At 37.5% G+C, this 72,089-nt stretch overlaps 3 protein-coding genes across 3 annotated transcripts; all 3 read left to right on the top strand.

Moving 5' to 3' along the window:
• Positions 1 to 8,183: 8,183 nt before the first annotated feature.
• LOC129206460 (spondin-2-like) lies at positions 8,184 to 14,375 on the top strand. The gene is made up of 6 exons (XM_054825615.1): positions 8,184 to 8,675; positions 9,483 to 9,708; positions 10,078 to 10,301; positions 10,570 to 10,761; positions 11,826 to 12,000; positions 13,315 to 14,375. Exons 1-6 carry the CDS (start codon positions 8,508 to 8,510, stop codon positions 13,491 to 13,493), a joined length of 1,164 nt encoding a protein of 387 aa, XP_054681590.1. The 5' UTR covers positions 8,184 to 8,507; the 3' UTR covers positions 13,494 to 14,375.
• A 6,504-nt stretch (positions 14,376 to 20,879) lies between these two features.
• LOC129206309 (transmembrane emp24 domain-containing protein 11-like) lies at positions 20,880 to 27,436 on the top strand. Its single transcript, XM_054825285.1, has 5 exons — positions 20,880 to 21,095; positions 21,958 to 22,058; positions 23,298 to 23,423; positions 25,675 to 25,821; positions 26,684 to 27,436. The coding sequence occupies exons 1-5, from the start codon at positions 20,966 to 20,968 to the stop codon at positions 26,831 to 26,833; spliced, it is 654 nt and encodes a 217-aa protein (XP_054681260.1). The 5' UTR covers positions 20,880 to 20,965; the 3' UTR covers positions 26,834 to 27,436.
• A 1,058-nt stretch (positions 27,437 to 28,494) lies between these two features.
• On the top strand, positions 28,495 to 53,185 carry RNF212 (ring finger protein 212). Its single transcript, XM_054825284.1, has 11 exons — positions 28,495 to 32,984; positions 37,080 to 37,154; positions 39,843 to 39,899; positions 42,806 to 42,864; positions 45,031 to 45,095; positions 45,185 to 45,254; positions 46,047 to 46,092; positions 47,446 to 47,509; positions 49,333 to 49,405; positions 50,195 to 50,391; positions 52,890 to 53,185. The coding sequence occupies exons 2-11, from the start codon at positions 37,107 to 37,109 to the stop codon at positions 52,925 to 52,927; spliced, it is 717 nt and encodes a 238-aa protein (XP_054681259.1). The 5' UTR covers positions 28,495 to 32,984; positions 37,080 to 37,106; the 3' UTR covers positions 52,928 to 53,185.
• The last annotated feature ends 18,904 nt before the right edge of the window (positions 53,186 to 72,089 follow it).

Genomic DNA, 72,089 nt, shown 5'->3' with positions numbered 1-72,089 from the left:
CTCGTACTCAAAACAGGGTCAGCTTTGAGATCAGATTAGGTTGCTCAGGGCTTTATGCAGTCTTATCTTAAAGCCTCCAAGGAGGAAGACTGCTCTGCATCTTTGGGCCAACTGCTCAGTCACTTGACTGTTATGATGGTGAAAATGTTTTTCCTTATATCCAGTTTGAACCACTCTTGCTGCAATTTATGCCCATTGGCACTCATCTTCCCAACATTCAGCACTATGGAGTTTAGCTCCATCTTCTTGATGATGTCCCTACAGGCACCGGAAGGCTGCTATCAGGTTCCCTTGAAAGCCTTCCCTTCTCCAGGCTGAACAAAACTTGGTGGCTATCCACTGAACCGACTCAATGTCTTTCTTGTATGGAGATTAAGGGGGTGACGCAACACTGGATACAACAATCTAGACGAGGTCTAATGAATACAGAATGCAATACAGCAAGGGCCTGAGGTCTTTACTGTATCTAAGATCTTCTAAGCTCTCAAATGACATAGCCTTTTTAGTTGTCATTAAATTGGAAATTCCTAGTTTTTCTTAGTGTGATTAGATAATATTTATAACCAAGCTAAGGAACGATGACAGAATTATATACGCAAACACAAAAGCTGTACTGATTTTCCTATAGAATTTCCATGGGGAAAGGTAAAAAATATATCTTGGTCCCAAAAATGTGGTCCCACTCTGCCAGTGGACCACAATTCCTCATTCCAATGCTACCCTTAAGACTGCATTGACTCCTCACCAGTACTGGGGTGGGAAGAAGATACTGTGCTATGGTGGCAAAGAATGGATCTTTTACTGAATGAGAGCTATGTGCAGACTGTGATGTATGGATGACTTCCCAGAAAAGATCAATTCATTTTTTACAGTACCTCATTATTCACATGAATTGTGAGGATGCAACTAATAACCTCACAGCTATCATTTAATATATTTAAGACCTTTGAAAAAAAAATACAAAAAAAGTCAACAAAACTGACTGTGAAGCAGGAAATAATATAAGCAAAGAGTGGCCTTGACAGTGACTACTTTAGAAATGTGATTTGGTGGTCTTCTACAGTGTTGCCAGAGAGATAAAGGACTGACATTTCTACAAGGCAAAGAAAGCATCAGATTGGTCTTAGTCAACACTTTGAAAAGTAGCCTTTATAGTGGTATGAGTAGAATTATTTAGTGTTTAAATCTTTCTCCAGTGGAAATTCAATGACAAACAAGAAGTACAAATATTAACGGTACAGGTTCATTCCACTCTACAAATTAAGTGAAAGATAAAATAGGAAGATTGGATTTGTTGGAAGGTGCTATTCATCTTTTCCACAGAATGAGAACTAATGTTTATTCTTTTAATTATCCTGCTGTAGTTTTGTCCCCTATTTTCTTAGCCAGTTTTCAGTTCTCTTCTTCTTAAACCTTTGTATAGACAACTATCTTAAGTATTCTCTATGATGTAATAGAAAACTATTGAATTTATTACCAAGTGAGGGTTAGAAATAAAGACAATTCCATCAGCAACAAAAGGATGTGAGAAGAATAAAGTCCAACAAAAAACCAAGCCCCAAACCTCTTCACATTGGAAACAGTGGAACAAAAAACTAAAACTGGTATGTTAAACAAGAACAATAAACTTGAAAACTACCATATTGGAATGACCACAGGAATTTCTACACAGGCTGTATACTCAATCCTACTGAATGACTGATGGAATGATGTAATATGGTAATTAAAACATTTTTTTTTTTTTTTTACATTGTGTGAGTGCACTATAATACAAAACTATCCAGTCTTGTACTGTAATGAAGCTGTAGTACAATACATGTTAGATTCTCTTCAGAGTAATTTTCTTTTTGGTTAGAGGTTTTCCTGCAAATATCCAAAGTAAATTTAAAAGCAGGGATTCCGCAAGTGTCCAACTCAGGTCTGCAAGATTTGCCTTCAGCATCTTCTATATATTCAGCTAGTTTCAGAGTTCTGCTAATTCATGTATGCTATGCATTCCAGTGAGCTATTAGCCATCGTTTCAAGGGAAGGAGGCCCCTATTTGTGATTTAGCTGCTGAATTGGGGGAGAGGATTGATATGATTTGCTTCCAGCTGAGTTCGTTGTTGCCAAGATAAGTCTTCTTTAGTCATAAAGGAGATAGATAACAAGATTTCATGGTTTCTGCTACAGATGAATTGGATAGATAACCTTGATGGTTAGGTCATCAGGATGTTCCAACTGCTGAGCACTCGTGAGAGCCAAGAACGACCAGCTGTGCATACTGTGCCTAAAGGACTGTGGTGAAACAGGAGAAAACGGCTCTGACCTTACTAGCAGTAGTTCATTTCTGAAGGATATTGATACAGTGGAAGACAGCTTCTGTGTTATTATGATAAAGTATAGATAAGGAAACCAAAAGTGCTGGTAAAGGTGGCTATCCAGAAAAGTCAAACTCCTTGGGTACTACAGAGCTCAGCAAACTGGAATAGCGAAAGAACTCCCATGCAAGGAATGCACTGATAGATACAATCCCATCCTGATTTCAACTGAGAGAGTTAATTTTCTCCACAGTAGCTAGTACAGGGCTGTGTTTTGGATTTGTGCTGGAAACAGTGTTGATAACATAGAGATGTTTTTGTTATAAAGAGATGCTTTTGTTATTGTTGAGCAGTGCTTACACACAGCCAAGGCCTTTTCTGCTCCTCACACTGCTTTGCCAGCGAGTAAGCTGGAGGTGCACAAGAAGTTTAGAGGTGACAGCTGACCCCAATGAGCAAAGGGATATTCCATACCATATGACATCATGGTCAGCATATACAGCTGGGGGAAGAAGGAATGAGGGGACGTTCGGAGTGATGGTGTTTGTCTTCCCAAGTCACCGTTACGCATGATGGAGCCCTGCTTTCCTGGAGATGGCTGAACACCTGCCTGCCCATAGGAAGTGGGGAATGAATTCCTTGTCTTGCTTTGCTTGTGTGCGCAGCTTTTGCTTTCCCTATTAAACTGTCTTTATCTCAGTCCATGAGTTTTCTCACTTTCACTCTTCCAATTCTCTCCCCATCTCGCTGGGGGGTGTGAGCGAGCGGCTGTGTGGTGTTTAGCTGCCGGCTGGGGTTAAACCATGACAAATCCCTAGTCTCGCTAACCTATGCACTGATAGATACAATCCCTAGTCCCACCAATCTGTGTGTAATCTATGGTTACATTGCCACTTTCATGTAAATTGAACCCTGTATTGCCACTGACGTGTGCTCCCATCCTCCTCTCTGTTGGGAGCTGCTTGTTTGCTGTTTCTTGTGTCAAACAGTGAGTCAAATGAAGGAACTAATTTGACTGAAAACTAACTCAGAAAGATTTGCTATTATCTGGGTCAATTCTTCAGTTTATCTCACTCTGTAGCCCCCTTTTATTGGCGTAAAGGAGGTGAAAATAATGAGCTGGGATGCAGAAAAGTGTGGGATTCTAGGACCTTCTTGCAAATTCTTTTGAAAAAGAGAAAAGATAATACGGTTGCTATTGTTGCACAGTTTGGGTGAACCTAAGCTGTGGGCAGGGAAAGAAGTCCAATGCGAAGCATAGTCTCTGGTCACTGTCATAGGGGACCTTGATTTGGTTCTCTAGTGCTGGCCTACATTCTACATTTTTCAGTACTAGAAGTGACTTAAATACAGCTAACAGAAGAATGCAGAAGATGACAGAAGAGCTTTTTGCTGCTGATCAGTGCCATTGCAGTCAGTGAAACTGAGGTTTTTCCTTATCCTTTTCCTTATCTTGGCTTGAATTCTCAGTGAGCTCTGAATTTAAAAAAAACCCAAACAACACACTCACAACAAATCACCCACCCCCGACCCCTAACCCCCTTACAAAGGGAATTTCTAAACTCAAAATACGGAGTGAATTTGCAATTCCCTACTAGTAGGTTGAACCTTGATAATAGTCATCAATGAGAACTTCTAATGAAGTCCAGTTGGCTCTGGATTCAGCAAAAGATAGGATGCCTGAATCAGTTACTTCTGTGTAGATGCTTACAGAGAGCTGAGTGTCTGGTCAATGGAGAGCTTATCAATATGGTTAGTGGAGACCAGAGAGCTCCTCAGTTATTCATTTGCACAAATATAGGTATGGATTAAAGGGTGAGCTGAGCAGTTCTCTAGATTATATTGACTATAATGACTAGACCTCCATTATATATAGTGGCAGTCTACATGTCTAGTTCATAGGTATACACTTGTTTTAGGTACCTTAATCTGCAAAATAAATTTTTATCCCAAAAGACCAATAGAGATGAAAGCTGTCTGCGCTACTGTTGTACCATCCAATATTGGGAATGCTTTATTCTCCTACATAAATGCTTTATTTTATAAAAGCTTCCAAAACAACACCACAATTTCTCCATGATGAGGCATTCTGCTGCTCGCCACTCTGGTACTAAGATTTTACAAGTTAGAGCTCAGAGGGGTTTGACCGACTGTAAACCTTTTGGCATTGCCGAGTGTCCGTAATCGTATGTGTATCCATGGTAACTACAGGAGAGAAAGTATGGCTGTATAATCCTTCTTAAGTAATACAATGTTATGTTTTTCTTGGTAGACGAAGAGATGCTAGCTAGTCATAAGCATATTAAACAGCCTGTGAATATCAAAGTTGCACGTATACTCCTTACCAGCAAAATGGAAATTGCTTTAGTAAAAATTAAATTTGTGGTAATAGTTGGGGAATATAGATACAAAATTTCTGTAGCTTCTGTTTTGATTAAAGGTGGGCAAATTAACTTCAGATCAATCATTTTAGCTAAATCTCCTTTCTCTTAATTTTACAGTTTAATAGAAAAGTCATAACTAATCATGCCAATCTTGTTGCTTACCAGAGAAAGGGCTAAATTATTCTCTAACTAATCAAATAAATGGAATTTATAGTCTTTTAATGTGCTATACTCCTATGTGATAGCCTAAACGTGTTCATACAACTGTTTTCATATGGTGTAAATGATTCAAGAATCAACATGATATTGACTGTACTGTACTGAAGTAGAGCTTTTTTCCTTGTTTTCTTGTTTTAGGAATTATTTTTGGTTAGAAAAAATACAGAATATTTTAGACAGAGTTATGAATGTGTCTAAACACCCCCCCCCCCCCCCAAAATACCTGGATACCATTTTCCAGCTTTCGTCCTGTGAATCCTGGTAAAGCCTGCAGGAACTATGACACTGTTGTCTTATTGACACAAAATAGCACAAGTTACACACTTCTGCAAGCAAAATTAAACACAAGGCACACTTTGGCACTGATGCTTAAGTAAAAAAAGCTTTATATGTCTACTGCCTCAAGCATTAGGGGTCTACAGAGGTATGTGTATGGATAGAAAATAAGTGGACCCAAGGAGATACAAACTTGAAAAACAAAAGCTATTTTGCTGTAAAAGAGAAAGAAAAAAGTCCCATTTTATGTACAGGTAAAATGGTTTCTAAATGGAAGAGGGTTTTTTTCCAGTTTTCCATGAGTTTTCAGCTGCTTTCTAATGGGACATACAAACTGAAGAAGGAATGTAAGCATAGGTTCTGATCCCACAGCAATTTTTTTCTCCAACTGCTGGCCCACAGAAATCTGGCATCTGTGGCTTTCCAGCCATGAAAGTAATCCATTGAGTGGAAATCTGGGGGTTTTTTTCTGTTTCTTTTTTTTTTTTTTCTTTTCATCTATGAGGGTGTTTTGATGTCCTTTGCAGTGTCAGAGATTGATTATGCTTAGCACAGTTTCTATATAAAGAAATAAGACTAGAAGTCCTCAAGGTAGCATTTTCTGACAACATTACTAGGTATGTTTTCCTCTGCTTCCTCCCTTCTTCAGTCTTAGGGGGGTGGGGAGAAGACAGAAGATAAAGAAATAAAATTTACAGTCGCTGTATTTTGCCAGCAATTTCATTATGAATCAAACAAAGATAAGAATGAGGCTGTGGGTCCTGAAGATTTTAATCCTGAGAAATCTGTCATGGTAGAGCCCTCATGGTAAACAGGGAAAGGTCCAGCACAGGAATCATGAGGAAGAAAACCTCCATTCTGGACCAGGATCAGAGAACAACTATAAGGACTATAATCCTGTTTCCCAGTAAGTATCTGCAGCCTTTGAGGAAAGAATCCCTCTTCATTTCTTTAAACTAAAATGTTTCAAAGTCTCTCATCCCCACACTGGTAAGGTAGGAAAGTAAAAGATCTAGACTCAGTTGTATTCCATTAACTACATATCTGATGTTGAAGAGTATGTCAACCTCGAGAAGTTGGAGTAATGGAGCTCTAGAAGAAAGATAAACAGATCACACAGAATTGTAGAACTGGAAAGCCTCTCAGATGCTCAGTACGAAACATCACACACTCCTATTCCAAGGGAGAATCAACTATAACTTTTGTGATTTTTGATATTTGTTTGTCTAGTCTGTACTTAGAAACCTCAAATGACTTCCTGAGTTAATGACTTCCTGAGTTAATGACTTCCAATGATTCAGTTTCTTTTATCATTTAGTAAGTTTTTTCTTAGAGTAGCTGTGCCAAATTATGCAGCCTGCATGTATTGTCCTTTTCCTGGATACATTCATAACATGTAGTCATGGAACCAGAATGATCTAGTCTGGTGATGTGCCTTTTGGCAGTAATTTTTCTTCGAAAGGAAAAGGCTAGTCTGATATATTAAATAATTCTGTGCTGGATCCAGAGCTAATTGCTTTGTTCTCAGTTTAAGTGTTGTCCTGGAAGCGTCGCAGTAAATCTCAATATGTGAAGTTAGCTGGTTCGGTAATTGTGATGATAAACAACAAAACCTACTGAAGTTTAAAGCTACTTAGTAATAAATAAGTCTTAAGTAATTTTAACAGTGCTCTGAGCAACTTTAAAACTTGTGAGACCTTTGTATAGTTCTTCTAGAGGGCTGCATGTGCTGGAAAGATCACCCACTTCTGATGTAGAGAGACTCAGTTCTTTAAGGAACCTGTGGATTTGGAATTCTGTGCATAGGAGGGAGCGAGATGGATGTAATTCAAATATCATCCTTCAACAAACACTCAAAGAACTGGTATAAAAGTATTCATGAAGTGTCTGTGCTCTTTTTCTTAATGGAGTCTGGTTCATGGAACAGAAATACATTATGGAAAAGTTTGCATTAACATAGGATGGAGGAATGGACCTTGGAAATAAAGGGCATGTCCATGTCTAGATGGCTTAGCCTGCTCCAGAATTCCCACAATCTATCCAGATATACAGGAAATGTTGTTATGGGTGCTGAATCCATCTATGTTGAAACTTGCCATAGATTCCATTTTGCCAGGAGAATAATCAATGGAAATTCCATTCAGACATCCCAGCTTATTCATCTCTTGGCTTTTCTTGTTGATTTACCATGGGGTGGGGGGTAGAAGGGAAGGATAAGTTTCCAGTTAAAGTGCCACAAAGCTCAAACTGGTTGTTTGGTAACCCCCTCCTGGTGGACAAGAGCATGTCACTTAAGCAATATACTATGATGGCCTGGGAGTTTCATCTGAAAAATATCTGGTTTGTTGGGGTTTTTTTTTTCATATGCTGTCCCATCATGTTAGAGATCTGTGGAAGCACTTAAGTGACATTCCTCACAATTTTGAAAGAAGTTTCTATGAAAGACTCTCCACGGTTCACTGTAAACTTTTGAACTTCACTTCCTTTGCTGATCAGCCACAATAGCATTTGTTAACCTTATAGGCATGGCACGAAGCCCTTATTTTCCCTTATTTGAATGGTGGTGTGGAAAATAATTTAAAAGTAATAGTAAACATTATTTTTTTAATTGGGTCACTGTATACTGCATACTTTTCATAGACAATTTAAATAATTTTACTGATGTAAGTATATGTACAGTGCTACAGAGGATATATGATTTAACTGTAATAATAATAAGATTTTTATTTGGGGTTTTTACTCTGAAGACAGCTAAGAAAAATCTCAGAGCTTCCCAAAACCACTCTTTCCAAAGAAACCACAATGTTACAGAGCCCTTTCATCATCCAGCATACGGTACTGTAGAACACAAAAATATACACTGTACTACTTTAAATTAATTCATATTTGCAGGAGACACCGTCTGTGTGAGTATGTGCAATTATGAAATGTAACTTTTTTTTTTCCCTCTTGACTTTTTTAGCTGCCTCACCCCTTTTATTTGAACACATACATATGGTGTGTGAGAGTGAGCAAGCTCTCTGTAAATGTTTGGAAGGAGCATCTGTCAGACAATAAAACTTACAAGAAAACATGCTTCTCATTTAAAGTGTATTCACTAGAACTATTTCAGTGTTGGAATCGGTTCATTTGTATAGCTTGGAGGCATTAATAAGAGCAGAGAACTGTAAAGGCACCAGAAAACTCAAACTGTTACTGAGAATCCAAGGTATTTTTTTAAAGCATTTCGTCTATTCGGCATCAGAGTCTTCTGATAGGAACCTGAACCAGTTGACAGACAGGAAACCTCTGATAGTCCATCCAAAAAGACTGCAAACAAGAAGATGGCATGCTTTTTGCAAACCTGGAAAGTCTAAAGATTACAATAATTGTTGGACCAAAGGGACCCTCTTCAGGCATAAATAGCAAGACTCCTACTGTCTTCTCTTGCAGACCAACGCAGCTGCCAGCAAAAGCAGGTGCTCTCCCCCTACCAGTGATCCAGAGGAAATATTTAGTGAGTATTCACAGCTCTTTTTACAAATTAATATATTATTAGCATTTTAGTTATATTTGCATAGTTTTCTCAAAGGACAAAAGCATTTAAAAATAAGTTTTTAAGGCTGTTATTTTAAACAATCACTGGAGTTTAACAGTCTGATGCAATTACCATATTAATTTAAAAACGAAATTTGCACAACCTATGACAGCAACTTTTTAAAAATATTGGTTTTTAACAACTGTGTAGCTTAAACAATCTGAAGCAATTACAATGTATTTTTAATGCACACGTTATGACAGCAAATAATTTATATAAATATGAAATGTATTTGACTTTAAATGTTATGCCATAAAACAGCCTTTGTAGAACACAAATTTAAAATAAATCATTTCTTTTGGCAAAGTAACCTGCAATTTAATCTTTAGAAGAATAAATATACCACTAATGTTTTCCACAGAAACAGTTGCTACTCTAATTAATTCAAGATGTGACTCTAATAAGATTTCAAAAGAAAATCAAAAACAGATTTTTCTCAGAGGTAGTACTATGGACAAGGTTAAGATATTTTTATTTTCATTAGAAACACTTGTCCCAGGTAGAGTTACAGATTTGTAGTATATAGCATGGAAATATCAAATCTGAAAGCATTATAATAATGTTTTTAGAAGCATAACAATTTTTAGTGTTTCAGATATATGCTTTCTTTTTGGTTATAACTTATGGTACGTTACATTTTATTAGGTAACCGTTATTCAATTTGGAGTTTAGAGTGACTAATATGGCTAACATATCTTTTTTTTTTTTTTTCTTTTTGTGTGGAAGGGAATGGAAAACCTGATGTTTGTCTACCACTCCTGTAAAGTTATCTGGACGTTACTTGTAACAATACTAGGTTATGCCAGCAGCTTGCCTGTGGGTGATGATTCTGTTTGCACGGCAGAGGAACTTGCTAAGTACAGCATAATCTTCACAGGGAAATGGAGTCAGACTGCTTTCCCTAAGCAATATCCACTTTATAGGCCCCCAGCACAGTGGTCATCGATGCTAGGTAAGTGGAGTATCTACAGTTTTAAGAACAAATAAATCTCTTGACCACTGTGATCTTTTTTTTTTCTTTTTTTCTTAATAGTCAATTTTAAGATAACTAATGAAAAAGGGAAAAAATAGCAAAAGTTATTAAGAATGAAATGCAGAAATTGAAGTATCCACAATGCTTTCAAAAATCTACAACTGTTTTCAATTGACTTCTGTTTCCAATTGGCTGCAGCTGAAATAAACAGTGATAAGCCAAATGTTTTAGTGTTCACTCATTTTTATACACAATTTTTTTTAACCTCAGAAATAAAACAGAGAAACTGAAGAAATAGGGACAATCTAAACCAGACTTTTATGTCATGCCATGTATTCACTCAAATAGGTGTTACTCATAGTTCTGACTACAGCATGTGGAAAAAAAATGAATATGCCAGCAATGGTGTACGTGATTTTGCTGAAAAGGGTGAAGCATGGTTATTAATGAAAGAAATAGAAGAAGCTGGAGAGAAAATTCAGAGTGTACATGGAATCTTCTCTGCTCCTGCCATTTCCAGTGGTACAGGACAAACCTCCACTGAATTAGAAGTGCATTCAAGACATCCCTTAGTAAGTAAATGTACATATTAATTTTAAAAGTTTATTTTATGTCACTAGCACACAAAATTAAATATTTGAGTTCTCACTTGTAGGAAAAATATAATGCAAAGAGTTACTAAAAAGCATGTCACATCGCAGGGAGCGCTGTACAGGTTCTATAAAGTAGAAGGGCATAACAATATTTCTTTCAGATATTTTAAGTTAAAATTACTATCAGCAGCACTGGAGTATTTAAAAATAAGTGATGCAGTCCTGATGGGTCATTTTCTTTCATCAGGTTTCATTTGTTGTACGAATTGTTCCAAGCCCCGACTGGTTTGTGGGTATTGACAGCTTAAATCTCTGTGAAGGAGACCACTGGATGGAAGAAGTATCAGTAGATCTATTTCCATATGATGCTGGAACTGATAGCGGGTTCACCTTTTCCTCCCCAAATTTTGCCACTATTCCACAGGACACGGTTACAGAGGTAGGTGTACGTACGTAGTTTAGCACTTCATACCTATGTGTTTTGAGTCCTCCCTTTAAAAGACAACGACCCTCTGACTTCATGACAGACTCTTGTGAAACTGATTTCAGTATTTCTGACTGCTGATGCTCTCTCTATGTGGATTTATTACATAGCTGATAACCCTACTGCTTTGGTTTATTTTCTGTATCTTTCAAATTTTTTAGGTAAATGCAGATTGTTCATGAAAATTTACATTTAAAGTATTTTCTATAAAAGCTGTCTATTTTAAGGGTATTTTTAACAATTCTTTAAACACCAGGAAAATAAAAATGTTCCAAAAAGTCCTAGCATTACTAAATATGTATCTAAACAGGAAAATTCTTACTAGTGAATACTGATGTGTGGAGGAGTTTTCAGCTAAAAGCATTGCTGAAACCTGAAACTGTTACATTTGAGGGACAGAGCTAAGGAAAAGCAGAGGAGAACTTCTCCATCGCTACTGTGGTGACCCCACTTCCAAACTCTTTTGCTCGCTCAATACTCTGCGCCTCATACTTTGCTTTTGTTATTTAAGGGTGGTGGGGAACAGAGCATTTTGATTCAAATGTTTCGAATACTAGAAGCATTCAGTCAGTCCTTTCTTTAAGGTCAGTTTTTCTAGAGCCAAATGCTGTGCTAATGAGTAATGAGAAAAGGAACAAACTGGAAAACAATACATTTGGCCTCCTGTATCTGTATGACAGCTGCTACAGCATACTTATTATTTCATACTCTTGCGTTCTCCCCTGTAGTAACATCTACTTCCTCCTACCAAACCATCCCATACATTACTCTGCTTTCAGTACCTCCCACCGCAGTCCTCTGTCCAAAGCTTGGCACAATTCTTTGTGCCCAGTCTCAAAGCATTATGCATAAAACTTCTGGGATTACGAGCAGGAGTTGTGTGAACTGAGGTTCATAGGAACTGGTTATATGCATTTGACTTGCCAAAAAATATTAGCATGATGCGTAAACAAAATTTTACAGTTATCTTCTTATTAATATGATGCAGTTTCTTTAAGGTTCCCCTTTTTATTTCATAGATCACTTGTTCCTCTCCAAGTCACCCAGCAAACTCATTTTATTATCCCAAACTGAAAATTTTGCCACCAATTGCTCAAGTAACAATGGTGAGATTAAAGAAAACCCAGCTGGGTCTTGCTGCACCTTATCTTAATCTGCCAGCTAAAAGCAATGAAATAATAGACTCTGTTTCAGGTAAGTGATTAGTACTTTGATATGCTCGATTCTGTTATTTCCATTCATTCAGAAAATACGTGGAAATCTGGCAGGTGATATGGATGAAATAGGTGATTAGGTAGAATATTCTACTATCTGCATAGGAATAGTTTCCAGATGCACACATGGGAAATAAAACAAGCTAGTTGACATAAAAGAGAATCCCTGAAAGAATAAGGAAGGGATTTTATATTTGAGCTACGGTTCAAAGGTTTGGGTTATATCCACAGTGAGGGTTACTCAAGCCTTAGCATCAGCATAGATCAGTGAATTAAACGAGAAATAAACAACATTTGGGTAGAATCAGAGTTCCCAAATTCTTTGCAACTTTGAAGTAGATACTCATCCTTCAGTTTTTACATGACGATGGAGCAAAAGAACTGTTATTGTTGTCACTTTCTGGGTCAGAGGGCTTGATGGTTATGTGCAATAAGGATTGATATAATTCAATTGATTTGGACATATTTGTGATAGAAATGTACATCCTGACAACAAAAATAATATTCTCTCTCACATTTTTTCAGTGACAAGCAATATTTTTATTTAACATGCTAAGGAATAAGCACCTATATTTTTATGAGAGATATTTTCAATGGAAGTATACATTATGAAAAGTACTTTAGAGTTTCTGACTTCTTTTCTTGCAATAAATAAAAACTATATTGAAAACCCTGTTAGTATTAAAAAGCTTCTAGTACAGAATATCTTTATTGGCAAAGGGAAATGTAGTGTACATAACAAACAATAGAAGATGATTTACTGATTTAAAAAAATGGGACATTTCTTTATTTCTGAAGCAAACTGGAACAAAAGGTAAATGGAATTTGATATGAACAACTATAGGAACAATATCTATCTGCAAAGAGATATAAGTGTACCTAAATAAATCAGAGAAAAGCTTTAATCTTAGTGTTTTTAGTGAACCATGTAAAGGCAAATGAGTTATAAAACTGATAGTAAATGTTTTTTAATGCAATTATTTTAAGCATAGTTTTCTTTGCTAGGAATTCTATATTTTCAACTAAATAAGTAATATGCTGCACTACTGGTATAGTACCTCAGACAGTCTCTAGACTGCAATAATAATAATAATACCAGTGTCGATGAGCTTAAGAGCTGAAAACAGATGTTTTTATTTATGAGACAACATATGGATTTTATTATTATCACATGTATTTTTGTATAAGAATGGACACTATTCGATCATCATTCCTTATTGCTTTGCCAACTATGTATTTGCCTTAAGCACAAATTTATGTAAAGTTACCCTTTTTTTTTTTGTGTATATTGCAGAAACACCACTGGACTGTGAGGTTTCACAATGGTCTTCCTGGGGTCTCTGTAGAGGTCTTTGCAGAAAAACAGGGACCAAGATCAGAACTCGTTTTGTACTTCTTCAGCCTGCCAATAATGGAATGCCTTGTCCAAATCTGGATGAAGAAACAGGATGTGAACCAGAGAATTGTGTCTGAAATAAAGAAAATATAATAATTTAGATAATTTAAAAGTAGGATAAGTTTAACTAAATCTAAACTACATGTCAGTCAATGTTCCTTATAATTCGGGTATGTTGCACTATTTTACTGAAAAGGTATATTAGACTCGTTTTGAAAGTTGTTTATTATCAAGAGTTTGGGGGGTTAAATTCCTAAGATTTGGTATGACAACGGTACTGGATCATTTACAGACCAAAAAACCCCAAATAAATCCTTGCTATAAATATACTGTAAGTTCTTGGAGTACCCTCTAGTGGCAGAAAAGAAGACATTTGGAAAGATTCTACTTCACACGTGTAAAAAGCTTTCAATCACAAAGTCTAAACTAATAACGTTCTTAAATACTGTAATTTGTTGATCTACAGATATTTATACCTAGAAATTAATTTTTCTCTAAATTATGTGTTTATAATTTATTGGCATTTTTGTCATCTTTCTAAACATGTTTAACATGCATTTCTTCAGAAGATACTTACATAAATCAGAGTGACCAGATATTTGCAGTGTGGTTAAGGCAATAGTATAACTGAGTAAACTTGTCTCGAGACTTATGAATACGTGAAAATGTCTTGTCCTTTTTTTCTCAAAAGTGAGAAGTATATCTGTCATGAGGACACTCGGCCAACAAAATTACTAGAAAAAAACCCAGAAATGTGGATACTAGTAGAAAATTTCTGAACTTAATTAAAAGTGTTAGCTGAGATTTAAAAACTGATTGATTGTTGGTGTGTGTTCCTCGTGAGACAATTATTTCAAAGTTAGCACTGTTGACATTACATAAATTATATCGTTGTTATGCAGTAAATGTGTCCATGCAGTAAATGTTATATGCAGTAAATGTGTCCATGTTTCTTTAAATGTGTTTGCTGGTGTTTGTGTCATCATAACCTTTTTACAAAGAAAACTTACTGATGTTTTAATATTATCTAAAATTGAGGTATACATAGATATAACAAAATGCAGTATGTCAGAAACTGTTCTTGACTGCAAGTTTTAATGCTCAAATAACTGCTGTAAAACGAATGTAACATATGGCTTATAAAGACTTGTGGCTACTAACTAGGAAAAGGATTTTGAAATAACACTGTTCAATAGAATATGTTTATAGTCAACCCACAAAACTTTTACAGCACATTGCAAGTTTACACATATACAGCACAGATATTGAACAGGAGATGCTGATTTGAGTACATTCTTTTTGGAATATGCCAAATACCAGAAAATTTATTATGTACTTAAAGGAGCACACTGTATTCTCTGTAGGGTTGAAACATTTACAATGTTCTCCATGTATTTTTCCAGGAGATAAATCTTGCAAAGACCCAAAGAAATTTGAAACTTTATCAGGCTAGACTAAGTTGGTCCTGCAAATGCTGATAAATGCACAGTTGTTGGAGCTAAGTATAGGAATTTCCACATCTTGCATTCTCCAGATTCCCACTGTTGCCTGTTTTTCAAAATTGTTTCATTTACTCTTTTTATTATGCCAATTTTTTTTTCAGGTTTCCCTGTTTCCATTTCATAATGGAAATAGTGTTATTACACTATCATTTTCATAGTTTGTTTAGTTAATTTCTCTGCCTTTTCAATTATTTTCTCTCTTCTTTTTATATTTTTATTCATTCTATGTTTTCTCAACTGTGTAATTCTGTAGTAAATAAGTTTAACAGAAATCAGCATCTTAGAAAACTAAACATATATTGAAGTATAGATTTAAATATTCTATGAGGACAGGAATTAATTTCAAATTGATTGCTCAAGTGGTGATGGACTAAAGTCAATAAAGGTCTTGGGCAGAAATCAGATGCAAATCACAATTATGACTTAGGGAAAACAAACCTACAAACCACACCATATCCTTGGAAGAACTTTCCTGGAAGCTCTCAACACTAGAGATTTGCTTCTTCACATGTCCAGAACAACTAAAGGGCTAGGTCCAGTAGAAGAACATCTGCATCTGTAATTGTATACATGATGCAAATCTAGGATTTCAGTCCTACAAGAAAGTGGCACTGAGTCTAGTTGGAGGCCTGTAGCTAGTGGTGCTCCCCAGGGGTCAGTACTCACTCTAGTCTTGAGCAACATGTTCATCAACGACCTGGATGAAGGGACAGAGTGTACCCTCAGCAGGTTTGCTGATGATACCAAACTGGGAGGAGTGGCTGATACACCAGAAGGTTCTGCTGCCATTAAGTGAGACCTGGGCAGGCTGGAGAGTTGGGTGGAGAGGAACCTAATGAAATTCAACAAGGGCAAGTGTAGGGTCCTGCACCTAGGGAAGAATAACCTCAAGCACCAGTACAGGTCAGGGGTTGACCTGCTGGGAGGGAGCCCTTGCAGAGAAGGACCTGGGAGTCCTGGTGGACAACAAGTTAAGCATGAGCCAGCAGTGTGCCCTTGTGGCCAAGAAGGCCAATGGTATCCTGGGGTGCATTAAGAAGAGCGTGGCCAGCAGGTTGAGGGAGGTTCTCCTCCCCCTCTGCTCTGTGCTGGTGAGGCCATATCTGGAGTACTGTGTCCAGTTCTGAGCATCCCAGTTCAAGAAAGACAAAGAACTACTGGAGACAGTCCAGCAGAGGACTACAAGGATGATTAGGGGACTGGAGCATCTCTCGTATGAGGAAAGGCTGAGAGAGCTGGGCCTGTTTAGCCTGGAGAAGAGAAGACTGAGAGGGGATCTCATCAATGCTTATAAATATCTAAAGGGCTGGTGTCCAGAGGAAGGGGTCAGACTCTTTTCAGTGGTGCCCAGTGACAGGACAAGGGGCAATGGGCACAAACTGGAACACAGGAAGTTCCATCTGAACATGAGGAAAAACTTCTTCACTGTGAGGGTGACAGAGCACTGGAACAGGCTGCCCAGAGACGTTATAGAGTCTCCTTCTCTGGAGAGATTCAAAACCTTCCTGGACACAATCCTGTGCAACCTGCTCTAGGTCATCCTGCTTTAGCAGGGGAGGTTGGGCTAGATGATCTCCAGAGGTCCCTTCCTATGTCTACTGTTCAGTGATTGTCTGATTAAGTGAAGATATGATTTGACAGTGGAGCAGTCCCAGTGTTTACTCAAACTCCTGAAGCAAAAATTTTCCCAAAGGATACTGAAGGAGAAGGGATGAGAGGGGGAGGTGGAGTAGACAGGGAAATGAATATGTAAAAGACCAACACATTTCAGGAAACTCCAGTTATTGATAAATAATTTTTCTATTTTAGAATGTTTACATATATGACTATTCACTGTGGGTTCCTTCAAGCAGAAGTTTCCTATCCAGTCAGCTACCGGGATATGGGGTTTTTTTGGTAAACAGTGATTTCAGGAGCCCTTGGTAAATATGGTATCCTTTAAGGATGCTGTTGTGGTAGTACAAAGTTTGGCCATAAATATAATTCCAGGTATTCACTTTGCAAACACCAGGGATGGAGAGAGCTCTTGGCAAGACTGTGGATACAGTTCTAGTGAAGCACATTCTAATGATGGAGCACATTTCTCACAACATATCTTTATTAAACTGATTAGTGAGGTACCTTGTGTGGATATGGCTAGGCATTTGTAGCTTTTACTTTCAGCATAGTCTTGGATTTGTCTTAAAAAATTTGGGACAGTGAAGAAAAACAAAGCTCTTCCTTCCTTCCTTTTCCCTTACATCCAGTGTTACAGATGGCTGGCAGCCAAGATGCCATTTAGGGAACAAAATAGGTAAATTAATTTCTGGATTAAAATAACCTCAGAAAACACTTTGGGAGGAAACTTGAAACGGATTTGTAAAGAATTTTTTTTTAGCAAGAATGTTTTGTCAGAACAATCAGCTTTGATGCCTTGGCAGATATTCTTGCAGAATGGAAGACATGTTTAAAGTTAAGTGTAGCAGCAAAAATGCCACCATAGCCTTGAACTGTGGCCCTACAAAACCCACGAACATCAATTTCAACTCCTATAGTGGAATAGGGTACATCATTACTGATAACAACTTGTCCAGTACCTTAAGGAATTTAAGGCCAGTTAGCTGTAAACACACAAAAGCTCTTCCTATTATCTCCTAGTAGGTAAGAATGCCAGCTGAAGCTGTGTATACATTTACACTTTGCTATGGGCTGTGGCTTCTCTGCAGACATCCAATACAGCACCTTGGTGGTTAATGACTAGGAAAAAACAGGGTACTTTTGTAGGTAAGTCAGGACACAGAAAGGACTGATGTGACGTGTGAACTGAACTGTACTGAACTGTACTGAACTGAACTGAAAAGCTCTCCCTGGTACCATAAATGTTGGTTGTGTGAGCCTTAGGTGGACTAAATGAGAGGGCAGACATTTTGTTCTACCAAATACTCCAAAATGACTGGGATGGATGCCCGGGGTGTGTTTGTGAAACAAACTAACTGCAGTTTGAGGCTCTGTTCCATTTTGCTAAGTAAATATGCCTTCCCACAACTGAGGAGAAGCTGTATCAGAGTGCTAACTCTATACTGTGTAAGTGTACTGTATAAATGGGCCAACTCTAACTAACCAAATCTCGTCCACCGAGCCTGTGAGGAAATGTTGCAGGCAATTGTCAAAATGGCACAGGGTCTGCTGTTAAAGATCGTTTTGGGGAGGGGCAGTCTTGGATTCATTGAAAAATAGCTCTAATATCCTTGCTACATTGCTTAAGTTAACCATGGTCACGGAAACTAATATGTGCCTAACTTCTAGAAAGGGAGGGAAAGCATATGCCACCTGTTCTGATCACTGAATGAGCACTGTCCCCCTCAGGACATAACTGGAGTGCCAGCAAAGATTTGAAAGTACTTGATGATTTTGAAGACAAAAAAGTCCATTTCATTATATTTCCAGTCCCAGGTAATTGAAGTACATTGGAAATATCTGATCAGTCATGAATGATCTAACGTAATAAAGTAACTCAGATTATTCCACGACAATATTTAACGTGCTCAGAAAATAAATCTAACAATTGATACAGCAATTCGGAATTTCCCCATGGTAATTTACAGGTACTGTGAATGCCTGAGACATAAAAGCTCTCAATATGCTGCATGACAGCCTGATCACCTGCAGGCTGACTTACTTTTGTTGTCTGAAGTCCAGCAGCCCTACTATGTTAGCATTTGCTAGCCAAAAGCACAGTAGTAATGTGTCTGTCCCAGTGGGTCTGGACAGAGTGAAGGATAAAGTGGATTCCCTTGTACATTGTGTGTTCTACCATTGGAACAAGGAATTTTGGAAACCTCAAGTAGTGAATGAAAAGCTAAAAGGATGATTTCTTAAGCAGATCACAATCTGCAGACAAACATATACTTCTTGCAGGTATAGTATGGCATGAGAATTTATGCAGGTGCATGTCAGTCAAGATCTCCCTGTGGTGGAGGGGTGAGAGTCCAATTACATGATGAGATTCTGTAAAGTCTAAAATTATTTCTGATGGATAAATGCTAAAGTAGTAACCGTGTCCTAATATCACCCTTGAGACTCCTAAGGATTCAATGGCCATGAGATGCAATTTGTATCCCTCTATCCTTAACCATACGGAGTCAAAGAAAAAGAAGTAACGTTGAAGGAATCAAGACTCCTTGTCTTTGACAACATCTTTATCAGTATAGGGATGTTGTATTTTGCTGGAAGTGAACTAATACTTGTGCTAGAACTTCTGTGAAGATACTTCATGCTGTGGAATGGATTGAACTTACGATGGTTGTGAACCTGTGTCAATGTTACACAAAGACATTTTTTATTGAGACAACTTATAGATACCAGGTGCAGTGAAGGGCAATAAACCAGCAGATGTGAAATAATCCAGTGAGAGTTACCATCCTGAAATTTTAGGTATTGAGGTTATAGATATTGCAGATGAGTTGCTGTCCATCCTTCTTCCTTGATACTAGGAAAATACATGTTCTTGTGTCATGATGGAGCCAATTCTACGGCTACCAGCACTAGCACAATGCATCTCCTGCTAAAGCAGATTCCCAGGAGGGCTGCTCAGAAAAGGATAGGAAGACCAACATAGTTTTATTTACTAATAAATAGATGTCAATAAATAACAGTAAATGCAAATGGGACATTCTATGAGGAAAATGAAAGAAGAATTCAGAGGAGGTGTTGAATAATAAAGGAAAAGGGCTCGTCGCGATCCTTCGCTGTGCGTGTAGTGTTGAGGATGTAGCTTATGAAGCTGAGCATTTGACAGCTATATAAAAACAAAACATAAAATAAAATCCAACTACCACCTTTTCAAGCAAAATAAATGCTGGTAAAATTCCAGTATGGAGATGGCGGTTTCCCTGTCTATGGCACTGCATACCACCTGTATGGTAGAGGTTGCTTATATCCCATACCCTGAAGTCAAGATGACAGAACTCTGAAGTGAGCTAAGAGGTTCCTCAAAGACACATTCAAGGACATGACTTAACAATTTCATCTGCAAATGCCAGGTGCTGCTGAGGAACTTGGCAGAGTTGGAGACAGTCAGTGATCAAACCACGGAGTCTTACAACAGAAGTGTAGCAAGCTTCCGAAGGAGAAAATGAGCTCAAAGATGGTTCAGCCCTACTCCAGATGATGCCATAGGTGGGTCCTCCCTGCTGGAAAATGACGGTATATCTTCTCACATTGAGGCCAACCTTTCAGACACAGCGATCTCACTTTGTAAGACAAGGAACACTTGAGTGGTAACTGAGTTTGTCATCAGACATATAGATTGTTTGGTCTATATTAGTACAAAGGATAATAATAAACCCCTCTATCATTATTTAATTTACACTATAACTTTCATTAGAGAACTTATTAGGAAGTATCTAAGAGAAAGATATTCTTATGTAAATAAATCTTATTCAGAAAGTGTTAATTTAATTTTATTTTTCCTGCTGTATCATATTCATTAGTGTTTCAGAGTCTTCTGATCAAGTTCTTTTGACTTTCTCCTTCATATTTATTTCAGCCCATTTTTGTAATCCCTATGGGTTTTGTATAGCTGTATACATATGTCGAACGATTTGAGTTGGAAATTACAAGATTTCTTAAAAAAAGAGGAGTGAAGCTCTGGAATAATCACCCAGAATAAATGTGAAATATAAGTTACTAAGTTCATTTAAGTTGAAAATTGAGCAGTTTATGGAAAGAGATAGCCAATGTGGTTGCTGACAGTAATCTAGAGAACTGATCTCAAGTACCTGAGAGGTCCTTTCCAGTTTCATGTTCTTCTATGTGTATCAAATAAAAATTTAATCTAGGTGCCGGGAAAGAAGAAAGATTTTACAAGTTATCTTTTTCATGTTATCTCATTCTGCAGAACATACTGTAGTTATTTATAAATGTGTAACCACCAGCTGCCTTTTCTCACAGTTTTTTTTCTCCATCAAAAATACACTGATAAGCAGCAAACAAGGAACGATCACAGGACTACATACATTTGTAAACAGTTATCTTCAAAAGCAGTACAACTGGGATACATAAAAACCATGAAAAGCCAATTAATAGGATTTCTTATGAACTTCTGGATTTCTTTTTCACTTGCTTTGTATTTTCACAGTGGAGAAAGAGAAGAGAAATGTATAATTGAAGATGTTCCCAGTGACACGTTGGTAATTGGTAAGTACCTGTCAATGCTCTGTGATGATCTAACCTATGCAATAATAAACATAACTTGTAATGTAACAGGAAAACCTGTGATTCATGAATATGGTAAATCCATGGTGATAAGAAAGAGGGCACACCAAAAATAACTCCCCGCAGCAGGGGCTAGTCATAACGTCCTCACACAAAGAAATGCAGGTTTCCAGAGTGCTTAACTGACTAGACAAAGAATGTCTTCTAATTCTACAGCAGTGGAATTGCTGCTTCAATGTGTGCTTCTATATGTTCTGATTTACTCATTCGTACCAGAATTTCTGTAAGATGATTTTCCCCATATGAATGGCAGAGTTACTTTGTGGATTAACGTGAGTCTGGAAAGAAGCAATGCAAGACGTACTTAAGTTCCATTTCACCTCGGATATCATAAGCACATTAAATTTGTTGACAAGACTATAAATGCAAGACTGAAAGGGGATAGTTAGAATAATATATACTCATCTTTTTTATAAGTAATGTTATCAATAGGAAAGACAATGCTAAAATCGTAATTCGAATACAGCACACTTATGCTTTTGGAGGTCTCAGCGTGCCTTCTGTATGCTAATCTTGCCAGAGCATTAGGAGCAATCAGAAAGTATTTCTTTCTTAATCAACCATTGTTGTTGTTTTCTAGAACATTTTCTATTGTAGTAAAAATTTATTGCATTTCATACTGTTATAAAGTGCCCCCTGAGCAATTTTAATCACAAGCACATGAAATACATATATTGTTTTATTGCTAATCATTTATCTTTATATTTTTGCTGAAAAAGCAATAAAGATGTTAAATATTAAGCTGTGTTTTATTTAACCGATTTTTATCTATGTTTTTATTCAGGGAATTACAAAGTACAACGTTGGGATATACATAACCAAGAGTTTCTTGAATCTGCTCCTGGTTTGGGAATGTTTGTGACTGTCACAACTCCTTCTGCTGAGGTAAATATGCTTTATGAATGTTTTTGTAGGATTTATGAATTGACTTTTGTCACTGGCAGGCAGTATTATCTAAAAAAATAAAATAGACACTTTCAGGGAAAATGTAAATCCACAGTCTACCAGCTAGTTCAGTATTTTGATGCTGAAAGGTGTAAGCACTTTGTGATTGCTATCAAAGTAAATAGAAATGACAATATTTGAGAATTATTTGTGTGGACAATTTTTGCATTCCTAACAGATTTGGGAAAATGTCATTAAGAATAGTAAGTGACAACTGAGAAAACAGGCTAAATTTAAAAAAAAATGAAAATTCACTAATGAAGCAAAACAGTACAGAATGTATTTGAGCAGCAGCAAAGAAGGCTGGTGATGATAAACTAAACTGCAAAAGTCAAGATTCCCATGAGGCTGCATATAGCCATCACGCATAGCCACTGCCTGGTTGCCATGAGGTCCTGAGCTTTTTCAGCAATAGACAATTTAATTCTGTGCCCAGACAAGGTCTGTACTGCACTCAGCTCTGGGACCTCAACCTAAGAAGGATATGGAGCTGTTGAAGCGAGTCCAGAGAAGGGTCACAAAGATGATCAGAGGGCTGGAGCACCTCTCCTATGAGGACAGGCTGAGAGAGTTGGGGTTGTGCAGCCTGGAGTACCTAACGGGGGGCTACAGGAAAGCTGGAGAGGGACTGTTTACAAATGCATGGAGTGACAGGACAAGGGGGAATGGCCTTAAGCTGAAGGAGGGGAGATTTAGATTCAATATCAGGAAGAAATTCTTCCCTGTGGGGGTGGCGAGGCACTGGCACAGGTTGCCCAGAGAAGCTGTGGATGCCCCTTCCCTGGAACTGTTCAAGGTCAGGTTGGATGGGGCTTTGGGCAACCTGGTCTAGTGGAGGGTGTCCCTGCCCATGGCATGGGGGTTGGAACTAGATGATCTTGAAGGTCCCTTCCAACCCAAACCATTCTGTGATTCTATGATTCTATGATTAGTTTTCAAACTTTAAGTGCTTTAGAGAGTATTGGATTTTGTACATTGCAGAAATCTATAGCATTTCAATTTTCACTGTGAGTTAAAATTATTTATTTTTCCTAAATCTATTCTGAAATTCAGATAAATTTAATGATTTCAGTGGGTTAATTGATTACTTTTTACATCCAATTAACAGTACTGTTTTTTCGATTGTTTTACTGATATTTATAATGCACATATGCAACGTATATAACATCTAAATTACAGGTACTATTGTCAAAACTGTATGGGCCACAAGGAACATTTTCTTTTACATCCTATCTATCTGGGGAGCATGTTATCTGTTTACAGTCTAACTCCACAAGATTTGTGGCATTTGCAGGAAGTAGACTGGTAAGTGTATTTCTTAAATATTCTTTAGGTGTGTTTCTTAAATATTCTTTCTTGTAGTACTAGCAATCGTATACAAACTACAATAGAAGTTGATCTAACTTCTAGCAGATAATTCAACATTTCCTAGCAATTAAAGATGACAAACCTAGAATTATCAAGACGAAGAGATAAAAAGACTGTTCTGATATTTAAGAAGTTGAGATTAAAGAGGCAAGATTATTAACTATAGAGTGATTTAATGTTTGTACAGTGCTTTGAATGTGAAAGATTCTAATCAATAAGAAGAACAAGTATTTGGTTCAAAAAGATAGATATGTAAGATTGACTAACACAAACACTTGTCATAAAGATATTCCATGTCTTCACTAACTTAGATTGAATTCCTAAAGAAAATTGAAACATTTTAATTTCTGAAAGACATTCAGTTAAGAATATATTAGCATACTTAACATTGTCTACTACCAGTAAAGTTGGTCTTAATGTAGACTTTGGAAAAAAAAAAAAAAAAGGAGCCATCAGAGGTGATATCATAGTTCTAATCTATTTCAGCAAACAATTTCATAAACACTGTCTTGAAAATTTTATCTATATGCTTCTTCTCAAAAGACAATTGAACAGGTGAGAAGAATTACTCTCTAGAGGTGCTTTTTTTTTTTTTTTTTGGCCGTTCACTGAAAAAAGTTAGATAACCTTTAGATATAAATATCTCATAAATGTGTTAAGTGAGGTAGGTCAAATTTCTTCCTAGATGTATGCTTTTGGAACAGGTAGATGACAGAACTGAGAAGAGTTAACGGTACTGAAGTGGAACTATTACACTGGAATAAGTAGGTTCTTATGGACTGATTTATGGAAATGAGTGGAAATTTCATCATACACATTGCAAAAGCACTTAGGTTGTATTAATAAAAAAATTGTGAAGCTCATCAGCTAGAGAGCGTAAGGGGGATAAAGCATTGGTTGGTCATAGTTAACTACACACCATGAATGTGATTCTAAGGATACACCAGGAGATTTTTACCTGGTATAGATGGAGATGTATTAATCATTTACATTATTTTGCATGATGCATGCACTGTGTACAGTTCTGCTCATCCTCTTTAAAAGAAGTGAATAGGTGCAGGGAAGGAGAACATTAATAGCAAAAATATTAAGCAGGGTGGTTTGTTTAGTTTAAGAACATAGAAGTAAAAAAGGAAAATATTGCTCTTTATAATTATATCTGCAGGAATAAAGATCACAAAACATTCTTTAGCTAAGGTAAAGTTTTAAGTGGTCTTCTGTAAAAAGCAGATGCAGTGGTGGTTATCTGAGCTGCCTCAAACCAAAGTTTAATAAATTAATGGACGAAGGCTACCATAAGGTTGTGAGATGGATTTCTGGATGTTCATTTAGGTAACTCTAAGAGAGGTGAAAGATGTGCTTTTCATTTGTGGTTGATGTCTGAGTAGACCAAACTTCTATCCTGGTCATATGAAACTCTAGGATTTCTGCAGATTATCTGTTTGGTTAAGAGTTTTTTATTTTCTCTTAGGTACAAATTGGCTTCTAGGAGAACGTTTTCCTGTTAGTTTCAGTAAAATTTTTAATTCATGCCAAAATGAGTTGCATGATATTGCAAACTGCATTCTTCTCTTTTCTTTCTATGAGTCTATTGCTTTGCGGGTTTAGGGCATTTTTGCTGTAGTTCATACAATAGCTTACAGGGTATTGGGAGGTATTTCATACCAGATAAACTGTATGTGAAGAAAGAAAAATGATACCTTATGGATGGTTCTGCTTTAATACCTATGATAAACTGCAAATAATGATTCAGCTGGTCTTCTTCCAGTATTATATTCCTAACTGGTAGTGGAGGAAACCTAGAAAAGCATCTATAAAAAGCTTGCTGCAGTAGTATTGAGGAATATAATTTCTGCAATATTAGGAAGGAATGTGAAATACAGCAGTCCCAATGGTGCTCATTTTTTTTAAACTAATTTAAACAAAGAATAGAAAACTCTTTCATGGTTGTTGAATCTATTCTAGCATAAAATAATGCCCTAACATTTGTATAATTAATTTAAAAATAAAATTAAGAAACACTTTAAATATCCCACCTGATTCTAATTTTAGGAAGGATTTCTATAAGTAATTAAAACTATTCCTGTAATGAGCTTAAAGGGAAATTATCTGTTCATTTTGGTTTTTTTTCCTAAGGAATTTTGAAAAGGTAAAGACACAGTAATGAGAATATTTTTTCTGTTCGCAGCGTATCCATTTGGACATTAGAGTTGGAGAACACTTTTTGGATGAATCTGTTGTTCAAGCCAAAGACAAAGTAAATGAAGTTAACTTTAGACTAGAACATCTAATCGAGCAAATTCATCATATATCCAAAGAACAAAACTATGAAAGAGTACGTATGTTCCCTAAAGGAAATCTTAAAAATATTGTACATAGACTTATTGATTTATAAAGTTTTATGAGGTTTATTATTTAATTGCAGTGTTATTTTTAACTAACTCATGAAAATCTATTGGTATTTAACCAATATAGCCTACATCATTACCTTGCAAAATATTTTTAAGCTGTAACATAACTAATTAATCAGTGTGAACTCATGCTTATAGCAACAGGTGTTATTTTAAAGCAGGAATTTCCAAATATAGTTTTCTTGGTCAGAGTCAGTAGTGGCAGCTGAGCATGTGGCAGGTACCGTTGCTGGTGATGTTGCCAGCTGTTGTTTCCACCCTGGTCCATGTGCATAAACTTTATTGGCGTGGGTAAGGAAATGACTGAATGCATATTTATATATCTCCATGCAGTTAGAAATAAAACCCTCCTTCAAACAAGCGTACACCCGTTGTCTTCACTTTTCTATACATATGCAGGCAGGCAGACTATGTTTGAAATATATCAACTAGTTACCTAAAAAAAGAAATTTGCCTGCAAAAAGGTTATTGACTGCATTATGAAAGTGACTGCAAACCTAAAAAGGCTTAAGCCTGTACTAGTGGAACATATTTAACACAATATATATTTTGTGAACAAGGGAAAGCTCTGTTTGCCTTTCTGCTTCAGGATACAGTGTGTCTGCTTCTCTGTTTTAATTTATAAAGACATTCACCTTATGGACAAGAACAAGCTTTCATTTTTATCAATGTGAAAAAAGTGTTTGTTCACTACCATGCAGAAGAGGGATGCCTGTCTCTTTACTCAGCAGCATGAAACATACAGATGCCGAAAGGTAATAATTCTGCTTTTCCTTTTTTCTTCAGGAGCGTGAAGAAAAATTTCGGAAGACAAGTGAAGAAACCAACAGCAATATTTTGTGGTGGGCTATTGTACAAACGCTAATCCTCATCTCCATTGGAATTTGGCAAATCAAATCTCTCAGAGATTTCTTTATATCTAAGAAGCTTGTTTAAGTCTTATAAAGTAGATGCACAGATTTGAAAATTGCATGCCATATAACACCTAACAAAGAAACCATGTATCTATGAGAAAATTGGTTGTGTATAACTCATGAGCTTCTCTCATCTTTTACTCTGGTTCTTACTCTAACTCTGGTTTCTCCATCTATATTGCAGCCTCTGGCTTACATTTTACTCCTTGAATCCCATCTTTTAACCACTTCTTTTCCTCTGCAGAAGTAAAGCTAAATCTAGAAGAAAGGCTCAGTGACTAAGGCAACATTTAAGTTCAGCTCGGGATTGTTACCTCTAAAATAGAAATCTAAAAAAACATTTCCTAATTTTTCAAAGTTGTCTATTTTCATGGTTTAACCCTGGCTGGCAATTAAGCACCACACAGCCTCTCATTTTGTCCCTGCCCCCGGTGGGATGCGGGAGAGAATTGGAAGTGTAAAAGTGAGAAAATTAATGGGTTGAGATAAAAACAGTTCAATAATTTAATAATAATAATAATAATAGTAGTAGTAGTAGTAGTAGCAGTAGTAAGGAAAAGAGGAAAAAACAACAGACTGAAAAATAAAACCCAAGGAAGACAAGTGATGCAAATGAAAACAATTGTTGACCACTGTGTTGGGTTTGCGTGGCAAGGTTTTGGTAGCGGGGGGGGCTACAGGGGTGGCTTCTGTGAGAAGCTGCTAGAAGCTCCCCCTGTGTCTGACAGAGCCAATGCCAGCCGGCTCTAAGACGGGCCCGCCGCTGGCCAAGGCCAAGCCAATCAGCGCCTCTGTGATAACATATTTAAGAAGTAGAAAAACACTTAGAGAGAGCTTTTGCAGCCGGAGAGAGGAGTGAGAAGATGTAAGAAACTCTGCAGACACCAAGGTCAGTGCAGATGGAGGGGGAGGAGGAGCTCCAGGCGCTGGAGCAGAGATCCCCCTGCAGCCCGTGGTGAAGGCCATGGTGAAGCAGGCTGTCCCCCTGCAGCCCATGGAGGAAGGATGAGGGGGTGTAGAGATTCCACCTGCAGCCCATGGAGGACCCCACGCCGGAGCAGGTGGAGGCACCTGAAGGAAGCTGCGGCCCGTGGGAAGCCCACGCTGGAGCAAGTTCCAGGCCGGACCGGTGGACCCGTGAAGAGGGGAGCCCACGCCAGGGCAGGTTTGCTGGCAGGACTTGTGGCCCCATGGGGGACCCCACGCTGGAGCAGTTTGCTCCTGAAGGTCTGCACCCCGTGAGAGGGACTCCATGCTGGAGCAGGGGAACGATGAGAGGAGTCCTCCCCCTGAGGATGAAGAAGTGGCAGAAACACCGTGTGCTGAACTGACCGTAACCCCCACTCCCCGTCCCCCTGTGCCGCTGAGGGGGGGAAGGTTGAAGCCGGGAGTGAAGTTGAGCCCAGGAAGATGGGAGGGGTGGGGGGAAGTGTTTTTATGAGTTGATTTTATTTTCTCATTCCTCTACTCTGTTTTGCCTAGTAATAAATTAGATGAATTCCCTCTCTAAGTTTGGTCTGTTTTGCTCGTGACAACAATTAGAGAGTGATCTCTCCCTGTCCTTATCTCGACCCGCAAGCATTTCATTATGCCTTTTCTCCCCTGTTTAGTGAATGAGGGGAGTGAGAGAGCGGCTCTGGTGGGCACCTGGCCCCCAGCCAGGCTTAACCCACCACAACCACCAACCAACTAGCCAGTCCCTGAGCAGTGTCCCTCCTTGCCTCCCTCTACCCCCCTAGTTTTATGACATGATATGGTATGGAATATCCCTTTGCTCAGCTGGGATCACCCGTCCTGGCTGTGTCCCCTTCCTAGTTTCTTGTGCTCCCCCAGTCTACTGGCTAGTGGGGTGGTGTGAGGAGCAGAACAGGCCTTGACGCTGTGTAAGCACTTCTCAGCAGGAACTAAAACATCAGTGTGTTAATCAACACTATTTTCAGCACAAATCTGAAACATAGCCCCGTACCAGCTACTATGAAGAAATGTAACTCTATCCCAGTCAAAACCAGTACGTCTACTTGATAAGTAAAGTGAGAGTGTCTTGAACTCAACCTATGCATGTGTAACACCTAGCTTTTCCTCAAATATAATTGTGACTGTTTTCTTTTAAAATATTTAAAGTTTTAAGTAACAGTGGAGCCCACCTTTAATATTATGATCAGTGGTTGCAGCAATTACCATGGGAGACAGACCCTGACAAACAATTTGTAATTGTACTTACTTTTTGCTCCCACATAAGCCCTGAACATTAGGCTATAGAGTTGAGATCTGACCTTTCCCACAGTTGTTTATGTAAATTATAGTCTTTATGAAGCATGCCAAAGTAAACCAAATTACAAGTTTCTTGGTAAACACTGAATTTGTGCTTAAGTATTTTTTTTAAAATATTCCAACACTAAATGCTTCAGTCTGTTTTTGTGTTGGAGAACTATTTTTATTTTAATTATTCAGCAACTGTAACATGACTGTCTAAGGAACTTATGAGTTTTTGACTTAATTGTGTATTTCATTTCCATTTCACTTATTGCAGCATGTTTGAATATATCTTTATGCCTTAATTTAGCTAGTTTATGTACAACTAGCAGAGTAGCTACAGTATCATGCAATTACAAGTCAAAAGCTGTGGTTAAAAATTCAGATAATTAGCTTGACAAAGCAGCAGTAGTGTAAGAAGGAATGGGAGGTGGTTATAATATAACCCATCTCAGCACTTGTTTAACTTGTAAAGGGACATTCTTGAAAAAGTGTCTAGAGAGCATTGTGATAGCAGAATATTGTGGTTTAGGCTTCCTACTTGTCTTTCCAGACCCTTCACTAGTCTAAAAGGTAGTGAAAGCTGAAATATCTGGAGACCAATCTGTATCTGTATCTGTTTTAAAGGCACTGCTTGCTTTCTTTTTTCTATCTCCTCACCTTTTGTTTTCATTAGGAAGGAAATGACACTGCCTTTTAAGATCACTTACGTTTACAGTATGGGAATGAAAATACAGCTGTGAGTATGTAAGAATCCATAAAGTTGATAGAAAGTAGAGACAAAAAGCAATGCTCTATTGACCAAATCAATCCAAATAAAATCTCATAAAGCTACGCACTGAGGTTTGTCCTATATTTAAAAATTCTGAGACTTTAGAATTGTCAGTTGGAATGCCCAGTAAATAAATGTTATTAAATTCACTTTTATAGAGCGCTCACTTACAACATGTCTTGTAATAACATCTTAGGTGGTGGAAAAGAAGGAAAGATGTGTTACAACCATATGGTATATGAAGTGCAAGAAGAAAGTTTAATAAAGTGTTGCTAAAAAGTTGTGGTTCAGACTATAGCTGATAATTAGTGTAAGGCTCCTAACTACATCCCAGTGACGAACTTATCTCACTTACAATGCACTTAAAGCTTTTAAACTGAAAGGGTAGTCACCATGTCAGAATTTATAAAGGAGCTGATTATGCTCCTCAGTATTAATTAGGTGTGTAGTCAAACCAGCACTGAGACTTGGAGCCTTGACTATAGCTGGAGAGCGCTTCATTCTTTTATTATTATTATTACTATTATTATTATTATTATTATTACACCACCACCACCAACAACAACAACCTGTCTTTGCTTTGATGAAATGTTTTCAGTCTCCTTCAAGATTTTTAATTAACTCTATAAAGCACAATCTGACTCATAGCTCTTTTGGGAAGCACTTTGGGGGCAGCAGTCTTTATGAAGTTAAAAGCTGGAGGTTCCTCCTATGCAGTCTGTGGCTCTACCGTACTTAGAGCTACAGTGTGTGCAGCAAGTAGGTCTGTAAGGGAATTTTCTGCTAAAATTTGCATCAAGGGAAATTAGCAAGCCCTGGGTTTTTTTCAATATAAAAAATAAAAATCAAAACTCCTTGTTTTGCACTTTCTTCCCCACCAAAAGAAGCAACAACAAAGCTGTGACAGTAAATTAATAACCTTCCCAGATTCTTGTATTTAAGAGTGGAAAGCCACTACCACTGTGCACACACCTGCTGTCCCAGTGGCAGCCCCTGCTGCATGGCTGCCTCTGTGAGGAGGACAGGGCTCATGGCGAAGCACCTAGACAGACCCCTGGTGGTTTGGTCCAGTTCAGTTGCTCACGTTTGGGGAAGGGAGTGGGAAACCTCTCAGAGGATCTGGGCAGCCTCTCCAGTTTGGTAGTGAGAGGCCAGAAAAAAACCCTTTTTTTGGGGTGTGAGGGTCAAACGCTGCTGCCCCCAGACCCCCGGTGGGGGAGGGGCGCTGCCCCCCTCACCTCAGGGCCCAGCGGTGCCTCAGACTGGGCGAACATGGCGGAGGGAGACCTGTAGGCCTCAACCCGGGGGCGGCAAGGAGGGTCGGCATCTGCCTCAGCCACCTGCTCCCTGCCAGGCCCTCCTGTCCCTCCGCCCTATGGCCGTCCCAGTCTTTTGCAATGTTTGCTTCTGTGAGCCCCGCAAACCCACCCCGCGGTTCAGCCTCACAAGCTGTGGCCATGTTATCTGTGAGATCTGCCTCCAGAAAGGTAATGGCTGCTGCCGGCACGGGGCAGCTCAGCCCTCTGCTTCAGCAGGTCAGGCAGTGCCAGTGTGCACACATTTACCTTAACTGTTAGCACTTCTGACTCATTGCGGAACAAAAGAAAGGCCCGGGCATTTCTTTTAGTCTGCCTAATGTTATTGGTAAACCTTTTCAATTCTTCTATTGATTTTCTTTAAATAGTAAAATACCACCAGTGTCTGCTGCCAGATGAATCCGGCTAGAGCAATGTGGCTTTGAGAACAAGCCTTAGACGCTAAAAACTGGAGGCTTGAATCAAAGTTGAGTTTGGATGCATTGTAAAAAAAAAAAAAAAAAAGATGGCATTCTGTTCTGTCTAATTTTGGAAAGGGCATGTTTTTTCATTAGTGAAAGAGCAATTTGCAAAACATAGGATTTGTTTATCCTAATAGTCTTAAGACATTTTAAATCTCAGTATTGTCACTGAAACATTAGAAAATTTTCAGCAGCATTAGGAGGATTGGAGGTGATGTTTTGAAGCTCGTAGTGTTGTATACAGTTCCTCAGTCATATTCTGGGACTCCCGTGATGTGCTTAGATGAAGTTCAGTGGAAAAGATAGAGGAAAAAGGAAGTTGCTTTTCAAAAAAAGAAAATAGCAGACAAATAACAATGTTTTTCCCTTTGAGGTCATGATAAATGACCTGTTTTTTTAAGGGTACACAGAATAAATGATGGATCTGTATTTCAGAATTAAATAGTTTTGACTAAAAGTTTCCACAGGGTCACTGTTGAGGAGAGAGGATCATAAAATACAGCCTCTAAATACAACTAGAAGGGTCCTAGAACCTGAAAAACAGCTTTACTTTCTGCTGTTAATATTGTTTGGCAGAAAAAAACCCTGAGACATTACACATTTTTTTGCTATGAATTCAAGAATAATGATAATATCAGGTTTAAAATGTATTTACACTTTAAAGAAGTTTATAAACATTGATCCTTAGAATCCTTAGAAAGGAAGCAGCTAGTAAAATTATCAGTTATAAATATTGTGGTCATATGCATTTACTAGAAATATTTGCTAATATGTTTGCAAATAATCAAAGAGACATTTTTAAAAATTATAGTTTTAAAAAGCGCTGTAATGAATTTTTCACTGGGGAAGAATCACAAGGTAAAATTATTAGTTCTTTGAAGTTTCGGTTTCATATATTTTATCGAGAGACCCAGACTGGGCCCCAATCTAAACAGTCGTATATCTGGTTGACTCTAACTCATTAGTGCACTTAAGCATACATTTAATTAAGCCAGGCAAGTAGTCCTATTTAAATCAAAGGAACTAAAAGTCACCTGCATTCAGTGACACTAATGATATTCATAAAATCATTTACATGAATGCTTATGTGCAGGAGTAAGACCTGATGACATTCACACGTTTTGCCTGTTCAACTGTGTGTAATGTTTATAGAATCAAATTTTTTATTCACATTTATTTGCATTTCTTGTATAACCTTCAGATCCCTTCCACAAGCTCCAAACAAAGGTTTAGGCATCAAATTCTATTAAAAATGTTTTCAATAGCTATTAAGTTTGATGTATATTTTAAACATGTCTTTACCTTACAGGCAAAAAAGATGAATGTTTGATCTGTAGAACTCCTTGTCGTACATTATTCCTTTCAAAACAGGTAAACGAAGCTTTAGTATTGTTGTATTACATTAATCTGTAGTTTGCTCAACAGCTAAATTATTTACATTACAAAATACTTCCCTTTTGTTTGCCAACTGTGACATGAATATTTACTGATGACAGGTTGGTAGACTGAGATACTTAAGCACTATAGAGCTTTTAGTTTTATGGATTTATTCAAATAAAAGCCTACGGAGAGTCTTTAGGTTTTCAGATTCTGCTGGACTGTAAATCACTCCAACCTTTTCAAGAAACATGACTGGCTACTGTGTAACATCAGTGACTACTTTCAAAATGTGGAAAAATGTTTACTGACTTTGGCATTTGTACATCAGAGTAAGTGGACTGTAACAAATTATTTCATGTAAGGGACTGAATCGAAACTCTGCATGGCGGTGCATCAATGTTTTCAAGTGTATTAGGTTTATTTCCCCATTTTCTCTTAAGCTGAACTGTTTTCCTGATGGCCATGTGATTAAGAGATGATCTAAAATATTGTTGGGAATTCTTGTTATTCACTAGAAAATGAATAGCTTTTAATTCTCTGTCTTAAGATATCATTAGAAAGATTTATTTTTCCCATTTCTCCCAGGAACCATCTTCGCGTTAGCTGATTTCATAAATGGGTTGTGAAAACATTTATATTTTCCTGGACTGATGGCTACCTAAGAGACAAACCTGCCTTACAGTCATAGAAAAAAAATACTAAGAGCATTCAATACAGCTAACACGTAAAGTCCTAGAAGGCTGTAAGGCAATCATGTATATGAAATAGAGGACAATTTGGGACTAACCCCAAAGCAGTGACCTTCAAGGAGAGCATGATTTCTCTAGATATGTTTAAAACTGAGCTGATGTATATCTAAATACAGACATCTCTATCTCTGCATAGTGTATATAAAAAAGTAAAAAACTGTTACACTATATTTCATATTTGTAAACACAGAATCTTGCAGAACTGAAATAGGGTGAAGAAGACAATGCTACCAAAAATAAAAAAATATGTCAAAACAACAGAAAGCAATCATAATACATAGGAACAATGCACACAGCAATCAAATTAAAACAAAAATTAAAACAAGCAAACAAGCAAAAAAACCAACCAAAAAGCCCCTCATAAAGCTTCTAAAGGAGGTATTTTAATAAGCTTTCAATATTAGCCTACCCTGGCTGCAAGTTTTTGTTATTAATATCAGTCACAGAATAATTTAGGTTGTCAGGGACCTCTGGAGGTCATCTTGTCCAACACCTTGCTCAAAACAAAGCTAATTTTCAAGTTAGATCAGTCTTAAATTGCAGCATTTCAACACAACTTGATAATTTGCTTCAGAAATACTTAAAGAATTTAAAAATGCAATGATTGGGATACTAACAAAAATATTAGATGTTTCATTAGAACCTGCCATGGCTCTGGAGTACTGGAAGGAAGAAAATTACCATATTCTTTAAAAAAGACATTAATGATGATTGCTTATCCTTGATTAAGAACAGATAAAATGATTGGAATGATAATTAAAGATGCATATAAAAAAGTCATGGCTCTATAATTCAGGAACCTGAGTGGAAATATACCTGGTAACCTTTATGAGCTTGATGCTATGGAAGAATTCCCAATGAGTAGGAGGTCCTATAAATGTGTTAAAACTCCTCATTAAATTGTATATTGGGGCAATCAACATCTACACATTAAATACCCTCATCTTTGCAGTAATGCATGCTTGTCACCTTTATATCTTCCTTCTGTGTCTCACAATCTCCACTTGCTTTTTCCCAGAGGATGGCTAAGTGTTATGATAAATCAGAATCTCGCTGTTCATTGTTTCAGAATATCATGTTAACATCTGCTACTCCTCCATGCAACAGATAAATTATAAACAGTATTCTACAAACCTTTATTTTAAAGAGTTTTTAAACCAGCAATAAAGCTGGTTGGTTTTTGTTTTTCTCAGATCTGACAGATTCTTAAACCAAGGTCATTGCTTTGTTGTGACCCAAAATAGGTTTCTAGAGCTTGCCTCCTGTGAATACATTTTAAAGATGCCAAATGTAGATTTATGAATACATTATATTTTCTAGATGAAATTTCATTCTCCTGTTTGTATTTGCTTTACTTAAATACCATAGATAGGTTAAACTGTGCTGTCTATCTGCTTTTCTCTTTCTCAGTCTGCCAGTTCACCCTGTGGAAATTTTTGAATGCTTTGGCTAATGTCAACCAAATTCAAAAGAGCAGAGGAAGTTTCAAATGCAATTAATTTTCTCCTGTGAGTTCTATAAAAAAACGGTATCTGGGGAAAGCAAGGAAAAGCAGTTTAGTTCCCCTGGTGAGAGAAGTTGCAAGTACAGCTCATCAATAACCAGAAGTACATTTGGCAACCACATGCACGGTTCTGCAGTAACGAAACAGTGTATGCCATCTTTGATCAGATGAATTGCTGTACAGGACATTGAAGTAGCCAATGTCAGAATATGGGGAACAAAAGATACAAATCTATTGCAAATACAGATTATTAATTTAGCTCCTCATGTATTTATTTTTTATACATATGAGACTCAATTCCCTCTTATTATTAAAAATATATAATATAAGCACACATTGAAAATAGGTTTGGCAAATGCAGCTGTTATTTAGTCTTGGACATTTGACTTTACACTAGTGTTATACTATTTTTGGAGTAGGCAAAAATATTGTGTCTCTATATGTTTGTGCATTTCCAAATGGAGCAGAGCCTAATTCTTTATGATTTCAATGCAATATCTTTAATTTAAGTGATAGCACTTATCTCTCTATTTTCCTAGTAGCCTAGAAAACTGTTGCTTTATTCATAGGTGGCCTATTTCTTGTTTCTTTCAATAATTCACCTCTCTCTAATTTTTCAAAATGTTAAACTTTTTCTGTAGTACTTCTGGAACTAATTTACATTTTGCCTACAAAACTGATTGGATTTTGAAAGGTGGTTTCTTACATGAAGGATGCCTTTTTTCTGGGACAATCTTCTTTTATTATCTAAGTATGTTGGGATTATTTTTGCTTTTTTATTCAACTTTTGTCAGGTCATAAACCTAACTTCTATTATACAATCACAATATATGAAAGACAACCTTCCACTTTAGAGTTTATAGGTAGAATTTTTTTTTTAGCTAGATTTCTCATTTTTAAAAGCTTTTTACTGTTACATTAGAAGATAATTCAAATGTGATCACTGTCAGTTCTTGGTAATATATTTTAACTTAGTACTATACCTGGTGTAACTATTTTGGGGTTGTGTTTTGTTTGTTTTTCTTTTGAATAAATTAGGAATACATGTATTCTGGATTAAAGTAACACTTAACTGAGTTGTCTACATTGCTCTGTGGATTTGGATAGATGTCCAAATGTCGCTATCATTCTGAAATTCACTTTATATTTTGTAGCATTTATTTCTCACTATAAGCAATACATATATTCCTGAATTACAATGATAACTTAGGTACAGAGTACTTACTCAGCATTTTATAAAAACACACACGGCCATTTGTGAGGCCACATCATGATCTCTGATTAGAAATCTCAGTCATAAAATACTTGAAAAATTCAAGTATCATTTTAGGACTTTTTTCTTACACTAGCGTAGCATTCTGTGGCCCAACAGGATGGAGAGATAAAGGGATCCCAGTCAGCATTGGAACCATTCTGAAAAAGACTTTGAAACAAAACTAAATTATAAGATGCATCCATGTGGCTGGGGATGGTGAGAACCAAAAAGCCCGGAAGAGAACTGCCAGAAACTTGGCTGTTGAGCTGAAGGCAATGCCTCTTCCAGGGGACCAAAACATCTTCCTTGAATGTCCTCTGGAAATTGCTATTGTCTCAGTTGCGATAAGTATATATGTGTGTAATATATTTAAACAAAAGCACAAAGACTTCCAGATGGTTAATAAGGACATTAAATAAAACTGGGCTTGTTTTCAATTTCTGTATGATCCTGCTCTTGATCTGTCCATTTTTTATTTATATACATCAATCAATTTAAGGAACACTTCACAAAATGCTTTATTTAATATAGCTTGTGAATAAAAATGCTAACATTGGTATACTTTCTTTTCTTGGTAGACAAATCCTGATATTCAATCACTGTTCATGGGAATAGATACGTTATGCAAGAAATATTCAAAAGAAATAACACAGGTGAATCTGCCTTCTAACATTTTAACTCTGTAAAATGATCAGCAACTTCAACTCATTTTATATAAATGGGAAAATACATGAGTGAATGCTTGAAAATGAATGCATGCCCATTACTGTCTTCCTTAATTCCACAGTTTCAAAGTTCTTAAGAAAGCATAAATTATTCATCATGGTCACTGCTTATGTTTGCAAACTCTCTCTGAGGACCACTAGTCTGGTTATTTTAATGATGTAAAATCACTTTCAATGCCATGCAATGAAAAATTAGATCTGCTGGAACCTTAAACATGCCCAGATAGTGTGCCCTAATTATAGCAATAAAAAGTTACACAGTGAAAACCTGAGCTGGCTAAAGCCCTGAGCTGAATGCACTGTTTTTTTTTTTTTTTTTTTTTATCAAAATGAGCAAGTTAAAAAGATCACTGATCTCAAAGGCTAGGCTTTATTTAAAATAAGAACAATCTAATTCCTAAAAAGCAAAAAAGCCCCAAAGAGGTCTGTTTTTTTCAGACAAATGCAATAAAAGATTTCAAGGTAAATTTCCTCCCTGCCTTCTGTAAACTGCAGGCAGGATGTCTCCTTCAGGCTTATTTTCCAGTCCAGAACTTTAGTAGCTGTCTGTGTTGAAAGAATACATATAAACTCCCATTGCCTCCTCATTTTCGGCATCTCCTCAGCTTCGTTTTGGGACTTGTTCTTGTCCCTCTTACTGAGCATTTCAGTGGCAGTTTCAACCACTCTGGGTTGAACTGTGGTTGTACATCCTCCCTGAATGCACCTGCAACCTTCACTGTGTATTCTCATCTCCCTTGGGCTGGTATTTGTTTGGTCTTGTGGTGAGCTTGCTGATCCAGCAGAAGAAGATCACCTGCTTTCTTTAATTGTGATTATGGATTCACATTTGCTCTACTCTGTGCTTTACAAACTTCTCCAAAGCTGAGCATGGTCCCTTTCCTCTGTAAACTGAACAAATCCAGACAGCTATACTACCTGTCACACGTGAATACAAACTTCTGCAATGTGTCAAAGAAAGGAAAAAGAGGACACGATGTCAAAAGACTAAGGTGGGTTTTCTGTAGCCTGAGATAACCTATGGGAAATGTTGAAGTGTAATTAAGGCATAAAGGTATGTTCAGAACTTCTACCAGCATGAAAAGACGTAAGAGCAGCTTGTGCTCTGTTAGGGCAAAGGTTTAATCTAATATCCTGTCACAATAGCGGGTGCTTTGGAAAGCATATGAAAGCAAGGCTGCCATGTAGTGATACGCCTTCAGACCAGCCTCCTAGCTTTCAACAGCTTGTGGCACAGGGATTTCTCAAGGTGCGGTTGGTGCCTTTGCATGGTGGATATTCTTCCCCATGTAATTGTCAAGTTGTTTTCTGAATATTTAGCATGTATTACATATCACTATATGTATATATCACACAGTGATACACCATGCGATGATGATGTAAAACCTTTGTCAGGTTTTAACCTGCTACCTGCTTTCATTTGATACTCTTGAATCCCATTCTAGAGGAAAAAGTAACCATTCCCATGTGCTCCATCTGTGCTAATCATTAGTTTTTGACTGCTAACATGTCCCTTCTTCAACTGTCTTTTTTTCAGCCATGAAAAATGTGTCGTTCTTTTACTGAAATGCTTACATTTCTCTGATTAAGCTGAACTATTTCCAGACCTACTATATAGTTCCTGAGATGTTAAGCAGACTCAGGATATAGCAACATACATTTTTTGAAGTGGAATAATGATGTTCCCTATTCTATTCTTTTTTTAACTGCTTCTAAGATGTGATTTGCTTTTTTTGACTGGTACAGAGCACTGAATTGACATTTTCACAGATTTCTCCTTTATAGAACCAAGGCCTCATTTCTGAGGCAACTCAGAGCCATTACTTTCTGAGTGGCTGTTTCTTCCATCAGTTCTTCTGAAGACACTTCTCATCCTTTGATGAGTATCCTCATGGATGGAACCTCCCAGGCTCTTCTACAGTGAACAAAAAGTAACCATTTCAGTTAGGTACTCCACTATGGATTTGTCTTCTCTGAGTGTTTCTTCTTGGTTGTTTCTATCCCTACACATTTTCTGACAGTTTTCTTACCTTTGAGAAGAAAGATTTGTTAGTAAGTTATTGCCTATTGTAATTTGTTCCTCAAGCTCCTGTCTTGCCTACCTTGTATGTTTTTACTTTTAACCTGTCATGGTTTATGATCCTCATTTGGATACAAGAAGTGCTTACACACCACCAGACAGTGTGTCTGACAATTATTTTTTAATTAACAGGTTATTTTTACAAGGCAAGTTATAATTGCCAGTAAGACACATTACTTTTTATGTTGCCATTAATTTTATGTGTTTGCTTGGCACTAATGAATAAGAAACACTGCAGCTAAACTGGCTTTCCAATGTCTTCACCTTGTTATTGAACATAGTGTTAAAATATACACTCAGTGAAATATATCTACCAACTCTAGGGTAGGTCATACTAGATTAAATAAACTTTATAAGACTTTCTCTATCAGTGATAATAACTTAGAATATTTTGTTGGAGAGGATTTAAAGAAGATATGCTAAATACTTATTCAAATATAGAAAAAATTGAATACTGTGAAGTAGTTCATCACTTTTTTGCTGAGGTTGCATAGGTGTAATTAGATGAAGCTTGATATAACTGTATTTATTTTTAGATTTCAGAATTTCAAGAAAAACATCGTAAACATTTATTAGCATATCACAGACAGAAGGTAACTCAACTTGTGATTTTTTTTTTTTTTTTTGCTTATGTTTGCCTTGTTACTTTGGTTTATTTTTAGAAAATATATTCGCCTTTTATTGGTATACTTAGAATAATTTAGCAGGATTGCCTTATTTCTGTCATTAAAAATGCCAGGTTTTAATCATTTAAGATCTGTGAGGACTTTATTAATTATGGTTACTATTATTTAATAAAACAGATTTTAGTTGTATGGTGGCTGAGATTAAATGGAGAGTCAAAGGACAGGAAGAGAAGAAACCCATTCACTGCATGGAGGAAACAGTGGAAGAGGTGTGGAGAGATTGGTACTGGGATGATAAGCCTAGAGGAAAACAAGACTAGGGCTGGCAAACTAAATGAGAAGCTTGAGCAATGGAGAACAAGGCTAAGGGCTAGTAGCCTGATTTAGGGATAGCTCAATGGAAAGAGGGATAGAACTGATTCTTCTGTGGAGAATAGGTACTGAATTTGTGACTATACCTCTTCCTCTGTAGGTTGGAAAGAAAATTTCTTTTTCATTTCTCACCTACTTCTAAATGTTTGATAAAATATTTGCCTATTTCATTCATTTCTAAGGACATGGCCAGGTATATTACTTAAAGCTACTTGGCAATATTGGTGAATCAACACATCAATAGGTGCCCTATGTAGAAAAAAACAGAGGCAAACTCACGTAGCTGGCCAACTGACCATTTCGTGTGTTATGAGAGCATCTGATATGGTTCTCATGGACAAAACAACTTGGAAACTTAACTGCTTTGTGGCCCATTCTCTCCTGTTTTCCATGACTGCATTTTGGGATCAGTCCCAGTGTATTGAAGAGCAGGTAGTTCTTTCAAGGTCCTGTCCTTCTGCTTTCAAAGCCAGACTGTGGAGGAATCTAGATGTTATACACCCTTCTAATCTATTGTACTGACTCTGGATGGTAAAACTCAAACCTGTAGGCAAAGTAAAATAAAGCTCTTAATAGAATTTTGCATAAAAAAAAATTTCCAAAGAATCTGTGCAGAGTTTTGATACTTTTTGATGGTGAGTTTCTAAGTTATTTACTGTTGAGATATTCATTTAACAGTGGTTGTAAGGATGCTGCTTGACTTAAGGAAGGTGTTTAGGTGACAGTACAGAAAAAACTGAAGTTTTAATTGGTTGCTATTTCAATGGCATACTGTTTTGGGTGGTTTTGTTGTTGTTGTTTTGTCCATTCTATGTATCTGTTGAAATTTTAAAATCACTTCCATTGGATCAGGGTCAGAAGAGGCCGGTTGTCTTAAACACTCTATGTGCAGCTATGGCTAGCACTGGTGAGGCTGTTTTGGTGGAGAAATGGTTTGACAGTGAGGCTGAGGTGAGCAAGGAAGAGAAGAGTTTCCTTGGGCAATGATATATTTGTCTCCTTCCTGTGAGTTTCAGTTAGCAATGCTCCCTCTTTCAGGGCTACTGGGAGGGAGTCTGAAGGAGCTGGGGAAAGCTAGATCACAGCTGGCAGAGACACACAGGATGAGAGAGTGGGAGTAGATGCTCACACTCAGGGTTATAATCTCTGTCTGAGTGTTCCTGCCACTGGCTTTGAGATGAAGGTAGTGGGAAAAGGATGGAGCAAGAATGATTTACAGTATAAATAGTTTAGCAAATGGCAACGACGCTTGTGGAGGTGAGGAAGCACAAATCTACCCTTGGACACAAGTGCTCTTTCTGCCACCCTCCACTCTGCAGGTCTTGGCCTTTGGGAAAGGTGGAGTATTGCATAAGAAAATTCACAACCGGATTCTCATGCTTGGCTATCTTGTTCGTGGGCTCCTTCCTTATTTCTAGTCTGTTATCCTTGTCACTGTCAACCAACAGCTCTCATGACCTCAATAAAAGCTTCTTTGTTGCTGTTTCTGTGAGTTGTACAGATACTGGGGTGCAGATGATGTAGCTTTCATTAGGAAAAAGAAACAAGAAGAATATAAAACATCAGATCTCATGTAAATTAGATTTTGCTTTTAATCTGTTTTGCAGAGTTTCACATCTGCAAAAAAAGCATAATATCTCCCACAAACAGTATGATTTATCAGGTTTATCAGGTAATGTTATTAAAGAATTCAAATACTACTGTGAGGAGAAGCATGAAAAGTTAACAAGAAAATTCATAATTTGTCTTCAAATCAAAATATGAATAGTGTGAAGTAATGGAGGACTAAGGTCACACAATGGAAATTAAGGATAAAATATAGATGCAGTATTGAGGCTATTGAGTAAAATTTTACATCCTTCATAAAATATAATGTATGATCATGTAATGAAAGACTGTAAAAAATACACAAACTAGGGAGCTAACCTAATGTTTTTGACCTTAACATTCTTCAATTTTGCAAGCTCATAACATTCTTTAATGGAGATATTTTTGGTTGTGTCTATAGCATAATAGGGAATAGTCTTCACATAAGCTTATTGCAAATAGATACTGCAAAGAACTGAATAAATTTTGAATCTGATATGAGAAATATGGGAGCATAGAATTTGGTATTCTGTACAGGTATTGATATCTTTTCCAGATAATTCCATATTAAATGCAACATAACTTTTATATCAGATATGGAAAAGAGAAAGAAAAATAAGAGCAAACTATTTTTAAGCACTTTTCTTAGTACTAATTTATCCAATATTACCAGCACCGTTAGCAAAAGGTAATCAAACAGTCTGTAACTGCCAAAAAGCATATCTTTCAGACTGACTGTTTAATGGATCCATATGACAGCTATAGCCTTGTCCCAATAAGTCTGGAATAGCAATGATACCTAAGATTAAAACCAATAGAAAACAACCTTTCAACACTTTAGAATACTATTTGTATGAAAATGAAGTTGTATATCACACAGATAGCTTTTGTTTAAATCTATGATTATCTCACAGACTGTAAAGTTGGAAGAATCTCTCAAGAAAGTAACACAACAAATGCATCAGATACAATGGTAAGAGGTTTAATGCAGCAAAAGTAAATAAGAAATAGTCTTTGTAATCAGACAATAGTAAGTTTAATTGATAAAACAATAACAAGTTATGTTATGTTTTCCTTTCTTACATATTGTGTTGTATAAATAGAAGAAGCATATTTTTACAGAAAATAATATTTCTGTCATCAAGTCCATTTTCTACACATTAATTAAGCCTGTCAGGCAAGAATCCTTTTATTTTTAAATTCAAGTTAGTAGTTACTCTAAAAAATAACTTTTTGAGATCTCTATCATACAGATATTCAGTTTTAAAATTTTTATTTGCATTTACGTAAACATGTTTGTGTTTTTTCCAAAGGGCTTTCCAGCTTCAGCCTGGAAAGTACTATGATATCTTTCCTAGTATCTGGCCCATTTGCAAGATTACCAGAGTTCTGCAACGTGATTCTCATCTTCTCTGCTTCTAGTAAAAATCAGCTTCTTGACTCATCTTAAATTAGTCTTTTTTCACAAATGCATCAAAGAGATAGCCAAGAGGTAGCTCATTGTTATCCCTATGCTCACTGGCTGGTAGACCTTAATCTTTTCATCTTATTTATTTCCAACTTAAAGTCAAAGTTCTTATTGATCCCTAAGTGCACTCTGTGCTATTATTTTCATGTCATTAAATTTTGTTTCAATTATTTGCTGGAAAATATCACATTCTTTAAATCATTATATGGTTCTCCTCAATATTGTGTAACTTTCTATCTTCAGAATTTTCTGACTTCAGATTTCACAAACTGTGGGGAATCCTCAAGTCAGCAGGTAGTATATTAAACAGTTGCAAGACTGAACTGTAGGGGACATCACTAAAAACATTTCTGCACTCTCTTCACCCTTTTTTGTTGTTGTTTCCCTTTTAACATTATTTGTGATATGATTACCTGAATTAATCACTCTTATCTCTGCTTTAAAGTCCATGTGGCCTATACAGCACTCTAATGTTTAAATTGAATTAATGCAGAAAAATGTAATATCTTACCACTATTTAAAAAAATCTTCTTACAAGAACATAAAACAGAACAAAAAAGATAGCAGTTGATCTACTGTGATCCACCTATGGTGAAATTATTACATTTTCCATATAGCATTTGTTTCTTTGTCCTGTTTTATCCTTCCCATTTTCTAAGATTCCAAAAAATACTTTGGAAAAAACCTAACAGGCTTGGTCTGCTTTTCCCTTTTAGTGAATATGGGTATTAAGAGTACTTAATGTATAGTTACAATGTACTATAGTTCCATCTTCTTGCGAGAGCCCTTCATGAATGCCACTTTATGAATACTAGTGTTCAAGGCTGCTGAAATCTCCTTAATAAGCCAGTTCATGAAGCCAGTAATTTAATTGCAAAATTTTGCTGATCTTTATTCCTTTTCTGTGTTTTTTCAGTATAGACTTTCTTTTGACTCTGACATCCACATAGTACTGTATAATGCTCTTTTATGCTGCTTGTTATAATAAAATTGAAAAAAACCCAACAAAAACCAACAAACCACCCCAGTATAAAGGAAGCTATGTATGTGGTAGATTATCATAGTTTTTATGTTTTTATCCACTGCCTTCTTTTTCTTGTCTGCATCTCAAATAGATAGCATCTTGGTTATACCAAATACAGAGTTCTTACTGAATTTCAGATTTTTCAGAGTTCTACCAAGAGAGTGTGACTGGGCTTCTCCTTGCAGGCCCAGTTGACATATTCCTCCTATTTGTGGTTATTGGCAAAGGTATCAGTTTTACATAGCTGTTGATGAATAGCATAAATATGCCAAAATTTCTTTTGATAACTAGATTTTTTTTTTTTTAAGTTTCGGAAATGTATACTTCAAAATGAAGTTTGGGCTCAAGTGTAGTTAATAGTTGTATTTTAATATCTGTTGTTGCATAAAGTACTTTGCCATAATGTTATCCTAAATTGATATTGTTGGGCATGTAATGACTGATACAGACATTATGATATAGAGAAGAAATAGTTAATAGCTTAGCAAATAGATTGTTGTTTTGCTTCATGGCAAATAGAGTCATGTTAAAACCAGCTATTGATGGATAAAATGTTTTGATTTCATGCTTTATTGACCAGCTAGACAAATGAACTAGCCAAACCAGCTTTCCATTTATATCTGTTGTTTCTTCTGTTTCCCCTTTAGTATGAAACCTCCTGAACAAACTACACAACTACCATTCTCCGGTACAAGTAGAAATCCACTTTCCAGTAAGAAGTGTTGGTTTAAGATACTAACTATGGAATACACATCACTAGCTATAGCTATGTTCTAATATTAAATTTATTAATGGCTTTAGATCCTTCAAGAAAACAGAATGGTTATTCTTCCTGTTCTTTTCATCCTAGTCATCCTTCCACTTCTGAAATGTAGGTACAACTCTATTGATTTTCAATGAAAATCTTAACAGTGACAACATACTGATATTTTATACACAAAGCCATTTTTCTTGTAGTGAGTTTGAAATAAGTATATTTTCTGATTTTGTGTTTTATTTCTGCAAACTGTGTAAGGTCTTATCTATCCAAGTGTACATAAAAGCTACTTGTATAGATTGCCTTTGTACTCACCGGAAAAAAATCTAATACATGACGCACCTTTATAGATAGACAGATAGGTAGATAGATAGATAAAATAGTGAGGAACTCTTGCCATTGACTAGGGAAAAAATAAATGACATGTACATACATCTGTATGTGCACTGTAGTTGTCTAAAGTTAAATGGGATGAACTCCAGTAAGGCTCATTAAATTTTAAATAAACTGAACATACAGCTTGATCAAGCTAAAAGACTTCTATACCTGTGACTGTGACTTTACTTTTTATAAAAAAAATAAAATTTCAGCATGCCCTTGTTGTGAAGACAAGTGACAAATATATAAATATGCATTTTTTTAATTAAATTCAAGAATAGCATTGCTAATCATAAAATAACTTTCTCTGTAAGTGTCTAAACCAAAGGTCAGAATCAATTAATAGATTCTTCTTACTTCTAGTGGATTTTGGCACAAGTCCTAAATACTCATGTGTGCTATGCATTACATGTTACGCTTTGCCATTATCAGTCAATTTTAACATGAGAATATAATGTCATTTTAGTCATTATAATGAATTTGTTATTTTTATTACAATCTCATACTTATTTCAACCTTTGTTCTAAGAATGGATTCAATGGAGATTGATCCTGTACCCTCACCAATGAGGAAAGTAAGTGGGTTTTTTTGTATAGATGTTTATATATATGCTTTTAATTTCTCCTACTCTGAAAATACTACAAAGAATAGGATCTACCCCCATCCGAAACAATTCTTGTGTACATGCTGATTTCAGCTATGCTTGATACTTAGTAGAAGTCAGATGCTTCCCAAAAAAGAAACAAAAGGAAATAAATCACAACATTGATTTCTGGAATTATATCCCCCACATACCATATACAGGTTTTTAAACTTCTGATGCTAAATTAAATGGCAAATTCTTGAAATGTCAGTATGTTTATATTACAAAAATGTTGTAACTGTTTCCAAAATAAATGTTGCTAATGCATGAAACTGAGAGATGCAATTAAATTTATGTTCTAATATGTTAAGGAATGGAAATATATGTAAGATTTCCACTTTCACGAGACCTCATGTAGATGTCTTCAGTGCAGATCTATGCTAGCATCTCAGGGTTTCCTTTATAACCTATGGATTGGTTATATCAATAGATAGACCTATACCCATAAATATAACCTATGGATTAGTATGTATGATTCATCTCATTCTAAAGGAAACTTATTGGTCTCATTCCTGTTTCTCTTCCTTGACTGTAAAGGGAATTTCAGGGGATCAGGCTGGATTGCTGTCATTGCAGATGTCTGAAGTTACAAGAGGAGAATGACTTGGCACTCTTAACTTCATATCACACTGATTTTCAAAACATTCCTGAAATTTTATATATGATGGATAAAAGGTTTTTTTAATTCACAAATCAAGCCAGTTATCTTTCATCTTTCATGCACAATTTTGTTTGCTGCTTAACCATGTGATACTGCTTCTGTCTATGCTCGGGGACATCAAGGCATGTATAGTATCTTCACATGTTAGGAAAAAACTAGGTGTAGAAGTCAATGGTCTGAAAACAATATTAGAACCTGATATTTGAGTAGGGAATTGCATGCTTTGAATGACATCTCTAAAATGAGAATGAAGGCAGGAGCTTTTCACTGTATTAGGATTTTGATTAGGAGAGGTAACATCCAGGAACAGATGCTAGCTTAAGAATGGAGTTTCAGCACAGAAAATGATGTAAGTGCCTGATATTTTTGTTATCTGAATGTGACGGAGAGGACTTGTTGGAATAAAACTAAAATACATCTACTTTTCCCTTCCCTATAGTTCTCTAAAAAATAGTAACTTAATTCTGAGGTTTTGCATTTTAGTGCTCCGAAGAAAACTGGCAGCAGAGAGCGGCAGAAATCTGCAAGCATTATAGTCCTGAAAAATGTAACACTATTTCTTAAAATACCTTAATAATTAACATACTTATTACACTGCAAATAATACCTTGCCATTCATTTAGCCTGAGACACCAACTGGTCCAACAAGATTATCATTAATAACTCCACCACAAGATGGACATATGGGTGAGTAAAAATAAAGTTTGTAACTGGATAACATTTATATTACATTAAGAGGATTAATAAATTAAAATCAATACATTAGCAATTTACTGAGCAAACTTGAATCGTGTTGAGGTGTAAGGAACTTATCATGTAGACAATCTAGCAGATGGGAAAAGGTTAAAAATGAAGAACGAAATAAGTCTTCCTAGTATTAACTTACTGTGTTCTGTGAATAATTACTTGTAACCAAAGTGATTTTTGCTGAGCAATCATAGTCAACAGCTGCAAAGAAAATACTAGTAATGATGTGTATGGTTGAACAGAGCAGACATACTTGCAATATATGTTATTGACCCTCTATTAACCTTCATAATTATATTTGTTTATAGTAACCAGAGATTAACATTGTCCATAATGTCATATTAAAAATCACACAAGGAAAAGGGAGGAAACTAAATGGAAGTTACAAAAGTATTTCATAACACAAGTGAGGTAATTAAGTTGAGATCAAGAATTTATTCAGAAAGGTGATTGGTTTTTTCACCATATCACTGTAATAAGGTATAAGACCTTTTACCTGCCTGTACTTCCTTTCTTTCCTGGGCTGTTGCAGAGCTTTGGTAACACTCTGATATAAATAAGATGTGAGTAGCAGCCTACTGAAATTAGTGCATTCTCCTTGAGTACTGTTGAATAGTGAGGAGTTTCCTAGAATTCCTAATGTTCTGCAGGTCTACCATTCCTGTGTCCCTCCCACTCTTGTTTTTACATTCAGCATGTTTCTGTAACAGTCCGTTCTCAGGCAGTCTTTCACCTGACTTCAGCAGTTAATAGAATCCATCTCCAGCCACATAAGAAGCTTTTAGCACTCTTGTGTTTTTACATGGTGCAAATGTCCCAAAACAAAGACAAATGCAATTGCAATGCAATTGTAATGAAGGAGAAAAAATTGCTTTTTTTAGGTTATGTCTGATTTATATGTTCAGATCCTTCCTAAATGCATGCTTGCCTATAAATTTATGAATAACAAGATAGTGAGAGTTGAGGTTCACTGGTTTTTTATTGTGTCTAAATATAAATAGATATTTAATTAGATAGTAAAATCATATGTAGAACAGTTATGTGTTCAGTACATTTCAGAATCAACCCATAAAATTTTGCAGTGGACAAAGCTGAATACATCAAAGCATACTTGAAAAACTAAGGTCAAGTAGAAACAATGATTTAACGGTGCACTAAAGAAAGTTTCCTTCTCAGAGATGGACGGGGCAAAAAAGAATAGCTGAAGAATTCGAGTACCTCTCAGAGCTATCTTGATAGTGTACTAATAGTCTAATAAATGAGAGAAGGTGAAAGAAACCAACATATGTGTTTAACTTGAAAAAAATTTGCAGGAATAGTGCAATATGGTGTTTTCATGACAGCTAAGCTCTGTGTAGGATTAAGCTATTGAGACTAAAGACAATTTTTCAGCTTTACCTTCTGTTGGAGTACTGCTGAGCACTTTTTATAGCTTTCACTTTTGCTGGATCTTCTTCCAGTAAGAGTTGCTGGAAGACAATTCATGCCTCAGCCAGTGTCTTGTCTGTGCTAAGTTGTAAAAAAACATTATTAATTTTTAGGGCTATTTTAATCCTTTTTCAAGTGACATGGTGACTTTATTTTGTCAGCCAATTCTTTCATTGTCTAATGTAATTGTGCATAATTTTTAATTCTTGAATAAACTGATTGTGAGTTTGCCCCAAATAATGCAATTCAAGTGCTAATCTTTGTTTCCAAAGCTATCTCTTAAGTAAAATGGGTAATTCATGTTAGTCCTGTTTTCAAAAATTCGATTTTTACAGGTAGTGTATCCTACAGAAGTTCTCAGTCATCTGGAATAATGTCAAGTCAAAATAGTAGAGCAGGATCTACAAGGTAATTAAATAACTTTCCAGGATGTTACCATCTCCTATGAGAGACTGAAATTTCTCTTCTTTGTCCTGTATTAATCTGTACATTTAAATGTTATATTCTACATCTAAAGAAATGTTAATGTGCAGGTTAGCTATCACCTGTATTAGTGTGTTTGTTATTGTTGGAAGGTTTTATTGTGAAATCACTTTCTTTAAAAATGTGCAGAGATAATCTGAGTTCCTGTAGCTGTGAACATCCACAGTCATGGTACTTTTATACAAAGGGTAGTAATTTTATAGCAAGAAAGGGCAACAACGTGTCCCCATTATAATTCTAAAAATCAGAGATGACAACACAATAGGTACAGAAGAGCTAATCTCTGAATGACCTGAACATCTTCCTGCAGTGTGTAGCAGGTGTTTCAGGTTTGTCATCTAAACATTGAAAATGTCTCAAACTGTAAGAACTGTTAACATCAAAAAAAACCCTTAAAATGGTTCTAAAACAAGTAAACTCTTGTTCTCTGTAATCATTAAGCCAAATATAACTTCCTAGCACAAGTGGAAAATATATATAACAAAATATTTCTTCTTTTCCATCTCTGATTCTCATATTATTTATTTTGTCCTTTTGCTTCTCAAAATATATAAAAATCCTAAAGAAGTAAAAATCTGATAAGGAATATATAGAACACAACAATTTATAGCATTTTCTATTCAAGTATCAGGACTATGAATTTAAGGGCTTTTGAAAGCTCTTGTGCTATGAAAGTAGCCTAAAATCATATCCATTAATTAATTTCGTTAACAGATCCACACCTATAAGGCTACCACATAGTGGATGTTCACTTACATCATCATCTGGATCACAAAGTAGTAGAAGGGGGTCATGGGCTACTTCTGATTTCAGAACCCCTCAGTTGTATCCGTTTACATCACCTTCCCCACAGTCATCTGTAACAAGACATCCAATCACCATCTCTGGACTTCTGCAGAGACAACATTTAGGCAAGTATATTTTATAAAATAACATTTAACACTCCTGAAAAAATTTCAGCACAACATATGCTTATTACTTATTTACTGGAGAACAGTAAATAAGAAATAAATTAAGGAACACAAAAAATACCAGTTCTAAATAATGCAAAGCATATAATAATTGTGCAAAAACTAATCTTGCAACAAATCTCAAGTAAGGAGTAAAGAAAAGAAAAACATGAGTGGAGGAAGCACAGTGAGCTTGGTGGGAGTTGTAGCAAGACTGAGATAGTCAACAGGAGTCCTTTAATAAAGCAGAATAGTTGACTTAACACATGGGAAAGAAGGAAAAAAATGTCTATAATAAAAAGAATGAATGGGAGACAGTTCCTGTATGACTGAATGGCATGTCATAAAAAGTGGGTGACAGTTGACGTCTCCCTATATCCAGCAGAAAAGAAAGGAACGTAGAAGGAAACTACAGTATTCTGAGAGTAAGAAGTGAAGTATTAGTCACCTGGTTATTAGGAACTATTAATGGAAATGAGTGAACTCATTCTGAAAATGAAGAATGGATAGGGAATGAGCAGATGATGAGACAGAGAAGAGAAAGGAGGATGTTTTAAGGAAAAGGAAAAAAGGTGAGGATATTAAAAGGGTTGGGAGAAGAAAAGGAGCCCAGAACAGTGCATGGGACAGAACAAAGGCTATAGAGGAAGCAGATTAAATAATCTTTGAAGAATGGAGATAAGAATGCAGAATATTAGTGAAAAGAGGAAGAAGGATGCACCAAAGGAAAAAGATGAGAGGACAGTAAAGGCTATTTTTCCTGCGAAGCAAGAAATATAGAAAAGAGATGCTCTGGAAAGTTACAATAAACAGACCAAACAAAAAAGCAAAGATTAGGGAAATGATGGGAAGAAAATTAAAGAAGACAAAAACATTTTCTAGTGTTTTATTTTTGTTTTATAAATATTTCTCTGTCACATGCTCTGTATCTTCACATTTTGGGAGGAAAAATTTAGATGATAATTATGATCACTTGTTGCTGGCCATTTTCCCCATATTCTGTACAATACTAACTTTATTTCTTTTATTATTACCTATTACCCCATCACAGACTCCACTAGTAATCTTCCCAATCCCATGATTTTTTCAACCCTAATACTGTTCTCTCAGTTGCCAAATTTTCAATCTCAACTTTCACATTTAGAATCATAGAATCATAGAATCATAGAATCATAGAATGGTTTGGGTTGGAAGGGACCTCAAAGATCATCTAGTTCCAACCCCCCTGCTGCGGGCAGGGACACCCTCCGCTAGACCACGTGGCCCAAAGCCTCATCCAACCTGGCCTTGAACACTTCCAGGGAGGGGACCTCCACAACCTCTCTGGGCAACCTGTGCCAGTGCCTCACCACTCTAACAGTAAAGAATTTCTTTCTAACATCTAATCTAAATCGACCCTCCTTTAGCTTAAAGATCTAGCTGTCAAGACACACATGTAAGTGTCCGCAAGTGACAGTAAAAAGTAAAGTGTATTAGTTGTTGAGTGCAGCACAAAACTAGCAAAAGTAGCTGCACAGGGACCAGCCCAGGAAGGGTGTAGGTAGGAATTGTACTGGGGCAGATTAATTCATAAAATGATAGAATCATAAAATCATAGAGTCATAGAGTCACAGAATCATAAAGTCATAGAGTCATAGCATCATAGAATCATAGAAAAGCCCAGGTTGGAAGGCACCTTGAAAGATCATCTGGTCCAACCTTTTGTGGCAAAGGGAGCCTAGATGAGATTATTTAGCACCCTGACCAATCACATCTTGGAAACCTAATTCTTCATATTGCAAAGTTTACATCACAAGTGAAATTTTTGTTATTTACATTAAAAGAATAATTCAGCTATAAAGCATTTTTCAGTCCATATTAATAAATGTGACCTTTCTATTTCAAGAGTAGCACATCCCAAGCAGTTTTGAGTTCATGAAACTTCATGAAACTAAAATAAAGATATTTTAAGAAATTAACTCATCGTCAAGTTATGAATGCTTTTAACTTGTGGAAACTTACATCATAATTGTTTTTCTTGTGGAATTTCTGGACAGTGATATAGCATGTGAAATAATGCATGAACCTGACAGAATCTGTAAATGAAGTAGTAGAAATATAAGTTTAAAAAAACCATGTCTATACTGAACTTAATTATTAGTCATCTTTGAGCTTTATGTTTATAAGTTAATTGCAGTTCATATGCAGAACAATGTTTTGGACATTCACTTGTGTTGTTGAAATTGGAATATGGCAAAAGTGCTTTTACAGAAACAAACCTAAATCTTTTATATAAATACAAAGGACCATATTTAGATTCATACAAAAGTTCTCATCAAAATGTATGGGGTTTATTTTAAATTTTTGATATTTTCACTTTCTCTCTTCCTTGAATAAGTTCCCAAAATAATTTACATGAATAAAGTTTTCCTTTAGTCTTAGTAATTTTTTTTCCATTTATACTTGTATTCTTATTCTAGGATCGACTAATTTTGGAGGACATTCAACAGAAAGATAAGCAAACATCCATGAATTGTTTTGGTCAATAAGCATCTGGAGAAGCCCTACACAGTCTTTGGATATCAAAGTATTTGTAATTTCTATAAAATGTCAAATTGGCATAAACCAACTAAATATTCAGCATGAATAATGTATTTAAAACATCACTGATCTTGCTGATTAACATCTACAGTAGTTTTAAACAGGAGTACAAAACCCTCATGTTGTTTTTATAAATTTTGGCTTAAAATATATTGTATAAATAAACAGCCTTTATTAACTAAGTGTTAAGACAAAACATGATTATATATTCAATGAGCATTTCTTGCTGTGAATGCATTGAGCTGTGGCAGAACTCTATTTTAAATGGTTGTGCCTGTACAGTATTAGAGATGAGCCCCAGTCCTAACAAAAAATTAATTTATGGATTTTTGATTCCAGAATTCCAAATTATGGTTCTTAATAGATAACTTTTGCTTTGCACTGTTGAAAGGGGTAAGCTTTGAGGAATATTACATTCTAGCAGACTCTGCCAAGCTCATAATACAGTACCTATTCCACACTCCAAGGAGTTTACCATTTGACTTAGGTAGCAATGATTTCTTCCTAAAAATCAAATGAAATGGGGAAACTGGGCTGAAGAGACAAAACCCAGTGGAGACTACCTTTACTCTCACACAGGAATAGCAACTGGAGTCTCTGAATGGAGGGTGCCAGAATGCAACCTTTTGAGAATAATTCTTATGCTGAAATTCCCACCATTACTATATAAGTCTGGCAAAATTTTGGTATGACTGAGTCATCAAATATGCACCTTTGTTTTGTTTGGCCCTAACTTTACCTGGACTATTTTAAAAATAACAAAACTATAAGCTGTTTTTTTGAGATAAAGTCCCTTAAGTACATGATAAATTTCTTTTGGCTTGAAATATTTTGCTTGACCTCAAAGAAAAGTCAGAAGAGAAAGGGGAGAAGAAAGGAGGATTTTTGTGATGCCGAGAGAAAGTGTTAATTCAGCCAGAAAACAGAAGAGTCAATGGTTGTTCTTTCTGTTTCTGAATTTGATTTCATTGTTCTTACATCATCTCCCTAGCTAGCTACCGTGATGAGTTTTCACTGGCAAGCGTGCCCCTTGAAGGAGAGTAAAATAGATGGAGAAGCACCTGTTTTGTGAATATCTCTGGGGCAGGGGCTTCCATGACAAATTTTAAGCTTCACATTTCCCTTATTTCAATGTAAAACTGCTTTTACTTTTTTACCATGAGAAAGTTAGTGTGTTTTCTCCTCCCCAATATTCTTATACTTCCAATTTTAGATGAGATTTCTAAGTAAATTTCCTTTCAAACAAACTTCCATTTGAAAGATTTAGTTTTACAATACGGCAGACATGTACAAGTAAAGGAGTGTGGTGTAACTTTTTAAAATTCCTGTTCTTCTTTAGTTCCAGATGAGCTGGAATAGCTTGAAAAATGAGACTAGTAAAATATGATTGCTGGCTTCCACATTAATTGTGCCCCATGGTTTTCTGTTTGTTTGGATCACAAGACTGTATTCTTTCTAATTTTTATTTTGCCACACTGCAAGTCATCGTCCAAGTCTGCACAGTCATACTATGGCTTTTATAATTGCTGAAAGTTGCATTCTATGATCAGGTGGGGTTTATTAGTTTTATTTCTCTCTCCTCCCCACCCCCTCACCCCTGTCAATTGCACGGTTGTAAATGAAGATGGAATTTGAGGTTGATAAAGCTGCAAAGTTGTGTCTATAAATGGGACTTGTCTGAAGGTTCCCTGGAAGGAATCATATAGGAAGGAGTCATTTATGCTAGTTCTACAGAATTAACAATAATAAAAAAATGCACTCTGCCATTCAAAGATGTGAATAAATACACCCAGAGAGCTGAATGATTTCTGTATTGCTGCTCACCATGGTGGTTCCTCACAAATTCAGTAACAATCTTCATGGCTCTGGTAATCTTCACTAATTCACCTTTCCTGTGGTAAAAGCTCAACACAGGCAGAGCTGTTTTTTGGCTCTAAGTTGAGAAAACAACTTGGAACATCACATCAATAAAGAAAAGAAGTATATTATAAAAATGCGTACTTACATAATTTTAATTCTGCTTTGAACTACTTTGTAGTATGTAGTAGTATCTTCTACTTAACAGGTATTACCTAATCTATTTGAGACCACAGTCCAATTCTGAAAGAAAAAAGCTGCTCATATTTGGAGATGTTACAGCTTTGAAATGCATTTGAATGAGAAAAAAGAATGTAATTTGAGTAAAAGAAAAAGGCACGGGAGCTATACATGCTGAGTAGAAATACCTTTGAATGACACTGTCTTGCTTCCCCATTCAGACAAACTGAAAATTTTGAAAACACAAGTTAATGAACTGACTATAATGTGAATTTTTTTTTAAATTTCCATCTAAAAATGGCTCTCATATCATGCAAAATAATTACTAGAAAAAATAATTTAAAAGAAAAAAAGCCATTTGAGGAATGTAATTTGTCAAGTTCAATTGTTTTATCATTTGTTCAAAAAAAAGTTGGAAATTATTAATTCAGTATTTACTTCTTTAAGAAGAGGAGAAGGGAAAAACCCCAAAGTTTTCTCTATCTGCCAATAAACGCAGAGGTTTCTATGTTCATCTCTTAGGCATTCATCTTCACCGAATTTTTCTTGCTTTTGTGAGGAATTAACATCCTTTAATCTTTAAGGAAATTCGCAGTACACTAATGATACACCAGAGGGTGCTAACTTACCTCGAAACATTTAGTCATCCCACTCAGGGTAACTAGAGTAAAATCTGTACTATTCTGGCCTTTTCAGTTTGGAACTTATATAGAAAAGCTACAGATAATAAAAAGAAGGGCAACAAAGTGATGTAGAGTCAGAAATGCACTCGAAGATGAACAGACAGGAAAGGAGAGAGTCTGAATGCACCGAACTGGAAGTTAAACCAGGAATTCAGATACAAATATGTGAAAAGACAAAATGGAAGCAGGGGTTAGTCATGCTGGTGGGGTAAACAGTAGTGGTCTGAAAGAAGAAGTTATATAGGCTTGATATTGGGAAACTTTCTTAACGGAGTATTTTGGGAACGTGCTAGTCTCTCGGGATAGGGTCACTATGCCATCACAGCGAGTATTCAAGAGCTCAGAGTTAAGATACCAGTGCTAAAGCTGAGGTGTACAGCTTTGAGAACGCAGAGACTGAACGAGCCTCAAGTTCTTGTCAGTGCTTCTATCTACAGCTTTCTGGTTTTACATCATAAGAGGGCACTAATTTATCTAATTTATTTTCTGGGAGAGAACACAAGAGTATATATTTCACTACAAGTGTGTTTTATGTACATACAAACAGTAGCATAAGATTTTATTACAAGTCAGAATCATGCTATTCATGCAAAGGGGTCACCATGAATGTTGAAGATATCCTCTTGTTTGCATTATCATTGCCAACTTCAGCTTCATTTCACAGTCAACGCTTATCTTTTTCACAAGGTGACACTTATACCATATAAGGTACTATCATGTCTATTTATTGCTTTGTAATACAAAGGAAGTCTGTTGCAGACAAATGCTTAGTCTGTTAGACATAATACCTGATACTTGCCAAGTAGCATTTTCTACAATTGTGCCAATTAAAATGCAAAATTGCTACCACTTATTTTTGAGCTCTCATGCTCTGGCAGTCAGGAAAGAATGCCATAACTCATCAAGATGCAGCACCGTCGTCTTATCTCAGATAGTCTTATTTTTCCTCTAGAATTTAACCTGCTCGTGACCTGAGGAAATGCAATTTGATAATTCTCTCCTTCTGTGGTCTCTGTGTCATAAGTGCCAACATACTTCAGTCTGTAGATCAGATTTGTGTGCCTCTGGAGCACGTGCTGTTTCTGGTGGTCAGACATGTGTCTTTGTGCCAGACTCTTCCTGCAAATCTCTTCTGTGCGGATAGAAACATCCATGTGGTAAGGACACTGCTCATGTCTGCGCTGCGAGCATTTGGGGTTCTTTCATTTGAACTGTTAGGATTGCTAGGTATCCCATCAGCTCCAGCAAGCTTTAGCACTATGCAGGCACTAAATCATCTGCACCACTAGAACCCCTGACTGCTACAACATTTTGCAGGGAAAACTGCTCAATTTACACCGATATGCCCTTCATAACAAAAGGACTGGCTTGCTGAATGTCTTCATGGAGAAGGTTAGTGACATCCTGCACCAAGGATCCTTTGGCTGGTGTGCCCCATGAGCTCTCCTCAGCATTTCCCGTCATTATGTCCAAAGCCCTGATACTTTGTCCCTTGGAAAGACACTAAACATTTGTCTGGACTCACAAGAGTACAATAGCACCAGGGACTAGGGTGCCCGCTGTCTGGAGGGGATAGGGAAAGAACCTTCTTGGGACAAGGTGATGTTGGTGAGGCGATGAGGTGGGGAAGGGCAAGAATGAAGGAGTCAGTGAACAAGCTGTGTTACCAAGTTACTCCAACTTTACCACCAGCAAACGAGGAAAACTCTTTCTAATCTACAAATTGAAAGAGAGTTGCTTTCCTGTTCTATGCAGGACATGGGAAAGGTCCCTCACAGCCCTGCCTGTGCCAAACAGCAGTCCCCTGACCTTGCTGCTGTAGAGCTATTCAGAAGCCACCAAATCTTGTACATCCTGGTCCACCTTGCACTACTCTGAAACCAAGCATTTACCCCAGCTGTGCTGCCAAGGCCCACATGCAAAAAAAAACCCCGCAAACCAAACCTTTGCAGAAGGTCAACAACGCTGAGAGAATCCACTTTAATTCTGGCACTCTAGAGAATCACTCCATGCTGGTGGTGTTTTTCCTAACCAACACAGAGCCTCTCAAAGACAGGCATACAGCACATTTCCGATCAGGGTAGCCTCCATAACAAGATCAAGGGCTGTCTGTCCCTGTGTTAAGGCATCTGAAGGAAACAAGACAAAAGAGAAGAGGAAAATCAGTCCCACTAGACATTCCTAAAGGCTTTTTCTGGCCCCCGCCTTAGCCAAGCACACATTTTAGCCATGTTTGACATCCTCGCCCAGCTCACTGCTGAGCCAAACAGAAGCTGACTTTGGAGATGGTCTAAGTACATCTGCGTCTTTATGCATTTGGCTGTGCAGGATACGGTGAAAAAACATTTCAGCCATCTCCAGCTCCTCCAAACTCAACTGACTTGGAACAGGCAGGACACAGGTCTGAGTGTCACAGTGGGTGACAATAGGCAAGGCTTTTTGTAATGCGAGTCATGAACAGATGGGCCATTTGGGATTACCCAGTCTAGTCTCAACTATATTTTTTTACCTATATTTTACCTATATTTGCAAATAGGAACCAGCCTGGGAGGGGGACAGCTCGGTGTGGGTGAGCTGTTATGTTAACTACTGTCTGTAACATGGGAGCATTGTAAATTTGGGATGGTGAAAGGGAGGGGCAGGAAAACCTAGCTGGGAGATAGAGGGAGGGATAAAGGGAGGAAGAAGAAAAGCAGCCTGGAGCATCGGGGAATGTTTTAAATGCAAACAACCCCACTTCAGTATTTTCTTCTTGTGTGTACTCAGATGTTCATGCAAGTTCTCCTTTCTGCTGTTGCCCATGCAACATCAGCAGTGGATGGATCCTGGGAGGCATTTAAAGCAAGGAGAGACTGTAGAAGACCTAAAGGAGAATTAGCTGAATGCCCCTGTTCAAGACTTCTGCTGTTTTGTGCTTTGGTATCATTCCTCTTGGAAGAGATACACAAACCTGGATTGCTTTATTTATTTATTTCATTGTAAGCTCTGAAACGGGCATTTCCAGCTTTCAAGTATTTATTTCCCCTTCTGTTAGCATCTCTGCAGTTCCTAGTAATAGCTAGCAGGTCTTTTACAAATTATGCAGCTTTTCAAACTAAGGAATAAATAGGTTAAGGAATAAGAAGCAAGGCCAATAACCCTTGTAATGTAGAGGACTCACATTTTTTCACAAGCATAGTGCAGTTGCTGTTACTTCTGACAGCATTTCACAGCTTATCGATAGAGTCTGTGGAGTGTGTGGGTAAAAGTAACACAACCTCGTAATGCTACAGCACCATATATAAAATCTTTGCTGAAACATAAAAGGAGAGCTCCAGTTTGTGTGTGTGAATTACCAAGCTTGCAGATTATTAGCGTGAATGTAAAAAGCTTCTAGCACAGCATACGGTAAATACATTAGCGCTATATTCCAGAAAGCATCGTTTTCCCAAGCTATAGGTCTTACTGACATATGTGGTGGAAAGACTAGTTCTGCCAATTGTCTGCTTCCTTCATAGCCTCCAATTTTGGTGCAAGTTTAAAGCAATATGCTTAATAGCCTTAGTCTAGTATTTTGAAAAATTGCAATACTATCTATCTGTGTGGAAAGTCACATATCAATGACATTTGGTTGGCACAGTAGGTTTTGAGAAAAATGGCAAGGGAAACAGTTGGCACTGAATTTTGAGAAAAAATGTATCAGAAAGTGTGAGTCTCTGCAGTAAACTCACATTTTATTTGCTCATATATCACTTTGTCAGGGTTTTCAATAGTTCTTGTGGAAAATGTGTAAATGAAATATAAAGCAAATTTTACATGTAGTAAGGATTTTTCCTTTAACCTAACTGCTGTTCTCACAACCTATGCCATACACAATATGCTGGGTAGTACAATATTGTCCTCTTAAAAGAATTACATGACCCCCCAAAGTAATTTCTTTGTTAAAGAGCCCATCCATTCACATTTTGCAGGACACATATGAGGCAGGGGTGTGTGTGCATACGCATAGGCTGAATGACTGGTACCCTGCCATGGATGCACATGGACATGGTGGATATGAATCTTCACTTGCTTATGTAAATATTGATGCCGTGGTTGCAGATTTAGAGGAAAATTGCTGGATATTTCCAGTTTAACTCCAATTGGAAACTAGCAAGCCACACCCCAGCCGCAGTCCCTCTCCTTCACACCATAAATCACAGCCAGCTAATAATAATAATAATGCTAAGGCGTCAGACTACTGGAGCCTTTTTGCACACCGGATGAGGCAGCAGCCTTTTGGGGTTCAGGAATAAGGAGTTCAGAGTCTCACTGGTGGGCTGAAATTGGCAGCTTTTAGTGGTCTTTGTCAGAGTGTGTGGATGGGGCAGAAACTTGTCTCCATGCTGGCGTCTGGAAACCTCTTTGGAGTCCTTGCATGGTGGTGCCCCTGTGCTTTTCTTCCTCCAGCACTCAGAGTGACTTTCCTATGGCCTACGATTAATGATTGTAACACTTCCGCAGCGAAATCTGCTCCATGCATCCTGGCTCTGTAACTCAGACCAAGGGTGACTTAATAAGTATTTTTCATATGTGAAAACATTTTAATGCATCACAACTTGAGCCCTCTTTCTTTTGGGCAATATTTATTTCAAACTGCTATTCCCTTAAAACTCTTAACTCAGTTGTTGTTGATAGAGCTACAAATCATAGAATCATAGAATCATAGAATCATAGAATCATAGAATGGTTTGGGTTGGAAGGGACCTCAAAGATCATCTAGTTCCAACCCCCCTGCCATGGGCAGGGACACCTTCCACTAGCCCAGGTTGCCCAAAGCCCCATCCAACTTGGCCTTGAACACTTCCAGGGATGGAGCATCCACAGCTTCTCTGGGCAACCTGTTCCAGTGCCTCACCACCCTCACAAGGAGAATTTCTTCCTGATATCGAATCTAAATCTCCCCTCCTTCAGCTTAAGGCCATTCCCCCTTGTTCTATCCCTACATGCCTTTGTAAACAGTCCCTCTCCAGCTCCCTTGTAGGCCCCTTTAGGTACCGCAAGGTGCTATAAGGTGTCCCCGGAGCCTTCTCTTCTTGGGGCTGCACAACCTCAACTGTCAGCCTGGAGGGCTCCTTCACAGGAGAGCCAGCCCTCTGATCATCTTCGTGGCCTTCTCTGGACTCACTTCAACAGCTCCATGTCCTTCTTATGTTGGGGGCCCCAGAGCTGGACGCAGTACTCCAGACGGGGTCTCAGGAGAGTGGAGTAGAGGGGCAGGATCACCTCCCTTGACCTGCTGGTCATGCTGCTTTTGGTGCAGCCCAGGACATGGTTGGCTTTCTGGGCTGCAAGCGCACACTGCCGGCTCATGTTGAGCTTCTTGTCCACCAACACTCCCAAGTCCTTCTCCTCGGGGCTGCTCTCAATCCATTCTCTGCCCAGCCTGTAGTTGTGCTTGGGATTTCCCTGACCCACGTGCAGGACCTTGCACTTGGCCTTGTTGAACTTCATGCGGTTCGCACATGCCCACCTCTCCAGCCTGTCCAGGTCCCTCTGGATGGCATCCCTTCCCTCCAGCATGTCAACCACACCACACAGTTTGGTGTCATCAGCAAACTTGCTGAGGGTGCACTCGATCCTGCTGTCCATGTCGCCGACAAAGATGTTGAACAATGCTGGTCCCAGTACCGACCCCTGAGGAACACCACTAAAGATACAAGCTATAAAATAAATATCACAAATATACATACACTGTATATAAAGTACACGTACAGTGAAAGCCTTCCCGTTGTTTGCAGTGGTTAATTGATACACTGTTCCTTGAGAATCTGTTGAGAAAGATATAAATCGGAAAATCAGCTCCCTACAATATGCTGTTGAGGTAACTGCAAATTTTCTACATTGATTGTTAATAGGGCAACAGAGTGTTTGAGGGGACAAAAAAAGGGCTGGAGAGAAGGGAATAGCTCTTGTAAGACTCAGCTGTGCCTGTCAGAACTGTTAAAAGAGTAATAGTTTTTGTTAGGCAATAAACTGGAATCCCTGCTGTGCTTCATTTAGTTTCCAAATTCATAAATGAAGCCTGTTTCCAAAAAATTAATTAGCTCATGAGTCAAAAAAAAAACCCCAAAAAACACGGAAGCTTATGCAGAATACTTCAGAGCTTTCTCATGATATGCTAATTGATGTTTTACTTTGCCTGAATTACCATTCAACAGTATTGAAGTGTGTGAATGCACTATACGTAACATCACGTTACTGCATAGATCACGTTTAATGAGTTACTGCTGTACTAGCTATATATTTTCCCCAACTTTACGTAGTGTTTAATCCACATTCTTTATACCCCAGGACATTGAAAATTGTGACTATTCAGGGAATACAACCTCTTATGTTTTCCTTTTAAGCAGTAATAAGCAGATCCTGAAAGAGTATATTAACACAGCACAGCTAAAGCCAACTCAGTGGGCACGGGCCAGGTTTTGCCATCGAAGAGCCCGGCACCCAGCAGTGAATTTACTCCAGCAAAGACTGTCAGCAACAGCTCGTGAGCCAGCAGTCTCCCACTCACACACCAAAAATACAGCCGAACGAGGCAGAAGTGATATGTGAGTCTGACCATCTGCAAGAGGGAATTTTATTCTTTGTGAAGCTTTTTGGGCAGAGGTACCTAGAATATAACTATTTGCTGCCAACGATTACATTTAAAATAGACCAACAAGTCTCTTTTATACTGAAGGGAGACAAATAATTTCTGTGAAAGTCAAGCAGAAGTGAAACACCGCCGGCCAGGCTCACGGTTTCTACCCACATCCCAGGTTTTAGTGGTTTAAAAAGAGATACATACATGTGTTTTGCCACATAATTTCATAAATAACCAAACTTCTGGCAATCAGATTGTTATAGCTGGGAAGGTAACAAATACAAATGTTTGCTTGACAATTAGCAGGGATTATGTTTGAATTTTTTCGGTAAACCTGATATTATTGTTTTGACAATACCAAATATATTTTAATGTTTCATTATTTAGCCTAAAATAATATATATATATAAAAAAAGAACAAAAAAATGCAGCTCACTTTAACTTTACAATTTATTTAGAAAAGTCAGACAAAAAGTTACACTAAATGGTAGTAGCTAGGTATATCATTTCTTAGGGTCCCAGTTATGCCGCGTTATGATGTTCTGTCATAAATATTTATGTGACACATAACTCTGATATTTTTAACAGAGTTCTCAGTGATTTTCCAGTAAACATTTTGTGCAAACTGGGAGGGGAGAGACAGCACTTACTAGTTCACCACTGAGGGAAAGCCACCAGCTGGATACAATGGTGTTCCGGCACCGGAGAAGCCCCTTGGGTTGGTGACAGTAAAAATCCACGCCTGTGCAGCTCAGCCATATCAGACACGTGAGAATCCACTTCACCATCAAGGTTGCTTTGCTGTGAGGAGCCTGGGATGTCTAATTAGCTGTGAACTCTGTCTGAACTTTTCCTTGAGCTTAGTGCTACATTGTGTAGCCTTCCTAGTGTCTAATAAGGGTGAAATCGCGCTGTGGCACTAATCTAATTCAGGTAAAAACAAACAAAGCATGAGATAGCCGTTTGCTGGAGGCCAGCCTTTTATTAGTCCCTCTACTCAAAGAGGTGCTTGTTCATTTAACCCAAAATAGCCCTTTTTGTCTAGTACTTAGTTTAGAAACAAGCAGCAAATGATTTGTGGTAGTGATCTGCAAAACAGCCTAGGGAAGTTAGGTGTGCAGGTCCCATGCCTTTGTGGGTTTCAGTGAAAAGACGTGAGGTTTCCAAGGTAGGTGATTTTTTAAAAATTCATGGCTTTCCATATTTTTCCACTTGTCAACCAAAAAAGGAAGATCATAAACACAAAATGTTTTACCTGAAATAGTACAGTCCTATGCAGAGGATAGTAAAACAGGTATCCTGGCTGCCTCCTCTCCCATCTTTTTCTTTCTGGGAGAGCAAGGGGAGCTAAGACAGCCTGGACATCATATAGCAAAGCTTGATCAAAGAACTACTCACCCAGCTTGCTGCACCTAAGCTGGATAAATATAAGAACAGCTACTCGCCCAGTTTCCAGGGGGCTGAGGTGGCATCTTTTCATTCCGTAGTGCTGGATTTTCCTTCCAAGAATGTCCATCCGAACAGGGAAATGAATTCAAACATTTGTTTTCAGAAGCAAACAAAACTTTCTCTTGTTGCTTCTACGTCCATGAAAGCATGGTGGGATCACATAACAACAAAAATTAAAGCAACATAAATAATATATATAGTTATTACTGTAAATAGCATTTCTGGACTAATTTTCATATCTAATCAGATATTAAATTTATCCAGTCCGTGGGCCTGTTTCTATGCAGCACAAAGTGAGATCTTAGGATCTGAAGTGGAATAACCAAGGAATTTACCTCATTTTCATTGCTGTTACTTTAATCCTGTGAAATTTCCAATATTTAGTATAGCAGAACGGAACTAGTGTGAAACCAGCTGAAACCTCCCCAAAACCCTTTTACACAACACAAAATATGAATCTGCAACCTGGTGCAAATCTGAATACAGCTTGCAAACCCTGCAATAAGCCCGAACAGCGTTTCCTTGTGGCTGTGGTAGGGATAACATGGGTGAGTGGATGTAAAGGCAAAAGCTACTCTAAGGAGTGAACTGCTGAGTAAGAGCGAAGTCAGGATTACAGTACATACCTTATGGCTATCAGCAAGCCATCAGTGAATGGAAATGGTCTTTGAAAAATGCATTCGATCAGGGAAATTGCCCCACCTGTAGCTCATTAACAGGATTAAGTCCTGATACAAAGTGACAGTCAGTATTATTTGTTTAGGCAAAAAGCTCGCTCTCCTTGTAGTTTTTGGCATATCCAGCTGGCTTTAACAATATGGATCTGAGACAGCTAGTGTAGCTTTAATGTTAAATTAGCCAGGGTTAAAAGCTTGCCAAGGCCAGGCAGAAACAGAGTGTTCTTTTTTGCAAAGCTGGCACATGGGGCCAGTTTCATTTCAGTAGCACCCATGTGGTAGGTACTCTATTTCCAGCATTGTTCCAGGTATTAAATGTCATTTTGTCACCAGAGCTGCACACTATTGCAACACGAGGGAGATCGCGCTCTCCGGGGCCGAGCAAACCGCGTGAACACCCCATCACTTGTTGGGAAACGGTCCTCCACCCTTGCTGGCGCTCGGAGCGGCTGAGCAAAAGGGGAAACACAAGGATCAGCCCTTTGTTTAGAGGAGACTCACGTGGCAGAAATCTGAGGTCTGTTCTGAAGTCTAAACAAGAGATAAAGGCTCAAGTCCTCAGCTGGTAAAAATTAGTGCCGCTACTGTGAACTTCTGGAGCTGCTGCAGTTTAGTTTATTGTAAGACAGCTGGAGCGTGGTCTGCAGCGTGTAGCTGATTCATTGCTGCGTCGTTCCAGCTCCATGCGGAGGAACCGGCGCTGGAGAGGTGGCTCATGCTCCAGCGTTTGCTAAATATGGCTGGTGGTCTGGATTTAGCTTCAGAAAATAAATATCAGAGGCTATTATAACAGTCCTTACATTGCTATTTTAAAACCAAGCAGATCGTAGTTTATCTCCCTTTTTGTATTTGCAGGCTAAGGTCTGTATTTATCCACGTTAGACGGCAGAGGTTGTGTCAGTGTGTTCAGGGGAATTATTTGTGTATTCTTACACAACAACATAGCATCTGAAGTGCAGAAATGTGTTTGTCGTTAGTAATGAGTACTTTCCTTTCTAAATACAACTACTGCATAGTGTTCCCTTGCCCCTGCTGCTGCCACCCCTCTACCATGCTGCCCAAGGCCAGCATAAACCTCTTCTTGCACTGACAAAATAATATGGAACAAAACATAAAAAAACCCAAACCATTTCTCATTCTCCATAATTATTTGCTCTGCATATTTTTCAGAGCTGAATCTAACACCTAAGCCTGGTGGGTTAGGAAGAAATTTTCTTTGGAGGTTACCCTAAAGCTGTTCATTTGCACCTTTTTTTTTCCCACAGCAGCTGGTGTAAGAGCCATGAGTCGGAGCTGGAGCAGACGCAGCGGCCACCGTGCTTCTCTCCAGGAGTGCTGCTGTGCTTGTGCCCTTGCGCTCATCCAGCCCAGCGACGCCTAAGGTAATCTGGGTTTGAGAACTGTGATTCATTGTATTTAACAGAAATCAACATTAAACCTTACACTCTGCCATGTCAGAACATGATATACTAATATCTTAAAATGTGAAGTAAACTTAGTAATTTAAAATCTATAAAGCACTGTGAACGTTGACATTAAAGTTTGCTCATGTCACAGCTTAGTGAAATCCTAATGATTGACAATCAGACATGCAAGATAAACGGAGCAGTGCTGAAGAAGGAGAAGACTGATACATTCAAAAAGTTTGATCAAAAAGCAGAATATAGTACTTGCCAGAGAGGAGGCTGAGGTAGACATGTGAATCAAGCTGTACCAAATTTTTACAAAACGGACTTGTTTCTGCCTATTGTTCTAGCACTGAAAGTAAATGGGTAATATAGCTGTATAAGGCACCGGAGTCAGTCACCACTTATAGCCAGAACAAGGCCATGGATAATGGACTATAATGCGATCTAAGTAGCGCTGCCATGAAACCAGACTAATTTCATTTAGATCAGAGTACTCTGTCTGTGTGGTACAGACTTATGAATATAATAATTCTTAGTCATGACAGATTAGCCTGCCGATGGACTACAGCACTCTGGGCTTTTACAGAAATGCCGTCCTCAGTTACACGTTTTTCTTTCGTCTGTGCCCTGTGATATGTATTAGATTTGTGATATATATGAGCCACTAAAGACCAAACTGAAATCCCTAAATCCAGTATAGTCTCAGAGATCATAACATAAGCTGACCAAAACAAGAAAAAAATTGTACCATTAGCTCAGAGGATATAGGTGATACTGAGTAGTTTTTTGAACAAGTAAGAAATAAAGTCGTGAAAGGCCCAAGGAACTGGGAAGAATTATCCCTGTTGCAGGAGAATGTCTATAGTCAGCCAATGAAACTAGCATTTTTCTTGTAGTAAACTATGTTTAAAAGTGCCAGAGAACAGTGATTCCATACACATTTAATCTTATGTGTTGGAAGCAAGAAGGAAAACGGGAAAATTTCTTCCTCCATGCACTAAAAATGTTCTATTCCAGATCCTACAGGTGTTAAAAAGCTTACAGTTTCTCTTCCTTTGCTTTGATTATCTCTATTTTGTGTTAGCACTTATTAAACAACACATAGACATAGTCCGTCCATCTCCTTTTGCGTGTGTACAGTCTCATACCATCGAAAATGAAATAAATAATTCCTCTTTCTAGGCTTAAATATTCCAGCAGAAAGGATGGCTCTTACCAACCAAGGAAGATGATGCTGTCTGTTCCTCACAAGCTGACATCATCCTTATCTAAAACCTTCACTGTTTTTTCAGACAGATCATCGCTCTTTAAAAGAACTTTCAGTTGTCTCCTCGTTTGGAAGGTGGCGCTCAGAAATAGTGTTGTGAATGGGACCCCATTGTTGCTTAAAATATCTAGACTAATCTTGACATGCATGACACAGGCTGGCACAGGTGTTTGCCTTGCATGTTCTTCAAGATGTTCTGAAGCATTTTAAACTACCTTAGACTGCAGGACAAGTGTGCTTTAAGGCACCTCCATAATCCTGATGCTGACCAGAGCAGGGATCTTGGTGGATCTTGCTTTGGTTTCCTTTCAATCCATGTGCCAGGGTCTTCTTCCTAGAGGCCTGAAAATGAGGGCAAACTGGGGCATGGTGAATAAGGAGTTGGGAACTGGAGATTTACACCAACAGCAGTCCCTATATGGGAGCTGAGTCATGACTAGAACTCATACTCAGTATTGGAGCCCAAGAACTGCTTCAGGTTCCTGCAGTTCACACTCAACCCTGGTTACTCCATTCTTAACATGTAGACAGACACATCATGAAATCTAAGCTGACATTTCTCAGCAGTGTCTTTCTTTGGAGCGTCAAATCAATTCATGGTTTTAAGTTTTGCATTGAAGTATAAGGAAGCCACTAATGCCCATATTCATGTTTTATCATTGCAATTGTCCAAAGTTTTTATAACTGTGGAAAATACATGGAAAAAGAAAGTCTTGAGGGACCTAGGGCTTGCATAGAAAGGAAGCCAGTTGGATTTATTTAGCTACTGCATGTTGGATCATTGAATAGAAACCTGATAGTAGCACAGGAACATAGTAACGTCTTTTTAAGTTGTTTTTATTCGATGTATTTTAACTCCACAGAGATTCAGGATACAGTCACTGTGACCCACAAGTGTAGTTAGTTCTCAGCTTGTAATACGTATGTGAAAAAAAGCGTTTGTCTGCTTAGCCAAGGTTCACTTGCATTCATGGCATATGGAGCTGAACTTTTTCTGTTTTCTTTTCTGGCCAAAAAAGCAATGGGTCAAACTTACATCTGGTGTAACAGTGCTGATTACAGTTACTTCAGCAACAAATAAGACCCATAGCTTATTTTTAGGCCAAATAATGATACCAGTAAAACAATACTGATGACTGTAAGTTTGGCTCACATTAATAGATTAAATGTGGGTAGATGCAAACAGATGGCATCGGTTGCTTTGTCACTTCCTGGCGGAGCTGGCCTCATTAAACCAGCAATTTTGCTGAAGCTTTTGTGCCTGTGATTAAAGTTGCCAAAACTTCTAAATAGGCAGAGTTTCAAAGTGATAGTTGGGATGGTTTCCAAATGTATCTGGCAAAGTACAGCGTTCCACATTAGACTTGTAAAGCTGCATGGTTTTGAGAATAAAAGAGATCTTTCATTTACCCAATAGGCACTTTTATCATTTCGTATGTCATCTGTTGTATTTGTAAGAATGTTTGTTTCCCTCCAAAGAAAACAGTCGGTGGGATGTAATGAAGAACTATTTAGTAAACAGTGTGCTAGATGGCTGTAATATCACTGACACTTCTTCTCTGAGCTTTGGGTAAAAATATTCTCACAAATGAAAATTCACAAACAAATGTGGGCGAGAGGGAGAGAGGAATATCTGGAAGCCTGAGTGCAACTTTTGCTGCTGTGCAGTAACGCAGAGCGCTGACAATTACCAGCTTTTATTCAAACTGCAATTTGCTGCTTTTGCAGTGAGAGGTGGTGCTGCTGGTGGGAAGAGCAACACTGTTCTCTGGTTGAAATCACGGGTATTTACAAAAGCATTAGTATTTATTGCCCAAAGGAAGGGTGGCTTTCGGTACCGCGCTGGCACTCCTGCGAGATGCCTTAACCACAGAGCGCCAGTGCAACCATGAGCAAATCATTTAACCTTTCTGTCCTCTGTTTTTTTCACTGTCAAGGAGGTTTTACGTTTTGTATGGGGGAAGCAGCGGATATAAAATTGTCTGGAGATTAATTGCTGCAGGATGCTAAGAAAATAAAACTACCTGCTAGCAGCTGTAAAATCCGTAGATACAAGGGTAGAGGAGAATAAAATGATCTGATGTTTGTGAGTTTAGGCTGAAGCTGGAAGATGTCATATTAGCAAAAAATATTTTGTCTACATGTAATTTTGAGCAAGTTAAAAATGGAGGGGTTGCATTTTGCTGATAATTACCAGATTAAGGCTTGGATCCGATGGTGGGAGGTACTGAATGAAAACTCGGATGAATCTGTTGAGTGGAAAACTTATTTGACATTTGGAGAAATGAACCCAATCTTTTATAGGTCTCAAATATATAGCAAACATTTTAATTCCCTCAGTTCCAGGAATATTACAAACAGGCCACATAGAAAACCCTGAAGTTTGATATACAGTATCTGGCTTTAGGAAGGAGATTATGCTTGCACATGTGCTGGGTCTATCATAGTTAATGACATATGAGAAACACAGTTTTAATGGGTTCGCAGATTATTTATTACGGGAGCAGAACATCATAAATTTGATAACCAGATCCTACTAATTTGCCAAAATATGTAAGAAACACATTGATGTAATTGTTATGTACTATATTCGCTTGTGGGGAATAGTTTAATTTATATTTATGGGAAATTTCCATTCAAAGGCAAATCATGCAGCAGTATCTGCTTCTGTGCATACATGTACGAGATCTTACACAGATGTGCAAAATTCTACTACAAAATACTAGTATCTCCAGGGGAAAAGAGGACTGTTCTACAATTACAGATCATAAACTACTTATATATTAGCATATATCCTCTCAAAGAAGATTTTTGAACATGGTTGTTTTTCTGCAATTTTATAGAAAAATATTGCCCCAGTAATAAAAGTAGAAACCAACAAAACATCTAATGAATCTATTGAACTGGTTTATTAACTCTGTCCTGGAGATGTGAAGATCATTCTGTCAGATGTAATTCTGCCCCATCATACTGTTTGAGCCATCTTCTAAGCAAGAAGTCGAGAGCAGCTCAGCATGAGGGAGCTTCTAAGTACTCTGTGACACTTTCTTATCTTTTAAAATAAAATCAGAGAGTGACTCTAAGTGTAATACAAAAGGGACCGACAGTGTTGGTGAAAGGTAGTTTGTTACTGAAATGACACATTCCCACAGCGCTGTGTTTTTGTAACAAATAAGAAATCATTCATGAATGGCAAAAACATCTCCAGTTCTAAACTGAAAGCAAGAATCCCATTCAAATCAGTGTAATGAACTGTCAGTAACAGATAGTCTCATGAGATTGTTATTTTAGCTCTTTTCAGGAGGATCTGGCAGGAGAAGGGGGTGGAGGAAGGAACTCAACCAAGCTGTACAAAACCTCTTACTTCCATGCAGCAAGTGATTCTTATATCTGATTCCTTCCTGCTTTTGCAGCGGAAGTTGCAAATCATTTGATTTGGACACACAGTTTAAGGAATAACTATGGTCTCTTTGGGAAAGACTTCATGCTCTTCTCAGGAGAGATATTATTTCCTTTCTCTCCCTCAAAGGAATTTAAGTGGCTTACTGGATATGTGTTGCAAAAAAAATGACGGCATACAGAGTGTTTTCCCCAAGCGAGGAACATATTTTAACGTGACAATATATAATCACTCTTGTTACTCATGAATTTCCAGTTCTTTTTCCACGGCTGATCTTCACAAGCAGCCACAATAGCTTCCCATTTTCTTCACATGAGGAATTTGCAGCATTTTCTCTCTGATGAGAAAAAGGTGGGAACTCAACTGGATTCAGATGGTTCAGTGATCTCAGGTCTAGGTGAGATCAGTTGATTCTTGGGTCTACATTTCAAAGCTGTTTGGCAGCTGATGCCGTCATGGTGTCCAACAGCCCACTAAATGCCCATGGCAAGAATTGTGCTGATGTGTTGTCACCAGCGCAGGCTCCTTCCAGATTTCAGGAAGGAGATGGAAGTGTTCATTTTATTCATCAAAAGCCAAAAGCCTGACTCTAGCAGAGATACAACTCTGAATGAAGTGACTCCAAGTAACTGGCACCACATGGGGCTGTGCACAGCCCTGATCTTGGATCTCAGGCTTGGTCTTGCATTGAGAAGGTGACAAGTTACAGGGTGCAGATGACCTGTTCATCTTTTCATTGAATTTTGTTGAAAGTTATGCAGTGGATAAAAACCACAAAGAACTTTCCAAAGGGTCATAACAGGTCGTAGATGAGATATGATTTCCTTACTGTTTGGCTCAAAAAAATATAAAAGTACAAGCAATTAGGGAGCTGATCTGCCATCTCTGAGGGCTGCAGGGAAAGAAGGGCCAGGAACGTGGTAGCATTTCTCAAAGGTCACTGGAAACAGTAAGCTCTGTCACAAAATTTGAAGACCTGAAGGACTTCTTTGAATATTAAGGCTGAAATCCTGAGCCTGTAACTCTAATAGAGTAGCTGGCTACCCTCCATGTACTTACGTGTATGCACAAAGTTATGAATATATATTTTCAGATTTCTGAATGCCAGTTTATTTCATGCGTCTCGAACAAATGTTAAGCCTATTCCATGTGAAAGCATGTATTGGGATTTCGGAGAAAGAAGGATTTAGTTTTGCAAATAGCTACAAATAACTACAAATATAAAATTGTTCAGGAAGGAGAGAAAGAGAAGCTGAAAGACCATTTTCAGTGCTCCTTCAGGCCTCTGAAGGCCCCTTAGTTTAGGAACCCTACGCTTCCTTTGGTCTATGAGGGTAAATGTTCCTTGATCTTTGTGGTGTTTTGTTAAGCTGCTTTTTTAGACATATAGTATTCCAGGAAAAAGAATGGTCGAACAACCAGACTTTCTTACATCCTCTTTCCTAGAAAATATGACGGTTCATTTGATACATGGTTGTGGTTACCAGCAGCTATTATACACCGGTTTTATTGACTACATTTTCAAATGATTGATCGAGTTCAGAGTAAGCCCC

The sequence above is a fragment of the Grus americana genome, chromosome 4, assembly GCF_028858705.1.
Source record: "Grus americana isolate bGruAme1 chromosome 4, bGruAme1.mat, whole genome shotgun sequence".
Classification (NCBI taxonomy): Eukaryota; Metazoa; Chordata; class Aves; order Gruiformes; family Gruidae; genus Grus; species Grus americana.
This window is presented reverse-complemented; position numbering and strand designations above follow the sequence as displayed.

Coding starts and splice junctions, on each gene's coding strand:
- LOC129206460 (XM_054825615.1), top strand. CDS start 8,508: ATGCTTTTTGCAAACCTGGAAAGTCTAAAGATTACAATAATTGTTGGA. Junction 9,709..10,077: donor ACAGTGGTCATCGATGCTAG/GTAAGTGGAGTA, acceptor TCACTCAAATAG/GTGTTACTCATAGTTCTGAC. Junction 10,762..11,825: donor CACAGGACACGGTTACAGAG/GTAGGTGTACGT, acceptor TTTATTTCATAG/ATCACTTGTTCCTCTCCAAG.
- LOC129206309 (XM_054825285.1), top strand. CDS start 20,966: ATGAAAAGCCAATTAATAGGATTTCTTATGAACTTCTGGATTTCTTTT. Junction 21,096..21,957: donor CAGTGACACGTTGGTAATTG/GTAAGTACCTGT, acceptor GTTTTTATTCAG/GGAATTACAAAGTACAACGT. Junction 23,424..25,674: donor CATTTGCAGGAAGTAGACTG/GTAAGTGTATTT, acceptor TTCTGTTCGCAG/CGTATCCATTTGGACATTAG.
- RNF212 (XM_054825284.1), top strand. CDS start 37,107: ATGGGAATAGATACGTTATGCAAGAAATATTCAAAAGAAATAACACAG. Junction 37,155..39,842: donor ATTCAAAAGAAATAACACAG/GTGAATCTGCCT, acceptor ATTTATTTTTAG/ATTTCAGAATTTCAAGAAAA. Junction 46,093..47,445: donor TACCCTCACCAATGAGGAAA/GTAAGTGGGTTT, acceptor CCATTCATTTAG/CCTGAGACACCAACTGGTCC.